Source organism: Apteryx mantelli, chromosome 9 (genome assembly GCF_036417845.1).
Source record: "Apteryx mantelli isolate bAptMan1 chromosome 9, bAptMan1.hap1, whole genome shotgun sequence".
Classification (NCBI taxonomy): Eukaryota; Metazoa; Chordata; class Aves; order Apterygiformes; family Apterygidae; genus Apteryx; species Apteryx mantelli.
The window spans coordinates 23432844-23504932 of record NC_089986.1 but is presented as its reverse complement, the minus strand read 5'-3'; the positions used below and the strand labels follow the sequence as shown (position 1 = coordinate 23504932).

The window sequence follows — 72089 nt, the reverse complement described above, 5'->3', positions numbered from 1 at the left end:
AATACCTAGCCCTAGCGCAAACTCCAGACATGAAACACTGAAGGGGGCCAACAGCTGTAGCAAACCCAAAGGCAGGATCCATGGTGACACCATCTACTCATCCAGCACAGAATGCAGTGCATGATCTAGCCAGAGTCCTGTGCCACCTATCTTTATGTTGTGAAACTCTAACCATAACAATAAAAAGTCAGCTAATATCAGCAGTAAAGCTAAGCACAAATTACAGATGCATGCTTACACAGCTTAGTCAGAAGTCTGAGACGCAGAGAATGCAACAAAGGCTACAGTTTTTAGCCCTCCTTTTCTGAAACCCCATTCTAAGCCCCAACTTTAAAGCTAAGCAAAGACATTATACAGGAGACAATTTTATGAAAGAGTGTAGACACAAACAAAACATTCTGACGTCTTCCCTGCAAAAATGCTCTCTGCATGATCCATTGTCATTCCATAGACATAACTTCCATTCAGTTCAGGAGTTTTCCATCTGTACAAATGTATTTTTCTTGGCTAAAACAAGGCACAAGCCTTGTAAATGAAAATGAATGTGGATAATTCTAAGTAAGATAGCTATAAGAGTAAGATAGCTATAGTTAATTGAACATAAAATTAACTTGAAGATGGTGCCAAACTTGTCAATCATTGGAAATCCAGAGAATAAAATTATGTTTTGTTACATTAATTAGATAACATATGCCCTAAGTTTTAGTCTAATCCTCTTTCAGCACCATGCATTGCAGTATTGTCAAACGAAATAGTTTTAAAAGTAGCACCATCTGTGTTATCAGCAGGGAAAAAGGCATTTGCAAGTTTTCACAGCCCCTTAATGGATCTGCTCTGCTCTTGACCTTGACACTTCAGTCTATGCCACCATCCTAAACTTGGCTCACAATTTTGGATTATGTTTCAAATTGCATGCAGTTATATAAAAGCTCAAATGTGTTATCTTTCAATTTTAAGTGATTGCGCATCAAGTTGTACCAGACCATGTCAGTTTGATGGTTGCATGAAGGGAATTACGGCATTTCAGAAGTGCTGCCAAAACCATAAGTTGATAAAACACCTAAACTAAAAATCTATAAATCATCTCTTAATAATTATGTACTTTTAGTTCTACTGCTGAATTATCTGTCCATGTCAGAACCAAAAACTTCCTTATTGGATTGTTGCTTCTGTTGTGAAAAACAGTCAATATTATAAAATAAAAAACCCAGTCCTATCTTGAGGCCTATCCAAAATAGGACAAGAAAGCATAAACCCATAGCATTCCAAACTTCCACCATCCTTTCTAACTTTTTCTTTCAAACTTCCACTAGCTTTGGCAGAAGACTGGCACATCTGGAGAAGTGGAATGAAGCATGATAAAGTATCAGGTGAAGATAGTGGCACCTCTAATGCATTCCAGTTTTAAGTGTCATACTCCACACATTTTCCCTTCAGCCAAACCTAGGAACATGGTAGTGTCTTTGCTCCTGAGTGTGGGTATTCAAGTGGGAGGCATGCGAAAGACCTGGTACATGCTATTCCTGCCTGGACATTGGCTTTCTTTGGAAAGGAAGGAGCTGCAGCGTGGTCAAACAGGTCCCCTACTCTGCTATCAGGAGATCCACAGGGCACAGAGCAGGTGCAACTACTTAGAAGTCATTTAAAGAAAAATGCCAGATCTGTCACTTTGAGATTTTTAACCTACATTGTTACAACTTCCTCCAGTTTACATTTTTTGTTCAAGTTTGTTTTTACATGACAATGTCATGAAAAGGCAAGGGATAGCTTTAACAACCTGAAATCCTCTCTCCACCCAACAGGTGCTATGCTAGAAGTGGCACAGGAAAGGTTCTCCACCAGCAAGTGTTAAGACTCTTCCCAGAAGAGTGGAGCTCGTGTTTCATTGGCATCCACTCAGTGCTAGCTGGTCAGACTGCCAGCACAAAGGCTTGAGGAAACTCTTAACGCCTCCACATGTTAATTTCTAAAGTTAATAAGCATGCAGTTTTATACCCCAAATTATTTTCAACTATATATTCCAGTTCCTATTTATCATGGGAACCTGCATCCCTGTTTTTTTATATTGCTTAAACAATAGTGGTAGCTTTTATATACTGTATATATTTAGAAAAAGTAATATAAAATTGGAAAAATATCAGGTAATATTAGGACTTCAGGATCACGGTCTACTAAGAATAGCTCTATTCTTACCAGCATGCTTTGCTTCCATAGTAATGGCATCCACTTTTTTTTTTTTTTTTTATTAAATCATATCTGCTACTCCACCTCTAAGCTTGGGTTCCATGGGACTTTGAACAAGTCATGATATTTCTATGGCCTTCAACTGGAGTTGAAGTACTTGCAGCCAGCATAATAAATAAGTACATAATAAAAAATAAACACAGTAAATACATTCCTGCAAGTAAAAAGGATGCATTCCCTGAAGTAAAGTGAAGTAGCATCTTATCTGAGAGAAGCTATCTCAGAAGTGATGTAAAAGAGGAAATTTTTAGGATTAAACTATTTGTCAGCTACTTTAGATGTTGTAGGGTTGCCCAGAGAAAGTAGAGAATTTTGAGGTATTAGTCTTGGACATGGTAGACCTAGATAAGATTCCAGTTCTACCAGACTTGTGTGACAAGAGTAAAGTCACTGATTTCGTATGACTCATTTCCTTATTTTAAAGCATAAAGTGCTCCAGATCCCTCATTCTCTTACATCTACTTTTTATACCCATTAAAGCCTCATTAAGGCAGCCTCATTCACAGGTCTCATGCTTCAGAGAGTAAATGCTTTGGATTGTCTCTTACTTGTCTCTGTAATTACATATAACCAGTATTGGGTGGGATTTCTGCTTCATGATGCAAATATTAGGGAAAAATCTTCTGGTTCTCCTCACCCAGTTGTCCCTGGCCTAGGGAACAGAGCCACTGCACTAAAATAAGTCATCCTTCACATAGCCTGTTGTGGTGTCCCAGAAGCGGAGAATTCACCGAAAAACTGATCCTGGATTTCCAATGTTCATGTAACATATTGCTGACCCTTCTCTCAATGTACATAATTCCTTCTGACAGCAGCACGGCCCCTTGGCAAAAACAGTAATGGATGTATGGTGCCTTTCAGCTTGGCTTGCCAGCACCTGAAACACAGCAATGCAAAGCCTAGGTATGCTTTAAGTGTGACTTCTTTAATATATGCATCTCACCAAGCATAGAAAAGTAAAGTCCACTCTCTCACATAAATATTTTGCCCCAAAAGTACATGGGAAGACCTCTTCCATAAATACCTCCCTAGCACAAGCAAACAATTTCCAGGAAGCAACACTGCCTACATCTTCAAAGTACATCTTCAAAAGACTATGTCTGCTCACTCACTAGGAGGACTGAAAAAGGAAGATCTGTACCTGCACTAACTTATGTTACTATAGCAATTTTAACACAGAGGCTCCCATCTTGTGACCTGAAGCCACTTAGTGTCTACAGAGAGTGGACAGTCCGTGATACTGGATCTCTTCCTAGTTTCCAGCTGTTATTCCACATTAAAGAGATCTGAAAAACAGGCTAAATGCTTTTCCATGTAAGCAACTGCAGTGGAGCAGATTGACTGGGAGGTCTCAACAGGACAATTCCTTATAATGCAAAACAAACTGTTAAACAATTTGGAAATGCCTATATCAGCACAATCTGAGGCTTTCACAGTAATTCATTATAAAAGACATGGAGAGCAAATAAATTCAACTTTAGGTGCAGCATGCATTATTATGTAGTCCGGGTGTGGACAGTCATATCTGGCAGATACTATGGCACTGATATTTCAAACAGAAGTTGTCAAAGGTACAAAGGGTTTTGGGTGTAAAGCCTACAGCTACTTCTGCATTACATTGGCTCCCAAGGCAGCATTAGGGACTTTCATAAAAAAACTCTTGGTAAAACAGAACACCAAAAGGAAAAGAGATGAATCTAATGCATTGTTTATAGGGCCTTTTGTAAATGAACAGGAAAGTGCCCTCCCTCCCCACAAATTAGTCGTTATATTTACCTGATAACATCTCTGTAAAGATCCTATTCCTGACTGAGGTTCTACCGTCCTTTGGATTTTTAAGACACTATAACCAATATTTGGTTGCGTTTTGCAATAAAATACGCAATTTATGAAACAAAATCCTTGTAGTGATCTACACAACATTTTCTGATCTTTTTAAAGCATGTTTTCTTTTATTTTCTGTATTTTGAAGCTGGCTTTTTCCATCCAGATGGCATTTGCAAATTAAAAATAAGGCTAGCAACAAACTCCACAAGCTTATTTCTGAGCTAGAGCAAACAAATGCAAGAATTGAATTGATAAAGTGACTCAATATTTTCACCCACTTACTCAGTTTTCCCTTGGAATGAAACAGAAGATTTCAAAGTGTTGTCAGTGTCTGAGCCTGACCTGGAAGACTGCTTTGTGTTAAGTTTTGTGCTAGCTTTCTTTAAGGGTGTGAATTTTTGCCCTTAAGAATTAGTATGCATGGAGATAATCTAGGTATTGTGTTGGCCTTGCAATCAGGTGGCAGGCAGACAGATGGGACACAATTATGCAGTAAAATGAATGGAAGATAGATTGTCATTCTTCATTACAAATTTAGATGCTCCTGTCAGCTTAAATCACAACTCAGTATAGAGAGTATGTTCACAACAGCTTATGAGAGATACAGTTGTGTGATTCCTACTCACAGTGATAGGAAATGCCTTGTTAAATTCACACCTACTTTTGAACAGTTACTGACCCAGATGATGGGTTCCAGCACAAAGACAGCATCACTGAGCCATATGGTGGTACTGCTCAACATATTTCGTTAGTCACCATCCAGGAAGGAGAACTAGCTCAGGGAAGCAGATGCTTCAAGCTGGTATTGTGGTAAGAATACAATGCTAGGCACTGTGCAGATCGCCAGAGGTGATACCATCTCATAGCAGCATTTCTATATCTATATCTACCCTTTTAGACTATCCTCACTCTTATTTCTTCCTAGCCACTTCACATACCCAGGGCAAGCAGAGTATCTGAGATGCAGCAGAAGAATCTTGGGACAGCAAATATGACAGTTCTGAAGTGAGACTGATTTTACTGCAGCTCCTCCATGCATTATTTTTGTCTTACTTATGCCTTCTAAACAGTACTAAAGAGGCACTTACTGCATGGTGCATAGACTATGCAATATCCACTGTACAGAGATCTCCCGATTCATTCACTAGCTTCTGCTAGGTATAGACATGACCACTGCGACGGAAAGGTTGTCATGGAGACACAGAGGAAGAAAATGACAGTTAAACTCTGACAAGCGACCTGAAAGAAACCAAAGTGAATTTGTCTCACCTCTGGCATACACTAGATTGCTGTCCTCTCTTCACATTTCCTTTTAGTGAGTACACTGACACATTCATGCTGAAATCATTGCAGGTATAGGGACGCAGCTGTTTTGCTGAGCCAAGTTTCCCCATTGCCTAATCCTAACAGTCACCTCAACTTCTACAAGTTTCATTAAAATCAAAAGTTGCACAGAGGCTTGTAGCACCAGGAACCCAAGGGAAAGCATGTTTATGCAGGCACTCATCTATCCCTCCTGACAAGACACCCATATTCAGATGCCTGCAGAACCACAGCAAAAGCTGGCAGATAAGAACTACACACAGGGAAGAAAGCTCAGTTCCCTCTGAGAGCAGCTAGACACTTCCAATCTGAATATTTTCTATTGCTTTTCCCTATTAAAAACAAACAAAACTGTGGTTCCATCTGGGAAGATGGCTCAGGGTGTTAAATACAGAGACCTGGGAACCAGACCCTGAGCCTGTGCCACACTGCCAGGAGGATGAGTTAGCTCTATACTCAGGTTGCCAAACAGGAGTGCCTCTCCTGGGTACCATGATTACTTCTGTAATGCCTCTAAGGAGCCAGAATTTAACAGGTTTGGTCAACAGCCGTCTGAATCACCATCATGACAGCATAGTTTTGAGGTCAGAGTAAGGCACAAAGGAGTTTGTGTATATATGGCCTTTAAGGTTGTCCCTGATAAATGGTGCAAGTTCCATGTGAAACTTTTATTCCTTTCTCACCATAACAAACCCCAGTGTAGCCTCCACATTAGAGGCCAAGCACTCTTAGGAACATAATCTACAAATTCTTCATGACATGAGCCCAAACATATTGTGTAAATATATTGTTCAGAAGCCATAAGACAGGGGTAAATCGAAGACTTAATGAAGCCAATGGAAAAACTCCTCTTGCCTTCATCCACTGGCATTTAGCTCATAATCTGATCACCCCTGTCACACTTTAGACTGCCACCAGATTATTAAGGTGTGAAGTCAGCTGAGATCTTAAGGCATCTCCCTCTCTACAGAAATTCAGCATTCAGAAGTCTCCTTTCTCCCCTACCTCTAATGAAATTTTTACCACTTAAAGGTCTCAAGCATCCTTTTGCTGAAATATCAGCTAAATCCAGGCTTCTAATATTACTTTGTCAGCTTCTATTTTCAAATTCTTTATTTCCTTCCCCTTCAGCTCTCCTGCTGTTAGTTCCATTTCCTGGGATAGCTTTAAAGACATGCCCATAGTCTGTTTTCTGCTTCATTAAATTTAGCCAATTAGAATGTGACTACAAGAGATTTGCGGTATCTTGGGATATGATAGTTTAATGCCTCAATTACCTCTCTGACTGACCAATTCCATGTACTAAGATTGTCAGAATCACTGTAGAGACACAAGCAAAAGCTCTGCCAAAAATCTGACAGACTGATTGTTTACACATTTTTAGAAACACGTTTGTCATGGGGCCTCAGCATGAAGATCTCATGAATCTTGACTGAGGCCCAAAGGGAGCTCCTGCTGCCTTTGCTTCTCCACAAAACAAATACGAATGCTTCATATTTGTGGATGCATCTCTATTTCAATAAATGCAGGTTTGAGGTAGCTGAACTATTGTATTACTTTCAAAAGGTAATTGCAAGCTCTCTGCACTAAGCATCAATAAGAGATCACTACCCATTTTGATGAGAACCAAAATTTCTCAAACACTCCCACTGGGCGATCTGCCCACATTTACAACTACCACACTTCCCTGTTGTCACCAAGATATAGTATAGGATGCCTTACAGGCATGCTATTCTCATTTGTGATCTCCAGAGATCCTATAAGCTTAACACAGGGGCTAGTCAATGGCTGGATGCAAGACTCGCAGGACAAATCCTGTCTGCAGCAATAATTAAAGCTGGGGATTCGGTCAGTAAGGCATTTCTTTCATTCTTCCCCAGAATAGCCTGCAAACTTCGCCGTATCGCCTGGCAGGGTACCTGTCAGTCACACAGCCAACCAAGCGACTGCATAGGAATACATACCATCAGGAAACTATTTAGGTCTCTAATGGTATTTAATCTAATAAACACTCCGTTCATTTTGAGGAAAGCACAACTTAGCACTGAACAGCTAAAACAGAAGGGATAGCACTACTTACTAAATCAAAACACTGACTGTAACATCCTAGGTTTTCCTCCTCAGTCTCTGAACCAGATTGAAATGTTTTGCTTGCAAAAGTTGACGAAATCATAGCTCCAGATGGGATAGCTACCAGTTGCTGTATCATAAAAAAAAATCCAGAACTTCATGCAGCTGTTTGAGAAACTCGTACTAAAAAAAAGCTTTCTTCTGGATACTCTAATAAGGAGACAAAATATTTAATTTCGTGTGAATTTACATTATGATCAAACTAAAAAAATCCCCCGGGGAAATCCTAGCTATATTGACATCGATAGCAAGTTTCGCACTGACTTAAATGGGCAGCACATCAATCTCTATGTAGAAATGGTATATAGAAAGATCACACTGAGTTGGCCCCCCTAAGCTGAGGCTCTGTTTTAGATTTTTAACTGCCCGTTTTTCCCTGATATCTAAATACCTCTGAATTGCACCAGAGTTCCAGTGTGTTTGTCCTTTTCACACTTGTTTGAGTTAAGAAAATAGTCCTTTTACAGATGATGGTCAGAAAGAAGAAGCGACTTGCCAGCAATCTTACAGGATCTGTAATGGTTTCTGACAGCAAGGAATTGAAGGCACATCTCAAATCCTGTGCAAGGAACCTAACCACCATCTTGTTTTGTATCACCATATTCAAAGCCTTTCACAGATAAGGAGTCACGCATTCTTTCTGGTTTCTGGACTCTCAAATATTAATAAAAGTGTTTTAATAACTTTTGTTTGAAGAGTGTGATAAAAATTGATTAAAAGTGTATTTACTTCTAGATTCAGCAGAAGAGAGATGATATAATGCCATTTTCCAAAATTGTTGAGGAAGAGAAGCAACGAAGATTTAGTTTCACAGAAAAAAGTTTAGTGAAAAATCAAACAAAACTCAAGCAGAAAAATAATTTATCAGCTTATCCCCCTAACGAGGAAAGAAAAGAGACGGAAATGCACATTTTCAGCAGCATAAGGGTATTAGCTAGAGCACATTAAGTAATCAGCTGACGATGGTGATATGTTGATTTAGCTTCTTCTCTATGAATGAGTTTTGCATTGCAAAGCAGGCTTGTAAAATTTAACAGTGTTTTCACACCATTAAATTTGTTCTTGTTATGTTAAGTACCTCAAAATGAGCTGGGCTGACTGGACTTTGCTCTAATGCTATTGCACACTGGCAAAATAAAAGGGGAGATTTTCAAAGACAAATGCAAGTTAGACATCCAGCTCCTGACTTTCAGGATGACTTTCAACAGGAGCCAAATATTTAGTTACTATTTATGCTTTCCAGATGCTTCTCCAAAGCTTTTGTTTCTTTAACAGCAACAGTAAAACAAAAAATCCATCATCTCTCTTTTCAGGAGAAAGAAAATGTAACATGTGCAGTAAAGCCTGGCTAAAAGATACTCTCCTGCAGCATGGTAGCTCTCGCTGCCTGCCTCCAGAAGCAGTCAGAGACGTTACCGTGGCTGAGCAGGACCAGCGAGACGCATTGCTATTCCAGACTCCTCCTCAGCTGCCTGCCCTGTTGCTCACTTTTGCGCCAGCAGAACATCACATATAATCACACCCTAGTGTTCTCCTGCCACAGTGATCAAGTTAAAAAAACCCACGAACATTAAAAACATTTATGACTATCCAATTATTCAGAAAGATTTGCATTAGAAGGCAACTTCATATAGATGCACATGACAGCACACCTGAGAGGAAAGGTGCCTCCAATAGGTAACAAGCAGATGGACATGCTGGAAAATACCCTCTTCAGCTGGCTCAGGAAGCAGCACACTCAAAACACAGCTTTATTTCTGCACAGCTGCCTCCAACCAGAGGCACCATCTGTTCCAGGAGCTCCGACTCCAGACCAGGCCGTAGTCAAAGCTGAGCACAAAGCGGCCAGACGCAGCCTCCAAGGTGAAAGCTAGAGAGCATGACTCTCCCCCCCCGCCCCTCCCATCCCCCCTCCAAATTCCCTGCCTCCTTCATCTACAGCTCCTGCACCTTCAATACGCTAGGACACAACAACCTCCATGACAAGATAAAGGTAAATTCGCAGTTCTCCTTTGGAACAGCTTGCCAGCATGCTTGTTGCAATAAAATTTATGCTTTTTTGTACTTACTACCTGCACCTACTTGTATTTTTCACTTCAGAACCATTTGGTCTTTTTATGTGGCGATTTAAAAAAAGCCTGCTATGCGTTTTACATTGTGGCGGCATGATTCTTCACGTTATAATACAAAAGAAAAAAAATTTCCAAAAAGTTCTATTAATAAAAATCTTCACAACTAATACAACTGATCACATAACTTCCCTAATATTCAGAAACAAAGCCAGCCTTAGCTTGGTCTCAACTAAGATTTGGAAGCATGTCTGTAAATGATCTAAGTAACAGCAAATTCAGCTGTTTCCCTATCCCTGGAAGTCCATTCTGTAAAGTTGTCAAACTGCCCAATCTCAAGACCAAGAGTCATGCTTTATGAATAACTTCTGATTGCTCCTCCCTCCCAAACAAATACCTCAACCATGTTCCCATCCATCTCCCTGCACAGCAACATCTCCTCAAAACAGGACATCTGGCCTAGAAAAATACGACGGGGAAGCGTTCAAACCTGACTACATGGACTGCGCGAGCCAAAAGCCAGCCCCAATTACAAGTGTATTAGAGCTTCACTCTTAGACTGAGCAAATGGACACAAAGACTACGATATATTTCCATTGTAATCCATTATCACCACACACCCCGAAACACAATTCTTGGCTGTATCAAAATATATCTGTCTTTGGCTCTCAGAACAGGGGCAAAAATATAAAATGTTTTCATCTGCAAAATACTTTAACTGAAATGTAAACAAAAAACAAACAAACAAACCAAAAAAAACCCAAAAACCATGTTAAAAGCAACCCACCACTAGAATCAGGGAACTTGTCATAGATGTATTTTTTGTATTCTTTCAATGATATACTAATTTTATACCATGAACATGAAAATAAACTCAAAGTGCGAGTATGGCAATTAGATTTCACAGTGAAAAAGTTCATAGAACTGTTAAACATCAAATGATTTGATTCAGTTTCATAGGATTCCCCAAATCCCAAAGATGATAATCCAAACAAAATTCTCATAATAAAAATTACCCATGAATTGGCTCATTTAATTCTATAATTTGCCTGCCATGCATCTGTAATAATTTTTCCCATTGGGTCATGTTAGTTTAATGGTTTTGGTTACACAAATTAGAAAAGATGCAAGTTATTCTGAGCACGCCACTTGGAGATTTCAGAGACCATAGCTAGGTTTTTGCATCCTTTATGCCTATTCTCCTACTCCTGCTTTGTCAAAGGCATTGTATCCTCCTTGCTACAGAATTTATTAAAAATTAGCATGGAAAATAAGGGGAAGAAAAGCTTTATATTAAGAAGGCAATAAGCTCAAACTGCCCACAGTAGATCCTGGAGCTGCTCCCGCTGAGCCCGATGGCAAATGCCTCCAACGTGCCTCCTGTATGATTCCTCCTCTGACACCGACAGCAGCAGCAGTCACTGCACTTTATTTCCATAAAGACGGAGCACATTGGCTTTCTCTTGGCCATGCTGAGGGATACATACTGCTTAGGTCTTCATCTCCTTCATAAGAGATGCAGCAGGTGGGGCATAGAGTGCTCCTAACCATTTTCTGTGGTGCAATGAGGAGAAACCTCAGCAAAACAAGCAGCCACCAAGAGCATTGGTGGGAAAGATGAAGCCTCAGTAACGTGCCCAGCAGTTAACTGCAGTGCCTTCACATTTGCTTTCCTCCTCTTGGCAGGGTTTGGATTTATGGCTGAACACAAGGATACTCCATCAGGTCACCAGACAATAGCCTCAGATGTAGAGAGCTGGCATAAATGAAGTTAGGTGGCTCTAATTTAAAGGCTTCTTGAGCCCAATGTGTAATCCATTCTGTTTCCTTTTGAGTATACCAAATTTTTGTCCAGGAAACCAGTCTCAGTTTAGAACCAAGAGGATATCTGTACAGAAGGCCCTTCTGAAATTAATAGAAAGCTATTCCTCTCAAAGGGAAAAGTAAAAAGACAGCTTTTTAAGTAGCCCAGTGAAGTATCTGTACATCTATTTCTCTTCAGAATCAAGAGTAATGCATATAAAGACAAACTGTGAATCTTTTTTTTTTTTTTTTTTTAAAAAAGAAGTGAGAATTGGTAAGCTAACTCCTCACAGCCTTCAGATGAAAAGTTGTTCCCCCCTCTGAAGTCTTTTCCTATTAGTATTAACTTCTTCAATCAATACAGTGAAAAAGCAATCATACTGCTTCAACTGTTTTATAAATGCTATAGTTCAGTGGCAAACAATGGGAAGATGAAAGCCTTCTCAGAAAAGAAAAAAAGAAAACTAGACCTTGCCCGCAACAGTGACGGAATTTGTAATGTAGACTGGCTGTCATTAAATTCTTTTATTACCAGACTGAGATCAGTTGACTCCACCTCATTTTACACATACATTGTTTTTCATTTCTGTTGTCTGTGGGTATGTGGCTAATTTCTGAAAAGATGGCATTATTTACTAGTCAGACACTGCTATATGTAGCACAGCTGTAAAATAGGAAGGGAAGAACTTCCTCTCACATAGACAACTGAACCACCGAATTATTTTGTAGTCTTGAAGGTTAGACAGACATTATACAATAACCTTAAGACAATATTTTTCCTCAATATTGCAGAACCAGTTGTAAGCATACAACAGCCAGGAAGGAGAGCTAAAACACCACCTGAGAGTTTGACACTCATTTCAGGACAGCCTTACACTGTATTGCCCAAAGAAGGAAAAGGATAATGCTGTGCTACAGTAGGTTAGTATCAGCACCTCACCCAGTGGTCTTCCTGAAGCAGAGGAGTGTTCAAATGAGTAAGATTTAGGCAAATTAGGACAGCAGAATCAGGCCTACAGAAGGATGCAAAGAAAATTATTACAAGGTTGTATTTCAAAGATATTATCATTTCATGTACAACCAACAAGGAAATTTAGTGTCCATAGAGTCGACATAAAAAAAAGTTGCTACAAATGTGTGAATCACTGCTGCCAACCAGCAATTTTGATGGAAGATACAGCAAGAGCAATCCAAGATAGTCAGTCTGAGTTAATTGTTGTGGGTGCGTAAAAACTGAGCCAGCTGTCCTATTTGTTAACTACAGGATGCAATAGCCGACTGATTATTCAGATTGTTTTGAAATAATTCCTCATATTTCTACAAACAAATAATAACAAAAAGACAGCATTATTATTATGCAAATCAGACGACAAAACCTAAGCTATTTTTCCTTACATAAGATACTTCCCCAGCCTACTCAAAAGCAGAATAAACCCATTTATAAAAAAGAAAAAAAAGTAAATTAAGGAAATTGCTTTTCTCAGATAAAAACAGCATACAACACAAGTGACTTGCTGGAGGGCTGTCAGCGCTTATTCTTACTGGTTATATCAGTTTGTTTACCTGGTTAGGACTGTAAATTAGAGCACAGCTTCTACACAAGAAAGTGAGGTTTTGAAGCAATTTCCCAGTAAAGCAAGTAACCTAATTAGTTTGAAGATGAAGTCTGATAAATTTATGAATGAGATTAGAGGCCACAACTTCCCACAATAATGAGGAGCTGGATTTAATAACACAAGAATCCCGTTTCAGTCCTGTGCCTCTAGGTAGGGTACTAGCTTCTTGCCATGTGTTTGTAGGGTGCCATGGTGGCTGCTCAGCACTTCCACAAAAGTCATTGGAAATGATAATAATGCTGGTTTACACTAGGCTAACTAAAAGAATGGTAGGCCCTTTTTGGAGAGCTGGGTGAGGATATTTCTGGACTGGACAAATTACCTTTTCAATATTCTTTTCTAAGCTGTTACTAAATAGTCTGCAGTCACCATTCCCAGGCCAGTTCTAAGCTGTAAAAGGCCTGCAAACCACACTGCTTCCTAGTAGCAATACTATGCCTACACATGAAGGTCCAATTTCTGAAAGTTTAATAAATGCTTAGGAATGTATTATGAATTACATAAATAGTAGTGCCACATTACAATATGGCAGTATGACAAGGTATTAGTTGGTTTTACATTGAAGCAACCTACTGACTCACTGGAATCTGGTAGGTTTACTAACTATAGAAATTCTCATTTATACTGATCTGCAGTAAAATATCAGCAATGATGCTTTACCATTAAATATGATAAAAATGCAGTTCTACTCTTCTGCACCTATATGAATGTTTCTACCAGAGGTTTTGTCTTCTAACTCATATGCTCACTGCTAACTGATTAGCTGTACTGTTGAGAAAATACATGTAAGCACTAACAGGATGTCATAGATCTTTATACACTGCCTTATGGATTCAAGCTCCAACCAGTCTACTCAAGCCAGCATATAATACAATACTGTTTTGATATTTTAGCTCCACTGAGATCCGAGTCTTAGCTTGTTGCCTTTAGTCAAAATTTCCAGTCTGAATCATGCTTGCATATTGAATAGTCAAGTTAAATGACTATCTCTTTTTAGAGTCTTATGCCCTCATCTCTGAAGAGCAGGGACGTTGAAGACTGACAGCTCTGCACATCGATTCAGCAGCAAGCGCAACAGTTAATTCACCTGATTTGTCAATTCTAGAACTCGCTGCTGAGTGCCAAATACCTACAGAGCTTCTGTTCTGTTTGAGTGGAGCAGTGTGGGTCAAGCTTTCATGACTATGTCAGTCAACCTAACTGGCAGTCAGAAGCTATGAAGATACAATGAACCTTCCACTATAAAATGCTCCATAAGGAGTCAAAGTCCAGCCTTAAGAAGTTAGATTTACTGTTTCATATGTAAGTCCATTTACACTCAGTCACCCTAAATAAGAAACAATTCTTGTTCACATATTGAGCGAAAAGATGAGAAAGCTAAAATTTAACCTTCTTTCAATTCCGTGGAGTCTGTAAGTGTTAGACACGTTCATTATTTATTATTTGGTGACTCTGTCTGTGCTGCAGAAAGCACTCTGAATGCAAAAGACAACGGTAACATCTTGCATTCAAAACTTTCTAAGAAAGTGCCTTGGGCTTTTCACCCTGTTACATACCTTGTATCCATGTTGGGAGGAGATTTTTAATTGCCTGTAATCAAGGAAACAATGAAAGAGTAAGTTATCCATTTAGGCATTCTTTTCATGTAGTTTTGCCTCAATTGTCTTACTGATTTCCTGCTAACCTAGCAGATTTTAAGTGCCTCTCTGTGTGGGGGGGTGTGTGTGTGGCATGCACAGGGAGAAAATACTGTTTAGAGAATAATGACTTGAATTGCTTTAGCTGGTATACTGTTCCCACAAGGCCATACCACTGTTCCTGCACAGAAATTCTTATGACTAGAAAAACAGTGGGAAAACCATGTTTCTGTATAAAAAGCTGCTTTTGATATAAGAAGGATAAAATTTCTCCATGAAAAGCCATATATAAGCCTGAACAAATTCACTGTTTTCCCAGTTGGAAAACTTCAGTCATTTATACCATGAATAGGAATGCTGGCTTGCAGAAAGAGTAAACTGTACACTGGATCAAATTTTCACCTACTTGCAAATCTATCAGTTTTCTTATTAAGCTAGTAGTTTTACGTAGCTGTTTTCAATATTCTCAATCACCATCAGTTCAGGGACCAGAAATCCCAAGGTCAAGAGCAAGCCTAGGTTTCAGAGTCAAAAGTTCAGAATGACCTTTTACAAAAATAGTCCCTTTTCACTAGTCCCTCCAGGTCCCCTGGAATTATACTGCTTTTTCACAATGAACCACTTTGTAACACTTCAGATTAAGAGGCCAAATAACAGCTCTATTAAATAAAATCAGATACTGCAGGTGGAAATGCCTTTCCTCCCACTAAGTCTCCTAAATCTTTGAAAACTAAACCAACAGGAAGCTAAATCAAGAATTAGATTACCCCATTTACCTGACTTAGAGTTTGCAGAAAATTAATTTGCGTTTATTACTAGTAACCTAAAATATTCTGAATTAATTGTGTCCTGCTTATAAGGGAACTGATACATTCCCCTCAAAAGGAGTGCTTTTGTGGCTTGCACAAAGAGATCTTGATCCATGGCTAGGACTCCTCAATGTTAAAAAGCAATATTCATCATAATCGAAATCCCATCAATACAACTCAATAAAAGACACTAGTTGACTTAGTGAGTTTTTAAATCACCTTATGTTGTGGTGACCTCATCAGTTCTTTTGTAGAAAACAATTAGAAAAAAAATAACGCGAAATCAAACAATAATTGACGAACTTCAGCAAACTCTCAGTAAGGCTCTCATGGCTTAAAAACTACCTTAGTTTCAGGTTTGTTTTTTTTTTAAATTTGCTTTTGTGCTCCTCTGAAAATAGTAACTATTAGGATGGATGTTGTGTCCTTGAACTACAGTACTACCCTAATGTTCCCTGTCCAGTGGCAATTTTAGGCTTTTCTATTTGGGTAAGGCAAATAATTATTTTGTTACAGAGGCAAATAGAGATGCAACTGCACCCATGTGCTGCAGCAATTTCTACCTACAAAATCAATCAGTAATGCCAGGAAAACTACAAATGAAGATCTGCATAAGGCTGAAATGCATAAGGTAAGAACACATGCAACACTTACCATATCCTCCTTGCCTCTACTTGTTTCCCTCTGTCATATGCCAGGTTTCTAAGCTCTTTAGGACGCTCTTTTTAACATGTTTGCAGACAGCCCTGGCAGAATAGAGCTGAGCTATGCACTAATGTTCCCCCACCGCAACACAGAATTTTCTTTCTGTGGAGAACCCTTTAGTCTCCTTAAAGGGTCACCAAAATTCAGAATGCTCATCATATATCAGTCTAGAGTAACAGGACAGAAAATATTGAGGCAAGATCTTAACTCCAAGTCTTTGGAGAACCTCTGGCGCAGAGAGGGAATCTCTCCAGTCAAGATGACAGCCAAGGACTCTCCCAGGACACTGGGCACATTTTCTTTCAAAGAAGTCCAAATAAGGCAGACCATGTTCCGGCCCAAAGGAAACAGTATAGCAAATGACAGGCCCTCCTTAGCTTGAGGAGATTCAAATGCATACAGACTCTTTTCTCTTGGGAGGGACAGTCTCAACTTCCAGTGCTAAAGCAGCATTGTTGTGCAGAGAACAAATACAAAATTCTTTGGAGAAAGGAAATCAAAAAGCATGCATAGGAAGGAATATAAACTTTATGGCAAAAGACAAAACACCCTTTGGGAGCAAAACTATAATTCTGTTTCTTGTTCTCTAATTTTGCTAAAGAATTTCAGAGAAGAGAGGCAAGCAGCAGTCACTACAATACCCATCTGCCTCCTTTTCTCTCTGTTTCCTGAATTTTTTTCCTGCACAGCAATAGATGCTGAACAGGGAGACAGGAGAGAATCCTCTAGGCCAGGAATGTCCTATAGCACACTTAAAGGTGAGAAGCCTCTTGGAAGAAGTAATTTGAATCCGAGTGCTCTTTCAACCCTAGGATTTTTTGTTTAAGACAAAAGAACAGAATGACACTGCCTATGTTGTTAATGAAAGCAGCCATCATCCCTCACATTTTATTTGATATCTATTTCCAAGCCAAGCTCCTTAAGCATGGAAATGGAAAAAGGAATGCCCAAATTCAGGATCTCAATTGAGCTTCAGGCTGAGTTGCACATTCCCATCCCACTGAGGCATTAGTGGATTTCCAGTGTGCTTGGCAAAATAAAAGGTTCCGGCATTTCTGCAGTTCACCTTCCTTCAAGATTAAGCAGCAGGATGTACTAGGGTGTTTGACAGAATTTAAATGCAGTTTCACTTTATGCGCCCAAGTCATTTTTAGCTGGTAGCACTGAATGTCCAAACAGGCCCTTTCAATACCTAAATCTTCTGATCAGACAGAAGAGGGGTTAACTGTAGAACCGAAGGTCAGACTGACTTCTGCCACAACATTAGGAGGTATCTCTGGTTTTTCATAACTATGCTGTTGCTGTGGTTTCCATTTGTGTTGAATGACGTGCTTATAGCAACACCTTGTAGAGTACCCAAGACTTTTCAGTTATGTTTGTCAGTAAAATTTCAGCTTTGGTTACAGTACTGGGCATTTAGCCATCTGAAATCAATCAAGATTTTTCATAACTCTTCTCTCCAACCTGTAATGTTCAGGAACATCCTAACATCAATGCTTACACTACAAAGGAAGCTTTCCAGCATTGCTCTCTTCCCACTTACTCAGGCCTAACTCCTGGGAACCCAGGTAGCCCAGGGTCCCAGTTATGGGCTAAGACCTTCAAGAAATGGGCTCTTTTCAAGGGTGGCAGAACATCACAGTGAGACTCATCTACCTTCTGCATCTTCTTCCATCAGCTATGAGGGAACTTGGCATGAGTTAGATAGAGCTGATTTAACTGAACTCTCCATTTTGATGTGAAATGAGAGGACAAAATTCTTTTCAAATCAGCCATTAGCAGCTGCACTTTATCATTTTGACTGGTTTAATGCAAGTAACTTCAGACACAGGGAGAAGAAAAGTGCTAGCACGCTAGTGGAGTTTCTCATTTGTTAGTCTTCCAGTAAAGAGATGCTATATCCTGATGACTGGATATTGTATCATGTCATGTAGTATCACCAAGTCCATAGCACCATGCTGCAAGTTTGGTGCATGCTGAGGCCTGAATGCAGTCATCAATCATAGCCTGAGCAAGACTGCAGCATGTGCCAGTCTATTCAGTGATGCCTTCATCCAAACACATCAGCAGACAGCTAATATAGACATGCTGCACATGCGAAAGCTCTTGTCTGAGTGCTGCATACGGCAATATTTTCATTTTAGTAGAAATTTGCTCTTTGGCTTCCAAATAAAACAATATACAGTTTTGTGCCTAAACCTACTTAGTCAGAACAAGCCATTTCAAGTACGCTATTATTAAAATACTCCCTGACCTGGAGTGAGCTAGGATAGTTCTCGTTTCTTCCTTATTCAAAGCTTCACTGTGACTAATATCTCAATTTTTTCCTTTTGTCTTAACCTTAATTTCACAAGACAATGAACCAGGTTCAGTGTGGAAAAAATCATTCAGTCCTCTTATGCATCGCATACCTCATTCTTTAATGGTGACGCTGCTGATGCTCCACTCAGAGCCCGCCTTGAGCAGAGACCTCCAGACTTATTACTCAGTCACAAGAATGCTCTGTTTAGTCTGTCAGCTCAGGATATTTGTAGATGTTACTGTTAGTTTTTTGCAGTGCTGACTTTATTTTTCTTGTAGAAAAAACAACATATTTTTCAAATAATGAGACAATATTGTTTTCTGTATCCATTACCCTTTTTAACACTAAAAGTCTGCAACTCAAACAAGAAAAACTGTACAACTGCACGGTAAAAAACAAATTAGCAAGTGGATACAACTGAAATCAGGAGGAAAACTAGGCAGAAAAGTTTTCTTAGTCTTTGTAAATATTTAACACCCCATCCCCCCACTCACTTTTTCTAATCTGGCTTCAGCAAAGAGAGAAAAGCTACATCAACTGTACAAACAGGCCTGAGAATTGCTACAGCTTTATTCTGTCTCCCCTCAAAGTTACAATCTGGCATAAGGCTGAAGAGAAACTGGATCTTGGGAAAGTTTTTCTTCTGATTCCCCAAAACATGCACACTAGAAACATTGAATACAATTGAGTAAATACATACAATGAATATATAACTGAATATGGATCTCAGTTCTCAAAGCCTCATTCATCCTGGGGACTCAGATAAGCAGTTAGATACCACAGCGGCTCCCTTCTTTCCCCAGATACTGCCTCTTTGCCCGCAGCTTTCTTTAGGAGCAGATTTACAGTGCTGAGTCCCTCTGTTATTTCACCTTCAGGAAGGAAGAGCAAGCTTGGCAGTACTGCCATCACACACAGTCAATTCTCCCTCTGGATTAGGAGAGGCATCTTTTAACAGTTAGGGAGGAATGGAGCTCTATGTTTTTCCAAAGTTTGTCTTTAAGGTATTTGTGGGTTTGCTCATGTCTTTTGGTCTTTTCCAGTAAGCCAAAACCTCATGCTTTCTTCTTTTCCTTCAGTGTCACTTCATGTTTGTCATTTCTAATAAACCCATCCCTCCCAAAAATAATTCCACATCCCTTTCTGGGGGGTTAGGGGAAGGTCAGTGACAGCCCAAGTGACATTTCCAAACCCTGAGAATTACCAAATCAATGTCCCACTGAGAAATATCCCACAAGATCTGAGGACCCCTCCAGCATCCCCCTCTGCCATAAGGGAACAATATTTTATCCTGTGAAAGAAGGTGATGGGAATGAAGCGCAGTTCTGGCTAAACTGAGCTATGGGGAACCGCAAGCTCAAATGTCACCCTTGTGTGGCTTTGGCATTTCAGTGTCCGTGGTTTCAACGGCTCCTCAGCTGCTGCTGCTAGAGAGGTTATATTCCATTTACATCTAAGCTATAAAGATTTGGCAAGAGTCCTCAGTTATAACAGCTAGGGACTAGGGCAGTTAGGGACTATTCCTCTCTCTAATGGGGAAAGGTCAACATTTTGTACTGGTTTTACAATTTTTAGTATTGCAAAGAAAGCACTTTAAGTCTTTGTCCATTGCCCGAATGAATTAGGGAATAATGTCAGACCCCCCTACAAGCATAGCTCGATGGTTGTCGTTTTTCAGCATTTTCCCTCAACTAGTCTCTTAGGGAAGTGTGTGAATGATAACAGATCATTTTTGTTACAGGTAATGCAAACCACATTCCCCAGTCTTCAAACATATCCAGCATGAATCCATCTGGAGCTCCCCAAAGCTACTTGCAAGTCATTCAATCACTTGTAGTAGCTGGAAAAAAAAAATACAAACTCTATGAACTTTTACTGATAGCTAAACTTCAAAAGAGACTGAAGGGAAACAAATACCTCAAGGAATGACAGAACAAAAGCACCTGAGAATAATTTTCATGAAAGTTAGAAGTCTCAGAACAACCTCTGCTTGCCTGCCCTTAGCAGCCAGAGAGGACAAGGGAAAAACAAAAGTGTGTTTGCACATGACAGGGAACAATCACAGGATTATTCCCTGTAGGAAATAACATTTCTAGGCTCTCTGAAAAGAGTAACAACAGGATATATATCTTTGGCTATTTCCAGAAGATGAGAAAGGAAACACCTATTTCTTCCCCAGCGCACTTTGCTCCTGGATATGGGTGGAAACGGGGAATGCCCAGGGAAATCCATGTCACGGTGTCTGACAACTCCCTGCAGAGGTGTCCCACCTCTGGGAAGAGGGATTCACGCTTACTGCTAACATAGCTGTATTCTCAGCATTCACTTCCTCTTTCTATCCCCAAGGTTAAGCCAGAGAAACTGAGGACACACAAACTGTTCCTGTCAACATAAGATCAGCAAATTTCAGTCCCAGCCTAAGTTAACTGAGGTGGACTTACACAGGGATTTCCTTGGCTCCTTGGGTGCTCAATGAGCAAGCAACATGTTCTTTCCTAACACTGCAGTGTACAAAATAGCGTTGTTCCTTGCAGACACTGACAAACTGTAGCACTTGCAGAAAAGCAACGCATAAGAGATCTGGAAAAATTCAGATCAGCAAGGACATACACACATTGCTCAGTTAAAGAAAAAAAAGCACAAACAGCTTAAAGGTAGATGTGTGAAGGGGATGTTAAAAAGATTAATTTGGAGGTTTGGCTGATTTTAAGGGAGACTGACAAGGGAAAAAAAGTGAGATCAGCCCTAGTTCATCTTTTCTACAAATCCTCCTGAAAGAAGCCACTCCCACTCCGCAAGCAGGGGGAGATTAGTAATAAACAGTGAGCCCAATCACTGTCAAACATGCAGAAGAGATCATTTGGTTAGTAAATGCAGCCTCTGCTATCAGAGCAACCAGATCATGTATCCGTTTTCCACGCTGTTCAGGTACTCTTTCAAAACTGACTTCTTTCCCCACTGCTCTCACTACTATTGAAAATTGTTTGGCAGTCAGTAAAAGCTCTCCTATTTCCAAGCTAGCTATAACAGCCAGCACGTAGTTCTTCATTTTGTAGCAGCAGGGTTTTGTAACTTAATGTTTCCTTCCCATGGCATTTATCGCTCTAAGACTTTTATGGAAGACTCTTTCCCAAGGGATTACCACAGGGTAAACCAGAGCTTTATGCTCCCTGGGAGGATACACACACACACACCCCTTTCCCTGATCATTTTTGTTACTCTTCTCTGAATGCCTTAACTGTGCCTAGTATTGCAGACCAGCTCAGCCCAAGATTCACACAGTGCCAGTCATGCTTCCCAAGCACTGGCAATGTCTTCCTTAGCATCCTAGGATTTCCTTCCCCCCTGCCCCCCCATAGTCAATCCAACAATGATGACTGATTTGCCTATATCCCGGATCTCTTCTGTGCTTTCCACCTGAGGAAAGGATATTCCTAGTTTATAGCAACAGTTTTCATCAGTAATCTGTAACTGATCAATGGTGCATTTTTCACTGTTAAAGTTTATCCCACTTAGTCAGGCACAGCAATCATCCACTTTTCCTTTATCACATTCCAAACCTAGAGTGTACCGCCAACTCTTGCAAATTAATTACCCACAAATCACATGAATAGTCCAACTTTTTCTGCCAACACCACTGACAAAGTTTAAATACAATACCAAGATCAGCTCTTGACAAAGTCTTTCAGAGGTCATCAAACACTTAACAGTATTGACCCCCAGTTCAACAGTTCTTTACAAAGTCTCCTCTGTAGCCATGGTCTTACCCTTGTTGTAATAATCTAGAGATTTCCTTTGTGGCTCCACATCAGCTAATTCCACAAAATCCGTATGAATTGGGTCTCCTGCATTTCCTTCATCTAAAATACAGATGATCAGATAGTCGTCAGCTTATTTTGGCATGATCAACTTTTGCTTACCAATTTCAGCCTACTGTCCATTTACCTTTGTCTGTAACATACTTTGTAGGAGAGGGGAAAAACAGAGCTCTGCTTACTACAGGTGCATGAGCCTGTAGTTGCCTCATTTAATTTTGTTCCCTCTAAAATACTGATACTACATTTAGTCTCTAATTACAGTTACACTCCTAAATTATTGGCATCCTTAAAGTATTTTCTGCCAGAGCTGCAGTTCACATACCTGTTCTTTCAGTTTTTGATGTGTTATCAAGTCTGTCAGAATGGACTACTTTAAGCTTCATTTATACTCCAGATGTAGTAACTTCAACATTTACGTCCTCAGCCCCTTCCCAGATGTCTGCTGCCAGAACAGGATTAGGAAGAGCCACCGACTTCTAACAACCATAGTTAAGGGAGGGAATACTCCCTTACATAGAAATCTACCTAAAATTAGCAATAAATTTTACCACCTGGAGCTCTTCAAAAGCTCTTAGTTACTTCACTCAGTTCTATAATGACCAGGTATCTCCGCTTTAGTGAAACCAGCCTTAGAACATCCCTTGCAATATTCCATCTACAAAAAAAGAGGTTCTTCCTCTTCAGTATGTTTTCCACTGTTAATAGTGCTTTGTTTACATCAATTTGTTCATGAGAATTATAGATTCCTGTCCTGGCATTTCCTGCCTTTGACAGAAGCTGTGCAAGGAGATAATGATGCTCTGAGTCAGCACAAAGCATGTGTGCCAGCAACAGTGCATAAAGGACTAGAGGAGTATTTGTCTTTGGAAATACCTTTTTTTTTTTTTTTTAATTTATTTTGCTCAAGGGTGCATTATCAAATTCAAGGGCTTTCTTTTGTAAAAAAGATCATTGAATAAACCTCACATGCTTTTAGGTTTATGTCAGTCTGCACAGCTGCATTAATTGAGGTATAGGTTGTTATTAAGACTAGTCTGCTTTCACTTACATACATGGAAGCTAGAACATGCAACATGGAGAGCAAGCTGGGTCAACCACCATTATCAGTGACCAAATCCCCCCCCCACACACAACCAAAAAACAACCTCCCCCAAAAAACCCCCCACAGATGTGCTGCTTTAATACAAGCTTTGGATATTTCTGAATGGCTCAAAGACTCAAATCAGACATTAGGCCCAGCTCCTTATTAAAGGATTCAGTTTCAGAACATGCTCTCAAGGAAGAAACATCAGATAGCCCCAAACAAAATCTAGATATATTTGCAGAATGCTGACTCACGTTTGGGATTTGTGAGAAGTTCTGAGCAGAAATTGTGGGTCAAATAGCTACTGTTAAAAAAGAAAGGATATTTAAGAATGTTTCAGATTCAAGGACACAGTTATACCTGCTCCTGTAATCAAGTCTGAGCATTTTAAGGAATTACAGCCCTTCTTTTTCAGCAATGGTTTGTACCAGCTGGCATTTTAAATGGGCATAAGTGTTCTGATCATCAGTTACTGAATCTCGGCTGAAGGTCAGTAACACTCAGTTGTGCAGAATTAACTGTTTACAGTATTCAAATCCAACTGCAAGAAACATATCTGACTTAAGTCATCCATGAAAGCCAAACAAGAACATATTATACATAAAATACAGAAAACATTTTCAGCTACTTTAAAATGGCACACGATAAAAACATTCACAGGGATCTCCTAATGAATTGCTTATTTTTAATCACAACTGTCCAGGCACTGGTATATCAATAATAAAAAAGGTTAAAAAATAATGTACAGTTTAGGACAGACTGCAACATTTGAATAGAAGCACATAATTTTAATTTGCTTTTAAGTTTAAAACAATCCAAACAAAAAGGTTGCTATATAAATACAGAGTAAATGCACATAGTTTACAGCCAACTACATGTATGCAAGAATAATAGCAAACCTCACATACACATTAAAGTATTCTCAAACTGTCATTTGTGAGTGTTTAGCTATGACTCCTAGAGTATAATTATGTTCACATATGCAGGGTAGGCAGACTCTCTTAAATAGAAGAAATGAAAATTTACGTGACCAAGTCTTTACAGACAGAAAATTAAAAAAAAAAAGTTATGTTTACCGAGGCACACTTCAGTGTTCAGCTTGTTTTCTGAATTTAAACATAGCTTAAACAGGAAGCAACATTTAGAAAGGATCTCCAATCTTTTTCTCTGGAAGCATTCTTTTAAAACGCTACACTGAGGAATGTTAAAAAGGTAATTATAAAGAACAAAAACAGTATAGCAGAAGTTTTCATTACCAAACACCTCGATTAGAAAGGAAATGTATGGAGTGCATTATGTAAACAGGGAACTATATAGGTGCAATGTCAATATACAAGTGGAGAGACTGTTTCAGTTGTTTGCAATTAAAATAACCCCAAAAAATCTCTATAAACCCTTAGTGTAAACCTGCTTAAAACAGCATACGCTAGCAGATGAGAAATGCAGAGAGCAAGGTCTGGCACGCTGCGATGTCCAGGACTCACCAGTTTTCCCGCAGCACTGCCGGCGCTGCCCAGGAACAGGGGCTGCAGCACCCAACTGCGCCCCCGCGGCGGCTTTTCATGCCCTGGCATCCTCCCCTGCCTTGTCACCCCAAGATGCTACAGGTCCTTCAGGGACATCCCGTGGTGGCACACATGCAATCTCTGATCTGGGCATGCTCCAGTGCCATCTTTTGACTGATGCAGAAAACTGCAGTCTTGCACAGTTTAACTGGTTGCCAAGTTAAAATTAACAGCTTGCAATGATATTTATCTAAGCAAAGGACATGTGGAAAGAAACTCATTGCTGAAAACAGCTTTGGACATCCGAGGCTTTTGCCTCTGTAGCCGAGAGTGACATAAGCACTACATGAAAATACAAAGTGAGATGACCATCTAAGTTACAAGGAAGTTTAAATGTACTCTTTCAGTTTTGTAGTTAAGGATGTCACTGAATGTAGCATCTTCTTATTCCCTTTAAGATTATAATAAATATCAGGAAAGTTTTATAAATAATTTAAAGATCTTTGGGAAATATTTCAGAAGTAACTTTGTACTAGTAGTTTAAAAATAAGAAAAAATCCCCCCAAACTGTGGGCTTATGTTTTGTTACATAAAGCAAACAAACCAAAAAGAATAATCACCCCTGGAGTTTAAAACATTGTCTAAACCCCCATTAAAAAAAGTGGAACAAAAAGCTGATTGTCTCTTTTTGTCTGTTAACAAGGACAGCTGGGTATAGGAGTTAACATTTTCCTCCTTAAAACTTTATTTTGAAAGTGATTGCAGGGAGCCTGTCCTCACCCAGACAAGGCGCACACATGGTACCCACCCAGCAAGTTAATGGAGGAGATGTACATGCAACTATGGGGGAGTAGATCCACGAAACAAAGGAGAGTAACTCTAACGAAACCTAGGCTAATCCAAATATCAACTGTATTCATGAACTCCCAACACTGAATATGGTCTCCTGCATTTTCTTGCCAACTGGAAATTTAGTTATCACTGAACCACCTGGATACCCAAAGAGGAATCCACTTTCTGCAAAACAAAGATTCCAGTGAGTAGCTATTCCTGCACTTAGTTACCTGAAAAATGGTACCACAGCAAGACCTAAAAAGCCAGAGTCATGAATAATACAAAATACTGCAGATTTTTTCTTGGAGATATCATTAGAAAAAAGCCCATTTTAGAAGATACATTAAGTACTCCCCTTGCTTGTTTAAAATAGCGACCATGTTCATCTCTGGGCAAATCAGACCATGGTATCCCTTTTTCTTTAAAAGGGTAAGATGACACTTTCCAAAGACAAGTCAACCCAGCCAAGTCTGCACTACAGTGGCACTACAGTGGGCACTGTGCACTCTGTAGGTGGCTCTTAGAGGCATGAGCAGTTAGTACAGAAAATTACATAGAGCAGTGAAATATTTTGACATAGTGTGGAGGACATGATGGTATCAAAATAACAAAACAAATGAAAAACCAGACCGATTGGTTTGTAAGCTTTGAGCCTTCACACATGACCTACAGAACTACTGCAAGAGATCCTATCTCCTATGGCATGTAATGCTTTATCCTGCACAGCCTACATGGAAACCAAACCACATGCTTTGTTTTAAACACAACTGCATGTACTGAACGCAGGTTTGGGCTATAGAAAACCAGCAAGAGGAAGAAAACTCACAAGCCAGAAGAAGGCCACAAAGTGCATAAGGAGTCATTCAGAAGATAAAGCCATTGCACACAATGCACAGCTAAGTATACTGAAGTACCACACTGGAAGAGTTGGCTATACGGTTCTGTCATACCAGTGTAGAAGCATTTATGCTTAGAAAGCTATTGCCCCTGATTTATAATGGTCACCTTCCTCATAAGGACCATGGATGCAGTTTTAGAAGTAGTCAAGGTGCAGATGAAAGGTTTGTTTACAAAACTATATAAGTTCTTGTAACATTAAACCTATGATTCTGACATTCCAACTGTATGGTTTTGGAAAACCCTGTAAGTTATGACAGAAGAAACTAGCTAAGTCTTGGTGCTAAATGCAGCACTATTTTGTCAGTAGTTTATAGAGCAATGAAGAACAATGCCTGAATATTCAAGACAATTTAGAGGACAAGGTTACACTGTCAGCTGCAGTTCTGCACACAGGCTCAAGGTGGAACAAGTGATACAGCAATTTTAAGGGGAATGCTTACGAAAAAATTCTCTATTACAATTTTTGCCATCATCTGAACAGAGGCTGGCTGCACTGAAAAGCCCTCTCTCAACTCCAACAACATTTTTTGCTTTCTGGTTGTCTTAGCCATGGTGATATGCGTTCTTTCTCTGTACACCAAGGCAGGTATTTGTAAGCTAGGTCAGACTTTGCAAGAAGTAGTTTCAGGATAATACAGCTTATTCTTAGGTAGCATGAAACTGTATTTAAGCGAATCCTGTCTTCACAAATGGTAGGCTGGACTAGTTAGGATTTATCATTACACTGAAAATCCCTAAAGATACTATCAAACAACACTTAGCACATTCTTCCTTAGTCGCATGAGTGACCTGACAAGTTGGCAAAGAGAACTGATGATATCAGAGAATGTTCTGCGGGTCTCTTGCTTCTAAAAAAGGAAGCAAAGTTTTTGTTTTTGTTTTTTTTTTGGGGGGGGGGAGAGATGATGCAGCAGAACTAGGAATCCACAAACACCAATATTAAGAGATTGATAACCTGAGGAGTTCAGCAATTAGATCTTCTCTCCTACTAACCTACAACACTGCTCAACCTTCGAAGGTGGGGGGGGGAGGGGAAACCACCTTTTGTAGTGAGGAAGTATTTCAATTCTGGGTCCCTGCACCATGTTTTACTTTGAGGTAGCAACACGAAAAAGCTACACATGCTGACTACTACCTCAGTCTCTATATGCATCTTCAGAGCAAGTGAACGGAAGTTTCATGTGTATGGAAAGGTATGAGTATGTAGTCTGATCTTCCCCATTCTTCCAACAGGTTACTGTGCAGTAAAACAGAACAGAAAAGTGCACTGAAGAGCAATCACTTAGAGAAGGGAATAGGGCTGCCCCAGGATATATGTTATATCCCCTTGCTCACCCATCAGGTCTCTGAAGCTGACTGAATGGCCTTGTCTAAATTAAGAGATGTAAAGAAAATGCAATTCTGAATTAAGAGGTGTATAAAGGCATTCCCTAAGGGGCAGCCCCCATTTATCACATTGCCAAGAGACCATACAATAAGGCAGCACAATGATTCATAGTTGCCCACAATCAATCTTCTATTTTGTCCATAGCTGCATGTTCCTGATACAATTTTCCTTTTGCCCGCGACACTGGCATAGACATTTGGTGGTCCACTCCAGTCTTTCTGTCTTCCACCTTCCTCTAGAAAGCCTTGTGACACTGCTATCCATCCAGCAGGTAGACTACCACTTCATAGGTTGACATCATGATAGCCGTGTTTGGAATCTGTCTGATCAGATGTGTAGTTAAGCCTCGGTAGAGGGCTCCATACCCTTCTTCTCGCACAAGCAAAGATAGTGTCTGGAAGAAAGATCTGTATTTTGTTCCCTCTTCTCTTAGCCTTGTTCGTACAACCTCTGTATAAAGAAAACCACATGTGGTTATGTTCACCACAACTTTTTGTTTTCCAGGAACCAGTTAATGAATTAAAAAAAACAAAACAAAAAAAACACACACACAGAAGGCAACCACTCTCCCTCCTCAAGTTCTCAATATCAGAAAGCTTCAGAAAAACTTCAAATATCAAAATAAAAAAGGAGGAAGACTGATGGGCAAACCAAGCATCTAGAAGAGCAAAACAAGTTAAATGTTTAGCTAATGCCAGATATCTAGCCAAACAAGCGAAGTTCGTTTGCTTAGTTAACATCCAGAAGACCACCAATGTCCAGGCTCATGTTTTAGCTTGGAAATTGCCACCAGTGAAGTATTCAATCCACTAACAAACTCAAGAATATATACAACTACTTTACTGGAAAATTAAGTGCAACTGAAAACCAAACAAGACAGCATCATGAAGAGCGATATGTTAGCAAGTACTGACTTGCCTATTTTCTTAGAAGGAGGATATGAACTCGCTGATGAGTGTAGAGAGAAAATTCCAAGTGAAAGACTACTGTACCCCTAAGTATTTCTGGCCAGACTCTGGTAAGTTCTTTGTGAGTGCTAGGGAAGCAAACACCTAAAAGGGGCCATGCTAAATATCCATTTAAAAGTATCTTCCACTTTTATTTCTGAACACTACGAACTCCTGTTGACTTGCTGAATCAAAAGTAAGGAGCAGACAAAGAAATAGCTCTTTATGAGCTCTTGAGCCAGTGAACCAAGAGTTTGCTAGAAATCACTGAAAAGACTCCTGTTGACTGCTTTGATTCAGGCCCTCAGACATCCCACTTACCATGGGGATATGCTATTGATGTTGCACAAGTTTTGGAAGTGGCAGCAGCCATCATCATTCCAACAAAGTCCGAAGCTTCCTTCGATGATTCATCCTCACTGTCCATGGCAGAAGCAGTTTTATATTCCAGTAGTTTTCGCTTAATACTCTCATAAATAACAAAATGAATAACAGTCTCAGATATGCCTGCATATGATGCTGACATTCCTCTGTAAAAGCCTTTAATACCATCTGATCGATAAACTTTCTGGACACATTCAAAAGCACTCATTCGCCTTTCTCCACGATTCCTGAAAAGAGAAGAACAAAACAGACATGAAGCTGGTGCAGTTAGAGACTGAAAGATAATTAAGCAGAGAGTTCCTTGAGTGACACAGGGACTTAGGAAACATCTCACACTGATATCCAGGGGCTCCAGTTCAGATATACTTAAGAATACAGAACTTGAAGTGAAGGTCCCAAAGGCCTTCAGCACTAGACATCAGTAAGCATTTTGCTTTATCCAAGCCAAAGGTTATGTGGTAACTAAAGAAATGGACACCATAAGTAGTTGTCAAACACCTCCAGGTCTGTTCAAATCTTTTAGAACTGTGGACCAAATTGCCTGAAAACTGACAAGTGAATCATAAAAGTTCGTGGGGGGTACTTTCTTTTGCATATAGAGATTAGGTATGTGTCCCTCCCCTCCCCCCCAATTTTGCCTTAAACAGCTCCTATAGCATGGCAATTACACATTCTATTCTAGAAGTACAGGTCTTGCAATATGGCCTTTAGGATTACATGGCTATAAGGCACACAAACAAAGGGGTAGCTACGAGTTCAAGCATCATGCCTCACACGCCACCACAGCTCTTAGTGAAGAGCTAGTAGGTCTGGAGTGAAGAAGGCACACCAACCAATATAACCAAAGTAGCTTTTATTTGATCCTACTAAACCACAGCTGATGTCAAGGAATATATTCACTAGGTTTTCTCCCTCCATGAGCCATGCTCATTTCGCATATGTGAAGAATATTAAAATCTTAATCCACAGCCTCTTGCTTTTTACCTTCTGATGTCAATGAAATGAACATCAAAAACCAGATTAAGTTACACTAGACACTATCAACCAATATATACGTGGGCACTGTACATCTTGAAATACTTAACACTAACAACTGCACAAAACTACTATGACACTGCATAAAGCGTGCTTCATTGCAGCAGTGAGGGCAGCCACTTGAAGCACCTGGATTCTGCCAGCAGAGGTCCCCTGTCTGAGCGAGGAAGCTGCATGGAATAAAACAGTAACTATCTTTATGAGAAGCTATCATAGATTATACAGATAAAAAGCAAAACAGACAGCAGCAGTACCACTGTGCAAGTAGTGAGGCATCACTAGATGGCAGTATTTAAAGCTTGATGGTTTTAATCTGCCATGTCAGACAGCAGCGAAACAAAGTACAGAGCACAATTAAGAGTCTGTTGTTTTAGAGGAAAGAAAAGAGTAGACAAACATGTACACATAGCCACAAATCAGATCTGGACTGAGCTAAGCTACTGATGCTGCAGAGGAGCAGACACCACCACTGACGCGACAAGAGAACGGAGCAGAAGCACAACTGCGAAGAGAAGCAGCGGGATCTACGGCTGCAGCTCCTGAGGACACCTCCAGTCCACACATCCCATATGAGGGGACACCCACACAGACTGCTTTAAGAAGTTGCTCTTTTGATATGCAAGATGCACTGTGTCGCCTTAGAAGCCCAAAGCAATTTCACCTTGGGAACAAAACTCTCCTTCCAGGCCTTACTGGGATCCGTGGAAGTCTTAAGAACTTCAGCAGAAACAGGATCAGGCCACAACAATCCCCTATGCTAAGTGTTTTCTGCCTCTAATGACAACTAGAAGAGCTGAAAATGCAGTATGCCTGAAAATGCAGTATGTAGAAGTAGTGCTGGCTTAGCCCATATTACTGCTTTGTCCTGCACTCAAAGACAGAAAATGCCTCCTTTTGCCAGTCTCCCACAGGAACAAGGGGCTTGATGCTGTGTACAGGAGTAACGCGCACATGAATTCCATCACTTTCCCTCAGCCATATGGTTTAAGCAAACTGATGAATGGGAAAAGGCTAAGAAGCATAAGACACTATCAGGCTGCACACACCAAAGAGACCCTGTTGCCATGAAATCACCCCAATCGCATGGTGGCATCACAAGAAGTCTCATGATAAAACTAGTTCTGGGATGTATTTACTGTCATCTTGCAACTGAACATACTTGCTAAGAGAAAGACTGCTAGTATGCACATTAGTAGAAAAAGTCCAACAGAACCCCAAAATAGGCATTTTGGGGAGTTAGTGTTTCAGAATAATTGGCAGTTTGTAACAAGACAGTAGTGTCCAGTACAGCAATTGTCTTACAATCCACCCCATATTTAAACAGTATTTACCTGGAATTAAAAAGCATACCAATTAGCTGTTCCACTCAGATGGTGTTTTCTTTTACATTATGTATAATTAGGACCTCTAATATTTTGAACTAGTTTAATATATTTCTGTATTGCTTTTAACTAAAGTTTCAATTGCAGGTTCTACAACCAAAAGCAGCTTCCAATGACAAACTGACTATTTTTTGATTTAATGACATTTTGATGCCCTGTTACTCCTTGCGATATACACTGTCATGACTTGGATTTATGAGAGCCAAGACAGTAAAATAGTTAAATTCCACACAACATCTACAGTTGTTAAACAATAGATCAGAACCACTTAGCAGTTACCTATTCCCAAAACAAACACTACCACACGAACAAAACCTTACACTGTTGTGGCACACGCTAGCAAAAGGAGCACTTCCACTGTCAAGACTACAGAAATTTCAAGTGTATATTGGGGCTTATGTTCAGTACATTTCAATCTTCTTTACATCATCATCAATTAGTACATTCCACCGTAGCAACCTTCAGAGACTCTTTTAAAAGGGAGGAATTAAGCTGATTTCTTGAAAATTTTGTACTTAGTTTTTAGACTCTTATTCTACTGAACTCTTAAAACAGAAGGATAAGATTATAAATTAGGATTTTTTTTTCCCAAAAGATGAATCCTATCTGACAGAACAAAGTCACTGAGATGATTTTGTGAAGGGGAGAAAAAAGAACAAACCCCCCATTATCACAGAGATATGTATCACACAAGAAAGTTTGATTTTCTGGGCTGATGTTCTCACATTTCACTACTAGAAATAGGAACAGGTTAGCTATAAAGCAGTGGATGAAGGATGGATGAAGTAGTCTGATACTGTACACCAAGTTTTTAGAAAGAAGGTCTATAAAAGTGAACAAGACAGGTTCACTGAGATACTATACTGAGCCTCCCTACAGTTTTAAATAAAGCTCTTCTTCCCTGACTATTTGCATAAAATAATTATACTCCATTACAAGGTCTGTAAGAATAAACACTTTTCATAATTGATTTTGTAATGAATCCAGACAACTTCTACTGACTATCCTATATTAGGACAATTTCTATGTCTGGATCAATGAGAATCATGTTTTTACAGAATAGAGCTCATAAGTGAAAGAAACGAAAAACAGTATGTTTCAGACATTTCTCTGAATTTTTGCTAAAATGCTAACATCCTTATTTTAGGGATTTTTAGGGCAACAACTTAAAACAATGGAAATTAGTGTTTTGTCAATCATGTATTAATGTATAAAAATAAATATGAGACTTAACTTCGTCATTCACTCAGAATTTGTTGGCCAGAGACTACTGCAATACCTCAGACATGCCTTAATAACATGGAGAGATTAAAATACAGAGAACAATGATAGTGTAACTTGTAGAGAGATCAGTACCAGCTTTGTAACTTGAGATGCTGACTATTAAAAGAAACATTCCATCTTGAGATGCAGAGCAAATTCACAGCATCACTCTAAGCAAAGACTTACTATGGCAGAAAGATTTCTAGTTGTCACTAGTAAGTTCTCATAACATTCTTACCTTGCATCAAGCTGTAATCGTGTCTTTACTAGCCAAATGGGATTGGTTGTTGTGATTGCAGTAAAACCTAAACAAACATTTAAAAATAAAAGTTAGATGTGATAGCATCATAAAAGCAACTGCACCTAAGTTGAAACGCACACAGCAAGGTACAGTTGAGCAAAAACTCAGACTATACTGATTTTTAGAAAGTACCCGTTGTAGCCCTTTACTGGTATTTCAAGAATCCATACAGCCAATAAACATTTAGTTTAAAAAAAATTTACATTAATATTTTGAAAGTTTGATTCTTAGCAAGAGATTCCCCATATAAAATAAGCCCAATTGTGTGCATTTCCCTGCCTGTCCACTCATACCAACCCTGTTTTTGACACCATAGAACAGCAGAGCTATCTAGACTAGTGTTAGCCAATTAGTTCGGAAACATTTCAAAAAGAGCATGTTGCCAATACAGCTATAGCAATTCAAGATAGAAAACATTGTGTCAATTTAATTTTCTACCTGAAATACAATCCGAGTTTAAAAGCATGCAAACTGAATAAATACTACTTTTGGTGTAGTTAAAAGGCATATATTACTGTCAATTAAGAGATTTTTTTAATACTTAAGTATAAGGAGCAGTTAAATTTGAAAGCTAGTATTTTATTTAGTATTCAAAGCAAAGATTGTTGGTTGGCCCAGGAATATTTATACAAGCGTATGAGCGTTTAAATTGTTAAAATAAATAGTATGGCTTCTAACTATCCAGACAGACAGCAACTATCTGGGCTTGCATCAGGGCTAAGTGTTAAAGCTATGATTTTCAGTCCACTAAAGAAAAAAGGAAGAAAAAGAAAAAAGGAAATAAATTCAAAAAAAAAGAAAAAAAGAAGTAAGAACCACTCTTACTTCTATACAACTGTGGAGAGAAAAATAGCAGAGTGAAAGGCAGCTCTGGAAAAAAATAAAATAAAAAATAAAAAACATCTAGAGTTGTAATACCACACATGCACCGTTAATGAGGTGACATGTTTGCAGGAGGGAAAAGGGAAAGGGAAGAACTGGAACATGGCCAGGCAAGAGATGGTAAATTTAGACACTCTGCGCTTCCTAAGTGACACACATCACTTGTATATCACTATGAAGACATGCTGCCCTCCTGCAAGGGAATGGACTGGGGTTGAGGGAAAGCAACAGACTGTCGTGTTCAGTGCATTATCTGGTGCACAATACTTATACAAAGAAGAGGCTGTTGATAAGCTTGTTTATAGAGATCGTTAACAGCTTACATAAATATAAATATTTATTTAGCAGAACTGCTTGCATACTGGTTACTTCTGTTCAATCACAATCTATGTTTACATTGTACACAAATGACTGCAATACTCAGAGAGAAATGCCAGAGGATCTTAACTGTTTTAAGGTTAGGTACCCCCTCAAAGCCTTAAAAATAGGTCATTAGGATTGCCAGTTACAGTTCTAAAGACAAACTATGACTACCTGTAAGGTTAAGCAGCTACTAAGATTTGACTGTATTTGTGTCAAAATAGCAAAAATAACCCTTACCAATTTCATTAATCTTTGATTAAAGAAATAGGTTTTTAAACTGACTCCAACTCTCAACTGAATAACTTCATGTGAAGTCACTCACTGGGTAGATCATAAACAGAAAGTTAAACTTTTTTTGAAAGAGACATTACTTGTTTTTCTATGTCTGGGCACATATGATTAAGAGTGAAATCTGAACAAGCCAAAAGCAGTAGTGTTTTGTATCCACACTGCATGTAGGTGAACGACTATGCAAAAGCTCAAAGCAACAGGGAACTACTTTTCCTTAGCAAGACACAGGGTGTCTTAAAACATCACATCTGCAGAAAAGGTTCTGCAGTTCAGCTGGCTGGAGCCCTTCTCACATGGCAGTTTATGCCATAGAGACTCCGCCAGCTCCAGCAGCACTCAACCCGCGCTGCGCTAAGCGAATGGAAGCTTTCTTGCATTTTAACATTTCTTTATCCTAGCACTAACAAAGCTTCAAGTTTCTTTCTACACTCCAAAACAGAACATTTTCAGATGTATATTGCAGTAAAATGCAATACATGCAGGATTGCAACAAATACATTGACATAAAGTGGGGGAAAAATAACTTCTTCCTACCAGGCGCTGTCCAGAGAAGACCTCTCCCTCAAGAAACAAAAATAGTTCTAAAGTCCTTCCTACTCTTTAATCACTTTTCTACAAATGTTTTAATGAGTCAGCCTACAAGACAAAAAAGTCATTTGCATTCCTATATAACTTTTAATTTACATGTCTCTGGAATTTTGTTATTGCTAAACTACATTTTATAGCACTACTTCTCTGCTCAGCCCCTTCTCCTCCCTATTTGGCACAAAGACTTGGTCTCTGTAGATCCTAAACCCATAACAGAAAATATATAGTTGAGACCAGAGGCAACATCCGAGTTGCAGTAGTGACTACTTTTTCCCAGAGCAAAAGCAGGATATTTCTGGGCAGAAAGGGGTATATTGGAATTTGCCAGCAAGTGCTGGTTGGCACAGGACACAGCTGTGCCCCGTTCCATCTAAACTTGCACTCCCTGGGCTGCTCCAAGCATTATTTAAGCACAGCACTCCTAACAGCAGGATCAAGACTTCACAACATAGCTAGTTTTTTTCCTTAGGGCTGTTTTAAGCCTAAATAGCGCAACAGTTTGGACCAAAGCTTTCAAATCAAAGAGTCTTCAATAATTCAGGTGTCCAAGATGAGATCACCACAGCTCAATTCTTATACGTAATACAGTTAGTGCAACAAACAAAATACATTAAGAGTTGAGCGATGCTGACCTCAAGGAAGACACTCAAACAGAAAACCAGAATTTTGGGATCTCTTTGATAGGATAAGCTTTCTTTTTAAAGAGAAAATTTGTAGCAAAATTACTGGTTAAAAGAAAATAAGGGAGAGGGGCTTTCAGCTATTGCTATGAAGGTCTATGTCTCTCTATCCCAGCTTTTCCCCCTGCTGCCATGTTTATCTCAACCTGATCTTTATAACACAATGTTTATTAGTGTGTTGTATCCTCAGGAAAGATTTAAGACTGCAGATTGATTAGGAGTGCAGATCAATCTGACAATACCAGAAGTTCCTCTACTTGTCTCTAGATTCTAGTTCCCTCTACAAAATTGTATTTAAGTTTCAGATAGAAAGAATTCTCAATCTGTTGAGCTATACCAGCTAATGACAGGTAAGATCCCAGGTATTCCTATTGTGCATCACATTTCAAAGATTAGTTTTTTAATCCGTAAGCCAATGTAATTGATACAGACACATATGAATATGGAATGTTGAATTAGAAATCCAAAGTAGTAAATTAAAAACAAACTAAAAGAGAAAACGGAAAGAGACAGAAAGAAGGTTGTCTACATTTGAAAAAAAGAAAAACAAAAGTTTTGAAACAATGCGACACCACAGAATATCAGCTGCAGCATTTTAAAGGCAGCTCTGGGACACTGAAAAAATAGAGGCCTGGTTTAGCCCAGTAAGGGACCTTCAATTAGCCAACAGAGCTAAATAAAAGCAGCAGCCATCAGTGAAAGGTATTTTCCACCTTTCCCTGAACTGCACTGAAAAAATTAACTCTTGAACAGAGTTAAGGAGAAGTGATGTCTTTGCACAACGCACATAATTTGTTCAAGGTAATGAAAGTGAATTCCCCATATGTTGTTTAATAGATATTACAAACCCAACGTGTGGTTCTTACACTAGAGGCTGCAAGAGACGCTCAGTTCAGTACTCACGAGGTTTAAGTTAGTCCATATTTCTGCAGGAAGTGACCTGCGGATGGGGAGCATGAGATGACACGATCTCACTCTTTTCACGGGAGAAATGTACAGTAAATGCCTAAAATAGACACAGGCTTTTCTGTATCATAACAACAAGCAGTGACCTCATCAGACACATGTGTACAAATCGAATCCCATTGGAAGGATTTGTGAATCAATATTGTGAGATCTAACTTTTTTCAGGTAAAAGTTTAGGAAAAAAGAAAGAAAAAATAATCAGAACAGGCCACAGATATTAAAATAGTTGTGTAAAATGCATTGAGTACTGAAATTTCTGCCCATTTGCAGCAGTTCAATTTTATAGCTCAATACTTACCTATAAATCAGATTTACAAATGAACTCTCCTCCTTTCCCACCCTCCCTCCCCAAAAATATAATTAAAAAAAGAATGCTAACCTTGTCAAAGGACTGAAAGTGCAGTCAGATGCCTTATGAAATCAAGCTTTCTAGTATCAGTAGTAAGTGAACTAAGTACTCTTTTTATTTGGTATGTGTCAAGTTAACTGTGTATATACTACTGACAAGTTTAAAAAGCATGGTGTCTCTGTAGAGTGGTCCCAAATTAAAGTCTACACTTGGGTTGGTTTGCCAGTTGGAGCTCCAGAAAGACTGGTATACTATAATAGGCAAAATAGTTTTATAGTGACAGATTTCCAACTACACTGTCTGAATAAGGCTATGAATCATTAAAAAAAGGAGGCAAACTAGAAAGCCATACAGGAATCAAGCACCTCATTTAGGTCTCCATGAGAGTTTTTACCCTTTGTTGAGGCAAAAGAGGTTAAGTGTAACAAGAAGGCAGAGTTTATAGCAAATCTAGAGAATTCAGCATAACTTTGGAGTGTGCAGAGATAAACTGTCTTCACACAGGCAAACATTCTCATTCTCCTTGTTGCAGAACACTTTAGATATATTCCTTGTCCAAGTTTGCAAAAAAAGAATCATGTGATATGCTAGATGGTAAGTGAAAAGTGTTGCTGAGTAATCTTCATGCTGATACATGGGTATTTTAAAGAATGAAGGTGGTGTGAATTATATGCTGGAAGCTAGCACACAGCTAAGGGAATTGCATTAATTTCTAATTGCATAAGGCATCAGTTACTAACATAGCATAATTGATCCTCCTCAGGATAAAAAACTAAAAATTGCAATAAAACAAAAAAGTATGCTTTATCTTGAGAAGGAAGAATCAGGCCTAAGAGCAAAAAAAAGGCTTAAATTATACTCAAGATTAACTACCAACACAATACTTCATTAACAGAACTATAAAATACAGTACCTCAGCTACTTGCTCCAAAAATACTATGTGCATAAAGTAATCCTTATGAACAATAAGGTTAGTCTAGCCTTAGACACTCATGCATTAACATATGATACAGGTAAACACTTTTTCAGGTTGACTACTTACAGTCCTTTCATACAACATATGCATGAGCTAAAACTATGGATAGGTTACAGAAAGTTAAGTGTATTTTTGCATCGTTATTGTATTTTGCAACCCACAGGGAAAAATTTCATAGTACAACTACCACCTCATGATCATTAGGTAACAGAAGTCTTTATGTGGGAGAGTAAGGTCATATTCAAACAAAAAAAAAATCCCTGTCATTTGAGACCAAGCTCCTTACTGAGACCAATGGCAGCTGCAAAAGATTAAAACCAATACTGATTATTTTTTACTAGTTGTTAGAAGCATTTATTCACCTTGCCAATATAAAACTAAGTTCCAAAACACATCATCACAAGCTTCTGTGTTAACTTGTTTAACTCAGCCAATTAAGAGCTCACATTAGATCTTGTCCCTGTATTTTGCCATTTCCTTAAGTTGATTTGTACCATATAGCAATACAAACCTTGCAGGCAAAGCTTTAAGTGTTTTTGTAATTCTATTATGTAATTGTATGTATTCCAGAAAATACAAGGTTAGCACTTTCCCAAAAGCACTGTCAATTTTAACTACAGCCCTTTATTTGTAAATCAGAATAGTGCCAGTACTCAGTATATTGTTTGTCAAAGAACCTCCTTTCACAAGGCTTCCAGAGAATGTCTGGATTCTATACAGTGCTAAACTATTTCAAGAGAGAAATAAAACGGTGACCTGTAGTGTGAACTTGCATTCAGTTTCACCAGCCATATGGTTTAAGAATACAACTGCAAAACTAAACAGGTGTAAGACAACAGTCACAGAAGTGTTCAATACTAAAGCTGGTATACAAGTGTAAAAAGTAAACAGCAATTAAGAGTCAAAGACATGTACCCCAGTAGTCATAAATGCAAATACATAATACCAGCCTTTTGGAAGGGAAACAAGTCAACATGCAGACACAGAACTTCCCAATAAACTAGAAGTCTGAGACTGCAAGCACTTGGGAAAAGCTACTGTGGTGCCTCTCTACAGCGATTCTCCTTTATGGAAGGAGGACAGCAGCTTCCACAACACTCTGAACCTTTAGTTATGTGCAATACCACATAATTTATACAAGTAGTCTCCAGTCAAAAAGTGTTAATCCATTTTTCTTATCTTCAGCTCTTTGTCAAGAGGATAAAACATGTCTTTAAATTCTGAGGGGGGAAAAAAACATGGGTAATAAATGGGAAAAACAACTGCATAAGTAGGGTTTCTGGAACAATTAACTGATTGGGGAAAGGCTTGGGAGGGGTTTCATGAAAAGTTCATCCCAATCAATGCTGTTCACCTACAAACAAAACATTGCCAAGTGATATACAGTACTCGACCTGCTGATTAAGCGAGCATCCTATCTTGCCCATTCAAGACAAAATGGCTGTCCACATGTTTAAGTCATGACAAGTAAATACTGCAACCATATTTCTCAAGCGCTAGAGATGACTATGTGCGACAAGCAATAAGCTAATATCACTTCAATTTACTATACTAGATATCTATTTCTTTGTATCAAAATTAGCAAGTATTAACAGAAGAGTTATGCTGTTCATCATTCTCATGTCACAACTGACAGTCCTTTTAATATCACCAGTGCTCCAGGTATATACACTGGTTGTAAAATTTTACATCAGTTAGGAAGTTCAACAAGCTATCGTAATATGGTCAGAATCTACCTGTAGTGTCTATGGCCTAGACAAAAGAAAAGATTGAGAGAAAAAAAATGTATTTATGTAGAAAAGACACTGGCAACAACAGGCAAAGTATTGCCAGCTGAAATTTTGATTTCCCCAGCACAAGTCCATTAATGGAACTCAAGCTTGGCTTTAACTGCCCTTGTTCACAATCCCAACACAATGGAGCACAAATCAAAGACTGGTAATGGCTAAAATATACCAAAGTTACATTGCAGACTAAAGTAGAAACTAGTTCCCAGAGATAAAATGAATACTACAGACATCTGCTCTTTTATGCCATATTAGTGGTAGAACAAGCTAAGTGGACCACTACCTGAGCAAAGGATGTGTGCAATTTTTTTTTTTTTTAAAGTATCTGCAGGCATATTTCAGAAAGACGAGAAATAAGTCAGATACACAAAGCTGTAACAGATAAAATAAAGGTGAAAATATATTAAAAAGCATTAAGCCAAAGTTCAGTGCAGACAATGTCATTTTTAGCTTGCAGAGCAAAGATAATTACTGTGTTGAAAGTGTTCATTTTACATTTCACAAAATATATCAAGGAAGCAGGCATGCAATTTTCCTAGAAAAGACTATTCACACATACACAATTAAACATTTTCATTAAATGCAAACTTTCATGCACATATACTCCAGATAGCTTTTATGTCTACCAGGAGGCCAAAAAAGAAAACTGCTACAACCAGAAGTCATTCAGTCACTGAATATTTTCTGTTTTATTTTTTTCCTACATTTATTGCCACCTCATTTATCAGTAGGACTCTAGAATGAAGCTGAAAAGTTACAGATCCTTACCTGCCACACCAGCTGAAATCATGTGTACCTGGGTAGAATCTGGATTGAAAATATTGTTCAACTTTTCCTTGCAGTTTGAGTAAGCAGCAAAATATATTGCTCTAAAATTAAAACAAGAACTGAGTTATGTTATGTTTTATGCTTTGATGCACTTATGAGCAGTGCCACTGGCTTCACTAACTCAAGATGATCTTGCTTGAAGTCTTATCTCCTAAGTAAAGAGCTACTCAAGGAATAATTCTTACAAAGCAATGTGAACATTTTAGGAATGAAAGACTGAGCGCATTTTACAGCTTTATTTCTTCCTCAGAGCTAGTTAACACTTGGTGAGGTAAGGGATAGGTGGTTGTAAATATAGCAGTGTTTTTTGTGATACTAGGAGGTTTGGCCTGGGAAGTAAAACACTGAACTGAGAATTGAAATTACAATTGTGCATCTTCAATAAGAGATTAGCTTTTTTCTTGGAATTGTGATGCTATTGAAATGAGCTTCTGCTGTTAGAACATCAGCAAATGTACTAATATATATTTCATTTTATTAAAACAGTACACAGGACCATATTTAAAAAGGTAGAAAAGCTGTAAAGATGAGATTTGCTGTTTGTTTCCTTAGTTCTGTATTTAAGAATAGATGCTTAAATTTTTCCTGAATACATGAGAAAAAAAATTTGTAAACTTGTAATACATTAAATTATGTAAACTGATATCAAATCAAAGTTAGATACAAAAGTTAGCACGTTAATGCAATACTATGAAAAAAGCTCAGTAAGACTATAAAACTGATTTTCTAAGTACATATAGAACTGACATTTGAGGCTGGTAACTCAGATTTCTGTTTAAATGACTTAGTCTACAGAGAAAAATGAACATGAGTTTTCATGAACAGAACATTAACCCCATTAGTTGTGCAAACATGTTTCTCTATTATAGAAAGTGATAAAGTGCTTGCTTCACGGGTGTAATTTCTAAAATGGGATCTGAACCCAGTTGAGTATACAGAATGTGTTATGAAACAAGCTTCTCTACAGCTTATTTAAACAAAGAGCTGCTGTTAAATCCACTTAGCTAATGCTTAATTGAAATGAAGTACTGAATGAAGACTGAGTACACAGGAAGGGAAGGAGGGATGTGCTGATTTTAAGACTTCACACATTACACCAAGTATACATTTTTAGTATGAACACTGGACAAAAACCAACAAAAACTCCAAACCCCACAAGCTAACTATTTTACCTGGGTGAGGAAAGGAAGTGAATTGGAAGAGTCAACTAAACATGAAACTTTCCGAAGTGAACTACAGCTACTTTTACACCAGCATTGAGGACAGTCACTGACAAAATGAACTTCACTGCTGTATAAAAAGTCTCATGCATTGAGAATGATGGTTGCAATGTACCTTTTAAGTCTCTTGCCAACAGGAAAAAAAAAAAACACAGTACTGCTAAAGAGGAAAGGGGGAAAAAAGGCAACTAAGTGCTAAGGTCCAAGACCTTCCTTCCTACAGAGCAATGGTGCAGAGATCAATCTAGCCTTTAAGGGCTGATAAGTTAGAGGGAAAAGGTACCTTTACCTTCCTCCCGCAAAAGCAGAAAGTGAGAACTGGTAGAACAGGACTGGGTCCACATGTGTGCATGCACATGCTTTCAGCAGTGCAGAGCAGCAGGGGATGAAGTGGAAGGATGTAAGAGCACAATAAAGATGAGCAAGAGGAGATGACAGCACTTCCCTTCCTGCATGCAAGCAGATGTTAGCACAGAGTCAGCACTAAGTCAGGTGGTACCAGTGGCTGACACTGCCTGCAGTTAGCAGTGCGCAGCACAAGTTTAACATCCGTTCTGTAAGGTTCCTATCAGGAGACAGGCACAGCATTTTTGAAATGAAGATGTAATCTATTTTTAGGAGTGCTAAACAGATGCCATTAGCTTTGAAATTTAGTAGGCTCCAAGAGTTACCTTGGTCTGTGATTGTCTGACATATACCCAATTCAGTCACACAATCTTAAAATCCAAGCTTCTGTCTGTGAAGGAATGCCAATAACAAAGGTGAAAGTTTAGTTTGAGATGCGCTCACCACCGTTAAATTGTTATTTAATGCCAAATACGCTGAGATTTTTTGTGAAACTGACTGAAGCTGTGCATACTAGAGATGTAAGCTATAGTTACGCATGGCTTTATCATGGAAGAACAACATATTCAGAGAAAATGGCAGGAAGAAAAGAAAGGGACAGGAAGAGAGAACCTTCCTAGCATGTGTTAGGACTGGAGGGTACCAGTGTTGAACATTCAGAGCCACACTGGACTATTAAACAAATGTACTCTTCATCTTAGGGATTATCTAGATTAAAAACTGGGAAGGTAACCTTCTGTCCTTACCTCTTTTCCCTTTCTTCATATAATACCTGCATGTTTTTTGTTGGTGGTTTCTGGTTTAAGCTAGAGATACAAGTATTATCATACTCAGGGAAGCCTTCAAGTGCTAGTTTCCATATAATAGATTAAGAGAACCTGACTCTTGATTTTGCATATAATCCCTTCAGAAATGAAATGAGTGTATCTAGAATGATGCAATTTTATGTGCTAGTATCCCACAGGGATCAAGAATACAGGAAGCCGCTACAATTTTCTTCAGCTCCTCTGAACAGTAACACTAAATTGGTGATTAGAAATTACCTCAAACACTAACTTCTTAGAATATTTTAGTCTTTAGCATAGAGATTCTAATTTCTGAACAATGCTTTTGTGCTGAACCATGCTGAAAATCCACAGATGATTTCCTCATCTGTCAGACTTTTGTAGAAGACATCAATACTGAATAGAAAGTCTAGTTTAATCAATGTTTTCCAGAAGAATTCAAGGCCTTAAACCAGAAAGTTTACAATACTCCCCAACTGTGTGTGCAGGAAGTAGGAATAATCATTCTGTTAATAACATTGAAAGGTACAGACCAAAAAAACCAAGTGAAAGCAAGGCACTGAAATCAAGGGAAGAATAAAGTTAGCGTGGGGCATATTCCCTCTGCATAAAAACATTTTTCTTGAAAACTGAATCTAAGGGAGTTACCACAAAAATGGGCCAAAAGATGTCATAGCCTCATCCATGATTAAGTAGTTACACTAGTTTTATACAGTTTTGCTTCTATACAGAGAGCAGCAGTGCCACTGCCAGCAAGACCAGATTTATGTTCTGGGCTGCGGCATCCTCTGATACTGCCCCTCTATCCTTTGTAGTCCAGCCCAGCACCAGATTTGCTTCATCTGTGACAGCTGCAGATGTCTCACACTACCTGTTCTTCCCCTTCTTCAAGTTTCAAACCAGCCTTCCTACTGCAGGAGGCCAGCAGCCTGTGCTCCACCAGAATTCAGGAAAGGAGAATGGCCCAGTGTTTTGAGGCTACATTCACACAATTGTTTCCTGAAGATGAGGATGACATCAAGGCTTAAACTGCCCTTGTATTTTCACAGGCACAAACTTGTTATTTACATGTGCAACTCCTTAATCATCTTCCCTAACCAAACAAGTCTGCATAATTTACAGTATACAAAAGCCCTGGTATTAGTAGTTTGAGCCAGCAGCACAGGGATGCAGATTGGATCTGCAGAGTATACAAGCAGCTCCATTTGATTCTCAGACACCAGAATTACCCTGGAAACAGAGGCTACTCACTACTAAGTAGTTACACTGTGCATGCAATAACTCATTGAAATAAACCCTCAGTCTCTTGAATAGCAGAGCAACCAACATTTCTGAGTTATTTCACTTATTGAACATCTGTTTATATTTACCTGGAAGGAGCAACGCCTACCAAATTAGGACCCAGCCCTCTAAAGAGGGAACGAGGACCTTCCTTTTGCAAGATCATCCTAGAAAACAAAAAAGTGACAGTACTTTAACATTCACAAGATTAAGGAAAGCACTAACCACCATTACAACTTCATCATTTTAAGTTTTACTCTTTGCGTACACATAGGTTAATAACTTTGACAATGTAGTGCTGACCACAAAAGACTAACAACTTCCTAGAAACTGCACAGAATAAAATTCAATTACATTATTGCTTGACAAGCAATAAAAATTCAGGAACTAAAGGCAGAAGTAAAACTGTATGCTGTTAATATGGACTTTCCTCAAGGATCAAACTCAAGGTTATCTGTCATCAGAAAGTTAAAGAAAGTATCCTTTTATTAGAGAGGCCTCTCGCCTCCTCATGCAAGGGAGCCCATTGCAAAGGAGTTTGGGCCAGACTGGAGAGGGACTCTACCCATGCAAAAATCACTTTGTCAGATTAGAGCCATAACATCTTGTGGGACCAAGTCAACTATAAACATAACTATGGAAAGAATCTTTTTGGCAGAGGGTGTCACTTTGTGAAGCAGAGACGCAAGCAGTGAATTGAGATTTAAGTGAGGCACTACTAATGTGCTTGAAATAGTGTCCTATTAACTCTGATTTTTAGAAAAAGATTAAGCTGTACACTAGTATATAGCAAAATATCTTGGTACAATAAGGTTTCACTAGAACCAAATATTAATGGATATCCTCTATCCGTCCAGCAACCTAGATACTAATCAGGTATGGTATAAAATAAATGGGACATGAGAGGAGAAGGACTGTCTGCATCTCTATCATTGCAAATTGCTAAACAGATTCAGAATTTAAGCTACTCCTTAGCTACTCCACTGGATGTTGTAATGCAAGACTCATTGAATCTGAAACACTGTCCAATACAAATATTGTTCAGATATCTTTCATCTAAGAGACACACAGGTTAATGACAGCTCAGTTACCCAATAACACAAACTTGTATGTTGTATAAATGGCTGTGGTGATTGAGTATACTCTCAGAACAGCTGAAAACTAATTATAGCACTGAAGGAGATTCCAAACCTATTCTGATTTCCAATGACTGAAAGTATCTATTCCACTACAGTTCTGCTGCCAAACCAAATGTTAAAGATGTTTGCTTGTAAGCCAAATAAAATGCTGGTTCTGTACAGTTATATTGATATGAAATAGTCGCCATCACTGGTTAGGAATGCTGGCATATAATGTGCTCAGCAACACCTTAGCCTCATGTCCATAACAATTAGATATGATTTCATTTTGTGGGTACAGTTGCTCCCCAGCAATAACTGGAGGATTGAACACATGTGAAAAGCCATTTGGAAATCCCAATTACTTAGTTAACATGCTTATCATCCTGAAAACATTTCTAAAACTTACTGAAGGACCTATCCCAAAAATCTTCGATTCTGTAGGGCTCTGCATGGGCCCACCATCAGATTATAGCAAATTTGAACCCAATCGACATCAGCAGGGAGTTGTCCAACTTGAAATAGTTTGTTGGCATAACCAATCCAGCAACCTTCCCCAGTGTGGATGTTTTTAATCAGGAACAGAGCTCCTATATCCAGTCCTTCAGGACCTCTTTTTTAATAGGTTTTTCATGCAACAGCTATGAAGAGAAAAGGGGTTTTCTCCTTTTAAACAGGAAAAGGAAAATTGGCTTTGGACTCAGGGTCAGAAGTGAAAAAAATGACTTGTCATTAACAGTTTGAGTTTTTTCTTCTTCTTCTTTTTTTTTTTTTTTAAAGCCAGTTGAAGTTTCAACAATTAAGTGAATAATTCTGCTTTAAAATAGACATTCCTAAAAGCAGGAATCAGCAGTTATCATACTCAAACTGTAACAGATTTTGCTCAACTGAGACATTACAAGCCTTTTCGCATTTGGTACAGAGGGTGACACAACAGTATTCAATATTATGGGCATTTGGCAACACACAGCAACCAGTTCCCAGGGAACTGGCATCAGCAGGTTAAGTTATACCAGTTTTTCATGGTTATAAGAATGAGGCCATATACACAGAAATAACGTGCTGGCAGAACACGGCAAAAGACTGTCAGACCTGTGTTGGAAACTTCTTTCTGGCTGTTTAACAGGCTTTAGAATTGGGACATGAGGCACCCCCGTAAGTTTTGAAACACTTCTCAGGCAACTGGGTTTAAGAGTGAACATACTTTTATATTATATTTGGAGTCAATATTTGTGATGTCACTCAGGCCAGACCTTAGTGGAGAAGTATACATCTTAGGCCCAGTTTAAGATTAATTCAGAGAACAGATCAGTTTACAAGCCATTTAACAATACACAAGAAAATCCAGCATTTGTCAACTAAGTGATTTGGCAAAAGCAATGAAGAGATGACCATATTGCATCTGTGTAGAATCATTTACCACTTAGTGTCTTCAGTGATTCAGACAGCAATCAGCAAATACCAGAAGACCCACAAGAGAAGTTTTAGCAAAAGATCTGGCAGAACTCTGTCTTTATTCTGCAACTATTATCTGTAACAGTGCTGCTGAAAGCTCCACTCCCTGCTTGTGAAAGAAAGGGCTCTTTTTTGCCATAAGGCAGTCCTAGCAGAGTGCCAGGTAAAGTCCTGGGCCACATAGAGGAAATTATTTCTAGTGCATATAATCTGCTCCGCAAGCCTTTCATTAGGTACAATATAAAGACAAAATCCAAAAAGTTTTAAAATGGACCCACACAAATATGTACTAATTTCTCTGGACAGTCATGTTTTTTTTCCCCTCTCCCTTCATTTCAAAAGGTATTCCAAAAAACAGTTTCTTCCATAAAGCAGGAAAGCTTCTCTGGAGACTGTTATAGGAAATCTAGATTATGGACAAAGTTTTCCATGAATGCAGTTGTTCTACTAACTTAACTACTTCAGAGAGAGGTGTGATTTTTCTTCTGAAAAGTCATCAGCAAAATTTCTGCTATAGAAACACCTTTATATGAATGTGTCCACACAAAAGGACTGCTTTAACATCACTACCACCACAATTAAGCATTACACAGATGTACACATGCACATATAATATGTGCACGCATACAAGGCAAAAGCAGCATCAGTGTCTTAAATTTAGGAGCAAAGTTTATCAGGACTGTTTCCCCCCCTCCATCTCCACCCCTCTAAGATTACACACTGACTTGTAAGAGCAATCAAAAGTTAAGAGAAGTCACAGTTGAAATTTCCTTAACAGCAGGCAGACAGGATTATAGTTGTGGCAGTTACTGATACTCTTCTGTGTTCACAGACACAAGGTAGAAGAGTGTCAATCTATACTGAAAATAAAACAACTCTTTGCTTTGAATAGCAGATCCCAAGTGTCTGCACAGTTTATTGAAAGAGGTAAATGGCAAGTCCATGGTTGGAAGAGCAGCACAAATTTTCCATGCGGCCCCAGCTGACCTGCCTGTGTCACATGGGGGAGTCTATTGCAAGGCCAGTCGGGTTTCCATTATCCAAGACCTCCCATTTAAGTTTAGCAAGGTCAGATACGGCAGGCAGCAGCAATATGAAACACCCAACAGATCATTTAGGAATAAGAGATTTCACTTCTATTGCCAGAGGCTGCAGTCACCTGTACTAGCTCTTCTGAGATTGCTTCCTGACACAGATGCCTTTGAAGTCACCTCTGTTGACACTTAAGAGTCAGGCCAAGAGCAATTCTGCAGTAGTTAAGTTCTGACATCAATTGCCTGAGTGTCCCTGCTTTTAGACTTTCAGTATTGTGAGCTCACTCCTGAGCTCTGGAGCAGCACTGTTCCCTGCAACTAATTTGCATGAGGACAGAAAACAATTAAACCATGACACCTGCGATCCAGAAAGTAGCAAGTGACAGTAAGGGTATGACAGAGTGACAGGGAGATCCAGTTTGATTTCTCCATTAAACCCAACAACAATAGCAGCCGTATCCTTTTAGTCAGAGAGCAAAATATATCCCATACCTAAATATTTTTATTAATACAGTTCATTGCCATGTCATTCACGATTTTTCATATTTACTGTATTTAAACAACTTGACAAGCCCTCAAAAGTTACTTGGCATCTCAGTTGTTTGCTTCTGAAACAGCATAAGACACCTAAGCAAAAATTACAAAGCCAGAAGCAGGGGTGGGGGAACAGGCATACAAATAAAGTTCACCAACAGACCTCTACCTCAGTCTGAATTTGTTTCCTGGGAAGGCAGATATAAACCCATCCCTAAACCTAAAATAATGTGGTTTTTCAAGTAAAAAAGGCTTCTAGGGGCACATGAAACATCTGTCCACCCTGCTACTCATTCAGATGCATTTCTAAGTAGTGGATAAGAAATCCACAACTCAGGGAAGAGGCTGAATGGTTCAGCTTCAGTCAGGAGAATCTAATAAGACAGCCAGTATTTTGGATGGAGCTCTCCTTCCCTCTCACGATCTGAGCCCTTTCTACCCCATACATCTTCCCAACACGTTTACCTAGGCTCTTACTGTATCTTACCTCTTACCTGCTCTGAATCAAAACTTCCAGAATAAAACCTACCCCTTTCATCTAAGCAGCTATTTGGGTACAAACTTCTGGCTCTCTACAAACTTGCTCTTCTCACTGAAGAGGGGACAGCTGAGCCTGGTCTGAGTCTTATCAAAGTCCCTATACTCCAGGGAGCAGCAGGAGGACCCTCCCAAAGGAAAACTCTTCCCATCCTCAAATACTGAAGGTACCTTCCCATAACTGGCTAGCTCGAGACCCCCAAGAGAAAAAAAAGTGAAACCTGCCTGTGGTGCGTCCTAGCAGTGCAACTGTGGCCACACATCTCTCTAGCTGGCTATTGGAGATGATGGAGATGGTAGGAAGGGGAGAAAAGCCAGTCCCTGTTCAGTGAGGTGCCACACGTACAGAATGCTCCAGGCCACAGCAGAATCTGGTCCTGCTCGTCTCTTACTGGCTCAGGAAAGTGTTGCTACTCATGTCCACCAGAAAATACCAAAAGGCAAGAAGGGTGCAGGGTGGTGATAGATGAGAGAGAGACTAAGAAGCTGAGTTAGTTTTCATAGGGCTTCTTACCTCAAATTCAGCTACAACTAGGATTTGGACACAAACCAGTGGTAAAAGTCTTACACCAGCACTTCTTCAGGAGGAAAATAAACTGTCTGACACTTGTCTTATACAGCTTCCAGTAAGTTTTTAGGGACATACTTTGGAGCCACGAAGTTTACAGGCTATGTATGCTCTGGCTAATTCCAGGTACAAATTCAAGCATGAAGGACATTTGGAAAACCAGAATGCACAATTTAATTACAGTTTTAAAGGGAAAACATGGAAAGCCATGTCATTGTATCATCATGGAAACAAGAGAGTCCGAAACTCTTATTTGGATTTTGTTTAAACCTTCCCCCCACTCGCCCAACCTGGTAACATGTGTGCTTACTTCAAACAATGGAGGGGTCCAGGAGAAACTCTAGTTACTCGATTGACGGTAGCACCATTCACAGTGTTGAGATGGACTTCAGAGATGTAGAGGGTCACAGAGGAGGACTGCAACCTTGTTTTCACAACTTCTAGTGGACATGTCAGAATTGCACCAACAGTACCTCCACATCTGCAAAGAGGAAAAATCCACCACATTCTAAACCACAAAGAAATTGAAGAATATTATTAGTGTACCATTAAGGTTATTACTCAACATAGTCAAATGGCAAAAGGTGAAGCAACAACTGGAGCAGGCATGACACTGTAGTTACTGTCCTCAAATGAAAGCCATTTGTTAAGTCAGTTTGTCTTTGTTAGTCCCATAACAGAGTAAAAATTTAAACAGATAGAAAGTTTCCCAATGTAGTGAAGATGCACAATCTTCAGTACATACTGTTCAAATCAGTTCTGGAAGGCAGCTTAGTATCTCAAATGTTTAACTCCTTAAGGTAAAATTTAACTTTTTTTTGAATGTCTGAAGTGCTCCTGACCACAAGGGAGATGCCAAAAATCCTTAACGGTAGAACAGATTTATGCACTAGGCACACAAGGCTACACACAGTCCTTGGAAAGCTGGTAAAGACCACAGTGAGGCAAAGTGATTTAATAAAACACTCAGGAAGACATTTTCAGCTGTTTTTTCCACAACCCCCTTTCTATTTTGGGCACTGTGCCATGAAAGCACTGATTCTCTTGAGTATTTCCTGGGTTCTGCCCATTACAGAAAGACTTAGTTTTGAGTACAGAACACTGGAGTGGAATCTAGGGATACAAAGACCTTTGAGTGGCTAACCAGGTGAAGACTTGCACATTTTGCTAGTCTGCCACTCATTTCTGTAAGAAAGCAGTGCATGATTTGTGCTGACAGTAGAGTTGCTTCATTCTGCTGCAGTAGAGTGCAGCCAGTTTTGCTGTTTTTGCTCAGAGGGTTGTTCAGGTGCTTCTCCATAACCTATTTACTAATAATCTACACTCTTACCTGCTTAACTATGATCACAAAAGGCCTGAGGAAAAAATACCAAATCTACTAGCTTCAATTCTAAAGACAACCCCAAATTTCCTTCAATATTACCATTATCTCCCCTCCCCAAAAGCTTTCCTTGAGCCTTTTTCAAAATCAGTATTCTGTCTTGTCACTTGGCCAAATACCTTTCTTAAAACTATGTCCAGAATACTATATGCACCAACTGCTCTTTCCTTCCCCCACTAAGATTCAAATTAGGCCATTAATTAATGCTACTAACAACACAGTCTGAAATCCACTAACAACCACACAAATACAATTCCTACTATATTCAAAGGGCCCGTGTTCACTTATCTGAAGCAACCGAGCTAGTGTTTGACACTGACAATCACTGAAAAATAATTAGCAGCTATTTTGTTGGAACAGAAGAGACTCAAACCCCAGAAACTTGAAAAAAGTTGTCAGATGGGTTCAATAACACTGTTTTTTCTTAAGCAGTGCGTTCCAGAATGCAAAGGAGAGTTTGGCATACATATTGGAAATGACAGCTAGGACTCAAGAACTGTCCTACAGACTTTCATGCAGAAGTAGCTTTTAGAGTGCGAGTTTAGTTCTTCTCTACCACAGAGAATACCGAAAATACAACAGCACTTGTTAGCACAACACTGTATCCTAAAAGCAACTAATCTGTTTGAATGAACTGAGCTTATAGTACCAAACAGCTGCAGAGAATGATGATACTTGATCATGATCACTTATGCTCCATTTGAACTAGTGACCTACAGGTATCCTATTACTCAAGCCTGGAGACATCCTGTCCCGCTCCTAACTCCAACATTAGACTGAAGTTTAATCTTTTCCAAGTTTTAGGCAAGGAAAGAAAATAAGTTTTTCAGTCTAGGGAAGAAAAAAATTCACTGGAAGATGGAAGATAAAGTCTTCCAGTGTATGCAGTACACATGCAGTGATACACAGTGATTCAGGGGACAGCTTTTAGAGTAGCACATTAAAGAGATCTCTCAATAAGCAATTCACTTGCCTATTCTTTTAATATTAAGCTATAGAAAGTTTTAAAAAATAGGAGTTGCAGTAGAAGATGTACTAGTATTTTGTTCGGCCAGTGTCAGAAGCAACAGGAACCTACAACATGTTAGAGTACAGGACATCAAATACCATGAGAGCCATGGAAAGGGCAGGCCTCAAGACTGTTTGACATGGATCTTTAGACACTGAAGCGCTTCAGACAGACAGCAAGTACTGTATTTTCATACACGTAACCTGCAGGTCAACAGCAGCCAAGGCTGTATGGTAACATGCACATGCAGGAAATAATGCAAAAAGTTGGCCTTAGCATTTATTTTCCTTCTTGCAATCCCTCTGCTTCCAATCACCCATATTATACTCCCTCTAACATCTTCCAGGATTTGATTTCGGGCAGGTTATCTGAGAAAATTGCTTTCAAGCAGCACTAACAGCAAGAGAATGGAGGTTATTCAAGTTATGATTTATATTAATGAGAAGATGATAAATATTATGGATATGGGAATAAAGCAGGAGAAAAACCCCTCAGTCCCCCACTGAATAGTTTAAGATGTCTCAAGTTAGGTTGAGAATATCTTGCATATTTCCACTAGCTGCTGGTAGTTTAAATGAAAATGTGGAAGGAAGAGAATTTTAAAGATCTCAAATTGCCACTCATTAAAAGCTTCTCAGCTCTTTTTACAAGTGCTGTGTGGGTTTTTTTGTTTGTTTTTTCTTAAATCACTCACAAATAAATTTGTGAAACTCGAAATCTTCTTCCACCAAAATGGAATACCTTACTCACCCACACCTCAGAAGTCCCGAACAATAGAGAAAGCATTTCAAATTTAAAGAGTGAATGATAAGTCCCCTGCCAAGTGTTGAGGAACCAGACCTTGCTTAGGTAGTCACAAGATTTGAGTTTGAACTGAAGCACTAAGTGAAAACATAATCCAGAAACACCACTGATTTATATAATTCACTTGAACTTTAGATATATACCACAATACTTGACAAAAAGAGTCAGTTCATGATATAACAGAGCCTGTCAGTAAACATAGTTTGCAGGTAAACAGACAATTCAATAACTGCAATCTGTACAAGTAACACAACTTTTATTTAAGCAGCATGCCAGCTGATCTGCCACCAGTATCAATGACAGTATTTTACTTAGAAATACATGTTTATTTTCTGCCTTGCTTATTTAACAGGTGACTACTACTAAATACACTGTGAAAGAAGCAGTCACTCCTTTGGGTTGGAAGTCCTGGCATGCCATTACCAGACAGCCACTAGTTGGAGTTTAGCAAAGCGTGTTCTGTGAGCTGCAGCAGGCTGCCGCTACCATTCCTGCTCCTCTCCTCACAGGCTTAGGTTTGGGGGCTCTTTTTCAGTTTGTGGCTTAACACAAATTAGAAAGTATCACAGTTTAGAACAACATTAAGTGGTTAAAAAATAATTAGATTTGCATTCTCCTGATTAACAGGTGAGATTTTGTAAGTTACTTGAGAAATTTCTACCTAGAAATCCTCTGGGCTTCAGCATCCCCATCATGGGCTAGGCCGCATTGACTGTGACTTGTGAAAACACTAATATGTAACTTTTTTCTCCAGAATTAGGGAAGTTTCACCCAGTATAGTAAGTAAAAAAAATACACTCATACTGACAGAGCATAAATTGGAAGCGAAGGGTAGAACCTGGGGCAAGAGTTATCTTGAAATTACAGATAGCACCACCACAAGGTCACAGTGCTAACTCGAAGCAGGGCAAGACACTGTGCTAACACAGGACACAGACCCAGCCCTCTATTCCAGACTCACCTGCTCTGTCCCCTCCACAGAAGTGTTTAACTGTATTCAGTAGAAATGCCCGATTTAAAAGCACCACTTTCATCTTACCTACCTCAGCCCAAGAGCATGTTGTCTCATGGCAGCATGTCCTAGGTTTGATGTATGCCTTTACTGATGTCTACCACAAGCCTTTTCAGCTTTGCCAAGTGCTTTTAAGAAAAAAGTTAACTGCAAATCCTACATTAGGAACACCTGTTCATACAACAGGCTGAAGAACAGACATCTGCGAGCAAATCCACAAAAACAAAGGGGAGGATGAGGGAGATTAATGCTCTGATGTGTCTAATTGAGTGGTTAGTAGTGGTCCTTAAACCTGCAAATTAAACTGTACAAGTAGACACAAGAGACAACTATGTACTCAGTGAAACAGATGGAGACATGTATACTTCCTCTAACCTGCAGGACCGAGGCAAGCTTACAAGCCAATAGTAAAACTAAGAACAGTTGTCCCTACCTGACACAAGGCCTCTTGAGCAGAGGAGGCTAGGAAGGCAATGAGGCAAGCCTCTTCTAAACAGCAACTTACTCCAAAGAGCACCAATGCTAAAGAGGCACGTGATTTAACCTCTAGTGTGCACTAGCAGTCCATCACCTCACCTGATTAACAAAGACAAGCCTGGATGCATTTGTGTTTTAAACTCCGCTAGCACTTCAGTACAGATATTTTTAGTACAGAGAACTGTTTTCCCCAGATAAACCTGCATTATTCATGGTGCTAAGCAAGGAAAGACAAATATGCTCAAAACTCAATCCTGTTTGGCATTCAAAACTCAGGTTTATTTCCAGAGATGGCTGCACAAGAAAGCCTTCTTTTATTATAGCAAATCAAGGATACCTGCTAAGGAATCACTGGCCTTGTCTAGACTTGTTAAATATCCTTCCCTGTTACACCAGACCCCTGCAGCAACAGCTCCAGTGTGGATGAGGGTTTCAACATTTCAGCCAGTGGACCGTCTACATATGCTCCTAAAGCAAATTAATATTCCCAGTGCTGACAGTGTCAGCTGATCTGGAACAGTAACTACACCAGTGCAAGAATCACCCATTTTTACACAAAGATAAAATGAAGAGATGAGGCTGCACAGCGCTAGCCCGAGATTCACCTTTCACAGTATCTGCAGCCACAGCCTCAAAGCCTCGTCAAAGATAACCTTTGGCCCTGTTATCTTGGGTCTACATTCATTCACCTATTTTCCCCAACTGTTTCTCTTTCCCATACAAAAATGAAAGTCCCATGCAAACACCGGATTGCAAGAGAAATGGTAAGAAAACTGAGCTCAAAACTCTCTCAAAAGAAACAAAACCAAGCCACTTGCAAATAAAACTCCTAATCTCTTCACCACTTACTGCAAATTCAGGCCCCAAACCCACCCATTTCATAGACCTGCCTTACAACACAAGAGCAACCGTTTTTCATGTTCACAAGCAAGTCACAGGTTTAGATATCTTAAATTGATAGTATCCCTCTTTGGAGATAATTTAAGGCCTTAAACAAGTACAGCTTTCAGAAATAAGCAAGAATGCATCTCATTAATGCAAAACTTGTAGGTTTTTCCTGTTACTATACTGCTAAACTTGCATGTTACACCCCTCTATCTTTAGTTTTAACATGATGGCTACAAGCAATGGCAGCTAGAAAAGCATAATCCCCCTATGATTAACTGATTAGGCTTTTTTTGGTGAAGCTTAAAGTGCAAATTTTGTGTTAACAGTCTTGAACTAAAAATACTAATCAAACTTGATATTTTTAGTTAAGTAAAAATAAAATTCCCCTGATTTGCTGACAGAAGAACTTACAAGTAGAAAAACACCACAAGGGGAACAAGCATCACTGGTTTCCATTATCCAAAGCAAACACCAAATACTAACATGTAAATTGTACTTTCTATGAGAAACAGGCAAAAATATTTACAGTATGACATTTGTATTAAAGGTAGCTGAAAACATCATTCATCTAGAAAGAAATATGAAAAATGCACCAGTTTCACAATTCTTAAAATACCAGCAGCTATTTCTGCATAACTTGTGATTTAGTCACTTCATGGAGCAAAACCAAAGCCTCTCAGTGCTTTAAACAAACACTTCATTTTTCCTGGAGGAATATCGGAACATGTAAATAACCTAGAGTTGGTGCAGGAAGGTAGTGACCTTCTCCTATGGTTTACAAGAGGAAGAACTGGTTCTGAAAGGCAGCCATGGGTTATGCCAGAAATGTAATTCAGGGAAGAGGGGAGTCCAAACACCTGAATAACTCTGTTACAGTTTGAGTGGCTATTTTCTGAAAGGCAGGTTAAAAAAAAAAAAAAAAAAAATCACAACCAAACTACCTCCTAAGCTATCAACTAATATCTTCTTTAAAAAAAAAAAAAAAAATCAAAGAAACAAAAAACCCAAGGGCCTTTCACTGCCATTTTACACACACTAACACTGTCTATCTTTCTAAAGAATTAAAACACTTAAAAAACACGTTTTCTGAATATCGCCTACCTCCGCCACTACAGGAATTCGCTAGGAATGCCTGTCAGGCAGAGCGCTATTCAGGTTACAGATAACCAGGAGTTCTACAGTCACAACAAAGCAGTGCGGACTCCTCCCTACGCTCACTCACATTAGAATAGAGAACAGCCAACTTTCTGCAAGAAACATGAGAAGCAAAGAAAGATTTAAGTGAAGCTGAAACCATCCAATCCTGGACTCAGAAAAGAAGCTGTCCACCTTCAAAAGGGACCCAAAGGAGTCCTTCCTGAGAAGGACCCAAAATGGTCCTTCTAGTCCTTTTGCTGAGAAGGCAAAGCCCACCCAAGTTTCCACACTTGGAAAGAAATTTGTGTCATACAGGCTTAATATCAAAGATTTCTAGAGATGAAGAGTAAATCATGAAAACTTGGAAGTGATTTTGGAAGCCAACACCCTACTTTTCATTAGATATTCCAATTATGATTGCAAGCAGCTAAGGCACATGCTGTATAAGGAATACGAATACATTCGTCTTCCCTATACAGCAAAACATTAAAAGAAAAGTTAGTAGAAAGACCTTAAAGAGTCTAACAACTAGAAAAGCATGTACAACTTACATACTTAAACTACAGTGTTCACCTAAAGTCTACATTTCAATAGTGAGACTTTTTACTTTAAGGATGCAGAATGTTCTGTAGATTCTTCTTCTGGGTTTAGAAGAGCACCTGAGTTTATACTACCAACACGCTGCCTACAACAACAGTTGCTATTTGACTAGCAGATGGAAAACCAGAAGATATGCAAAAAACCAACAGTTTCACTTCGGGGGGGGGGGGAAGTTCTGAGCATTTCAGAAAAATCAAGTTTCACCTCCACTATGATCTTCTATCAGGATCCAAGATTACAGATGTTCAGGTAGTTGCTGTCCCAACAAGGGTGAGACACTAGAAGCAAACGGTGCTCTGCAGTAGCTGCATGGTCTGTGGAAAGAGATCCTGACACATAGGTACCTCATGACCAAACATGACCTAAGCAATTATACAGGTATCACAGAGAGAAACTGAACTCCAGGTACGTAACTATCAGTTCTGGGGCTCCCAGTATGCTCTATGCAGTTACTCCTCAGTATGAGGGAGTGCATGATGGCATTTTTGAATATAGTCTGGAAAGCTAAGCTTAAGCTTCTTAAGGTGGCAGAAAAGTTACTGCACAGAACTCTCATTGCTTAGAAATTCTACTAGTTAAAACTGCTTTTCTTTGAGGAATGCGTTCCTAAAAGTTATTCATACTTTGTTTTTTTTAATCATCAAGGACTTTATTTTGCTACCCCATCATCTTTTTTCCTATAAACATGACACCATTCCCATACTATATTTTCCACTTCTAAATGTGACTGCTCTAAATGTGACTGCTGCTATGTTTATATACATAGAATCTCATTTAAAAAAAGCAAGGTCTAAAAAGCATATTTTGGTGGGGGAGGGAGAGTTGCATGTAAATGAAGTTAATACTTTGCTCATGCATTAGCTACATCAACTACTCCAGCAAAACCACTTTGTACAGCTTTCTTTTCTAGAAAAATCTGGACCACTTCAAAATAATGATAGTACTAAAACTGACAGTCAAGCCATTCCAAAACAAGTACTGAATTATTTCTTTTTAGGCTTAGAAATAGTATTGCTATCATAAAATTTGGTGGTAACAATTAACATGAAGCTATGAAGCAGAGATACAATTCTTAAAAATGAAACTATTAAAGTTACTAAAATTTTTATATATATAAATATATATATATATATATATATATAAAAAACAATTACTGAATAATCCCAACCCTCTGCACCTGCCCCAGCGTCCAGCACTTCTATGAAAGTTAAACCTGTTAAAAAGGGATAAGGATGCAAGGATGGGAAGGAAGCAAGGCAGGGGGAGAGGAGTTCCAGCTCCCAGCACCAACTGGTAATGGCCCAGAATTATTGCAGTTTGACTGCTATTGTTGAACCAGACACGAAGTTATATGCAGCTAATCCTAAATCCCTAAAGGGTTCCTCACCTACATTAGTGAAGTAACAGCCAACATCTTCAGTAACTGTCTCAATACAGGAGAAAAGTATTAAAGACTAAGCTTAGATATTATAAAAGGGTTAGTAGATAGAAACAATGATTGTCTCAATACAGGCTCCAGTGAAACCTAAAGGATAACAAAGTTTCCTTCCTTTTTTAAAGTTTCACTGAAGACTAGAGATCACTCCTCAAGTGATCCACTGTACAAGCAGAGAAGTCATCAAGCAACCCTAAGAAAGTTTCACGCTGCTAAGTGCGACTGAAAACAGAGTTAGCTTTGCTGAGCTAAGGTTACAGGAAGCATGTGGCTAGCACATGAGGAAAAGGCTTCCAGGCCCTTCCTCGCACTGTAACCCTTGGCCCCGCCGGAGGGGCTGGCAAGCACACAGCTCTATGCAGACCGGAATTCCCTGCAAGAGGAGGGATCAACCAGCTGAGCGATCTTCACGAGCTCTTGGAGAAGTTCACAAGCTGCAGTCCTGTCTCCACCGTCACGCACGATTCCTCCAGCACGTTAACATCCCCTTCGCAGAGCTGTCAAGTCAAAGTGCTGCAATAAGGCAGCACTCCTACCATTTCTCTGAAATTTCAGAAGGATCTGAATTCTGAAGAAACACATCTCGGCCCTGCTGCTGCATGATCTGTCTCCTCTCACACACAGGCAGAAGTCAGGAGCACCTGCAGAAGCACCGAGCCAGGCGCACAGCACTTGAAACCAGCACATCCTGCCTGACGCGCAGCGTTCACGCGTGTGCAGCGGTCACGGGAGCCGCTCGCTGCGAGCCGCCGTCCCGCTCCCGCCTCAGAGGCCGCGGCCCCGAGCCACGGCCTCGTCCCGCCAGGGAGCCGTGCCGGTGGGAACCCGAGCTGCTTCCCCCGCTTCTCCGCGGCCGTGCCGCCACCCAGACACCCCGGGGCTGCTAGGCCAGAGCCCCCGGCTGGCCCCTTTGGGCTAGGCGCCCGGTCCCACTTCACCCCCGGCGGGAGCACGAGCCAGATCCGCGCAGCGGCACGCCGGCAGACTCAAGCGCCAGGGACCTCGGCGGGGCGCAGACGGGCCGAGCCCTGCGCGGGTACCTGCGTTACCCCGGGCCGAGCGGCGGCCGCAGGCCACGCGCCCGCCCCCTCTCTCCTCGCACTCCCGGGAGCAGCTCAACCGCGGGCGCCGCCGGGCTCCGGGCCCCCGCTCCCGCCGGACGGGGCCGGGCCGGGCCTGCCGCGGCGGCTCCGCTCCGCTTCGCTCCCCTCCCGGCGGGGCGCGGGAGGGCCCGGCCCGGCCATGCCCGCGGCGGCCAGGAGCAGCCGCAGGGCGGAGCCGCGGCCGCGCCGGAGCCCCGGGCCGGGCCGCAGCGGGGGCGCCGGGCCCCCCCCCCCCGCCCGCGCGGGGGGAGGCGGCGGCGGTCGGCGGGCCGCGCCACCTACCCGCCGGCAAAGAGGTGCACCAGGGTGTCGCGCTGGCTCATCGTCGCCGCTGCGGCGCGGCGGCGGGGAGCGAGAGCTGCCGGGCGCCGCCGCCCCGCGCTCTGCCAGGCCGCTGCGGGCGCCGCCGAGCATAAGTACGCACCGCGGCCGCGCGGCTTCCTGCGGCGGGGGGGGGGGGGGGGGGGGGGGGGGCGGGCGCCTCGCCCCGCCCCGCCCCGCCCCGCCGCCGGGCGCTAGGGCTGCGCCGGAGCGGGCCTCCCTCATGAATATGCAGCGCCGCCCCGCGTAAACAGAGCGCGCCATTGGCTGGCGGGGGCGTGACGGCGGCGGCGCCGCGCTCTTCCTCACGTGACCCGCGCGCGGCGGCCGTTGGCGGCGGCGGCCCCGAGATGACGGCGCCGCGCCCCGAGATGACGGCGCCGCGCCCCGCCGCTGTGCGGGCCTGGGAACGGGGAAGAGGGGTCACACGGAAAGAGGGGGGGAAAAGGCGGTAAAACACAGAGCGGCGTGCTCAGCGCGCGCCGGCGGCGGCGTCACGGGACACGCGTGGGCGGTCCCTTGCCCGCCCCCTTATAATACCCTTCGTTTCTGACTTTTTTTTTTTTTTTCCCTTGGCCTTAAATCCTCAGCTGCTGAGTCAAAGCACGGCGTTTTTAAAGACGGACTCCTTGGAAGTTTTTCCCAAGTGAGTACCGTGAGTCACTGGATGGCTTTTGTCCTGGTTTTCTTCAAAAATACATGTGTTCTGGCACGAGGAGGAGTAAATAATGCCCCCCAGGGACGTTCCTAACATCACTTATGAAACTATTGTGCTGTTCAGCGTTTTGTAAAAGCAAGTATTTGAAAGGACGTGAATGATTTGCGAAAATCTTCATGAATCTTCACGAGTTCGTAACTGCCCACCTAATGAATGCAGAATTCTACCTAAATATAAGGACTTGCTTATTTCCATCATAGCACAACAGTTTTTAAGCTGTATATTAATAAATAAAGAGCGTGCCTTCTCAAGCAGTCATTTCTTAAGACGCAAAACCTCCTGCTAAGCATGGTGGGCTGATAGGGAAGACGAAAATAAGCTAGAAAAGTAATGTGAAATTTTGCAGGAGTGGTGGGAGTTGAGGAGGCTTGGAGAAGTGTCATTTGAGCTGTGGAGATGCCCGGGGAAAAAAGTAGTTACAGGGAAATGAAAGACAGCTAGAAGTAGGACAATGATTTTACAGGTGGTGTTTTGCATTGCTACTCTATGCAGTATATAGTTGAAACAAATGAAGGAGATTGAAATGTTTCTTTAAAAACAAATTGTTCCTAAATAATGAGACAGACATGACTTTCAGAAACCTGTAGTTAAATACCCATTGAGGCAGGGTTCTTCTAGACATGTTAAACTTCAAGTTCAAACAGTAAGAGGGGATCATGCGCGGCTTCCCACAAGGTAATGAGTAATTAAGTATATTTAGGCTACTTTGTGAAATTAAATTGAGATTGTTTGAAAACAGTACCAGCAATTTTATTAAACACTGCGTGAAAGAAGGATCATATGCCAAATACTTACTTTGAGGTCATGAGTCCAATTTTTTTCCATTTCCCTCAGTAGCTTAAGAGGGAACAGAAGATGGATTTTCAGCTGGCTGTGTGATGCCATCCAGTGAGCACATGTTCCAGGAAACTCAAAAGAAGATTACGTATGAGAGAACAAAGACTATGCTTTGTTCTATCTCTGTATAGGTGAACTCCTAGTCTGGAAGCATTTAACTCATCTGGTACTCTTGGCTTACCCTGTGGCAAATGATAAACAGTAATTCGATGATTTTTCTGAATCCTTATTGAAAGGATGCTATATAGAGCAATTGAAACATTTTTTGATGTAGAAAAAAAGACCCTTTGTGATTTAAACAAATTGTATCTTTTTATAGAAACTTTTGATATTCCATTGAAACATTAAAAAAGACCCAAACTAAAATACTTTCAATTTTTATTGAGTCTGAAACACTCTGATTCAAAATAATGTTGCAGCATTTCTTGGGAGCTGCCTTTAATATAACTTTTACTTCTATTCTCTTTTTTAGGCTGGCTTTTCTGGTTAGACTACATCTCCAGTAATGCTCGATGGATATGGATTCCTACAGTGCCTTCCTCCCTTTATCTAGCAGAGAGAGGTAAGTGTGGAAAGGAAATGCTGAGACAGTTGAGAGCCCAGTACACAAATAAAAGCATTCAAACAATTTTCAACAGATCTCATTGATCTGAGTGTTTGTCAGGTTTCATTTTTTTCCATACTTCTGCTGCAAAACCCAAGTAATTCTCTCACTGAATCCCCTGTTCTTCTTACCTCTTGATTCTAAGAGGTGTGGTTAGATTCAACAGTTTCAGTAAGGAGAAAAATGTGTGAGAAAACATTAAGCTCTTGTTTCTGTGCTCTCCAGCTCTAAATCCTTCTCAGAATCCTACCTGCATATAATATGCTATGCTTTTACTCTTGCAGTCTTTGAACAGAAAACACTTCTTTCTTTCACCAGTAGCTTTTTGCCTAAAAAAGAGCAACAGAAAAAATTTTCTACCCTTCAAGACACAGCTAATTTTTCCTGTTCTTTTATGGCAGTTCAAGGAGGGATAATAACATATTTTTCCATACAGCAGAATTTCTGTTACTGTCTTTCAGTTAGGTTTCTAAAAATTACATTTGCCTTTCTATTCCGAACTACAATGTTGAACTCTTGCTCTTATTATTACAGTTATAATGACTCCTTACCCTCTAATTTTGTAATACTTATATCCACACATTAAGCATGTTTAAAATATACAGGAAATGAAGAACATTTGAGAACAAAATTCCACATGCGAAACACAGATTTGATGTAGCCATGGCTTCGTTTACGCTGAAGTATTCTTTAAACAAGCATTTGCTATCTTCTGCCAGTGCCAAGGTTAGCTCTCATAAAACAATAGAAAACAGTTCCCCTTTGAAATAATATTTATACTAAATAACCTATTTAAAAATATTTAGCATTCTTAGACACTCTGTTTATCTAAGTGATATATTATTTCCTTTCCTGACCAAGCACACAAAAATATTGTATGTTCTCCCCTCAAGAAATATGAGAAAAAGGTATATTCAGTTGGACTTTTGCTTCTGAACCATTTGAACTTTAATAATCCACTTCCTTCTGCTCCATAAAATTCTTCTGCTGAGGGGTAAAATTTTTTATTCTTATCAGATTGTATTGGATGTATCCATTACATGCTGATGTGGAGAGACGGAAAACTGTGTTTCTGGAAGACTCTGATCTTTCAGTCTCCGACAAATCCTTCAAGTTGGCACAACTGAGAAAAAAAAATCCTTTCATGCTGATGAATGGAGAATTGAGGTTGAGGAACAGAAGACAGTGACACAGGGCTCATCTATGACCTTGGCTCAGGGAATTTTGTGTGAATAAAGCAGGCTATGTATGGCCTTTTGTGCTTCTGTGGTCTGGAGGCAGAGGTCAATCACACTCTTAAGGGCTCATGAAGCGCAGTGTCTGCCATCAGCCTTGCCAGCCTGAGTAGAGCTGCTGAGCCTGAGCTGCTAAGTAGAGGTGGAAGAAATCAGCTTCTGTGTGACCCAGGCAGTCTCCAGAGAAGGGGCTAAAAATGCAGTAAGAGCCATAGTTTCGGTTGCTGCGTTTCTTCTTCTTTCTTGTTTTTAGGAACTACTGTTTCCTAATCTCTTTTATGCATTTGTCAAATGACCACCCTGCCTGTTCTGCTCTGTTTTGTTTCTCTCCAATCATCAGGAAAGGCTGAAGGAGATGTCTTAAGATACTCTATTTAAATGCATGTATTCAGGACTGGTAAGATGTGTAGAATGAAAAATTATGAAAATTCAAGATTTAAGCCTGAGAAGTTAAGTTTTTAATCACTTTCTTTAGTCTTCCTAATTCTTTAAGAGCATATATAAGAATGAGTGAAGGCAGACTGTTCAGAAAATTGTGGCCACTAACTTAATGTTCTCCTTTTTAAGTATTTTTTTTATCTAGGAACTCAATTCATGTAACTTGAGAAGTTGCCAGATCACTTTTCATTTGATAGAGTACAGCATATTTTTCATTGCTTTCACAAACCAATACTTAATGTAATATCATTTTGGGGGGACTATCCTGAGGTTATGTGAGGTTCTCTTTTGTTACTTTCAGAAGGAATAAGGAGACTGAGTATCTAATGCTCTGTACAGGGAGTGAGATGAGAGTGGAGAAGTAATATACCTACTGAAAGGAAGAGTTATCCAGGACTTGCACCCATAGCTACTATGTTTCAGGGCAGAGTTAGTACAGACTCACGGGGCTTCTATGCGTGGAGAACTGCTACAGCTGTTGGGTTTGGGACTTCCAAAGGATTAAATATTAGGAAGATACTCCATTAGGGAATCCTCACATTTTAACTTTCATAATGTTAGCCCTCATGGATGTCATTACAGAAGGAGGTGATCTATGCCTGAAATTTCCCCATCTTTCAGCAGTAATTTTGTAAGGAATGTTATTTCTTATGTATTCATTCTTCATCTGAATGCAGCAGGTTTTAATTTCAGTATAGCATTTCTGGACCTGGAATTATTCTTCTCCTTCCCTTCACCATAGCATATATAGCACAGAGCAGGCTTATCCAAAGGGTATTCCCCAAGACGTTACTTAGCTACTTGTCTCCTTCAACTACTCTTTAAATAAACTAGCCAAAGCAAAATGTATGTATCTTGTAGGGTGAAAGTATGTATCAGTGAGAACTAGGAGGGGCTTGAAGGTTCCCATACCTTCAAGTCTATTTTCACTGCCTTGATGGTGAAAATAACAGAGAACTCGTTCTCTTGCACAGCCTTTGTGCAGGTACGAACTGATTTCTCTGTCCAGTCAGCTTCCAGTGGTCCCTTCAGCTGATGGTGGCCCTTCCTGTTTATCACTTGCATGTTTAATCGCTACCTTGCTGCTTCAGTGCCAGTTCCACTTAAACTGAATAGTAGTCAACTGTGAGCTGAAGAATTGCAAAACACAGAATAGGTGAATTATAAGGAGAAGATGGAAGACCTAACAATTGTATTCAGGTATTTTCTTACTGAAATCCTTCAAGTAAGTAGTAGGCCTGGTTTCATCAGCTTCTACAAAAGCTTCATGAGTTTTGTGTCAAAACTTAAAAATCAAGCAGAGAAGATAGGGGATGGGTTTCTTTAACACATGGTTTATTAGATCAAAACAGGTTTTTTTTTCTTTTAAATATCATTTTCCTGCTGTTTTCACAGACTGTTCAAACTGGGGGGAGATGAGTTGTGATTACACATATAATATTCCCTTTCTCTTTGCTAATGTGATCCAAGAGCTTTGTAATTAAGGGAAAGGAAAAGAGCTTTAGACATACAAACACCAAAATCTTAGGGTGGCCTATAAATAAGAGATTTTCTGACTTACGTGCCTCAGGCTTGAGTGATAAACCCCAGCAACATAAATGACTAGGCATAGATGTTTTTTGTTGCTAGGAGTTGGACATATTTTTAGTTGCAGATCTGGAATCATAGCAAGACTGTTAGAAGGAATGATTTTTAGCTCATAAAGTGTACTGATTCTGGAAATGAATAAAACAGAGATGTGTTTGTACTGCTCATTTGAAAGGATGCAGAAGGCAATAGTTAGAGGACCTCTACTTTAGCCTGACAAAAGCTTTCTACTTAGTTTTCACTTAACTCTGAAAAATGAAACAAATACTGTGATTTTTTTTTTTAACACTCTTCTATCAAACTGTACATATGTTTTTTAACTCCATTTCACATCTAATGAAGCAGAATGAGAGAAGTCAGATGTTTAACTAGAATCATTGGACAGATCACTGATGGATTTAGAAATAACTTTCTGACCAAGAAAGCCAGCAGAGAGACTCTGCTAAACAAGGTTCTCTATACTTTGTATAGGCTTTGTTTTTCCTGAGAATGGAGCAGTCTTTGTTCTTTGAGGACATACAAATTTGTATGTCTGTTGCTCAGTGGCTTGTTTATTTGAAGTTTGCAGCTCTCAGAATGTCTTTGGAAATATCCAGAAGGTATAGCAGAAGAGGGCAGGGAAGTAGAAGAAGTAAGTAGGGAAAGAAGAAGAGAGGAGCAGCTTTTCTTTTAAGAAAAGAAGCAGTAATCTGAAAATGAGGGACAGGAGAGTGGTATACATAAGACTGAGAAAGAAGAGAAGGCAGGATGATTTGCAGGCAGAAGGAAGAGCAAAGACAGGATTGCTCACACCATTGCTAGGGGGTGTTTGTTGGGGGGACTGTAAGCAATCCATGTGTTGAAAATTGGATTTTAGAGATCTCCAGATACTTGCGAGAGAGACATAGAAGTAATTTATTCTATTGTACCTGTCCCTTGTGAGAGCTGTGGGAAATACAATGCATGATGTGGGCTGTCAGTTTTCAAGAAAGGTGTATTCAGACTGAATCAGGTGTACAGAAAAGCCACACAGTTTATTTGGAGAATGGATGGCTTATCATAGCAGAGAACACTTAAAAGGTTTGGTTTGTGTAGCCTGGGTAAATAACGGCTAAGACAAGATATGATTCCTGCCTATAAATACATAAAGAGAATAAACTACAGGATTCAGAAAAGTAAAATACTACTTAAGCTAAAGGTCGATGTTAGCAGGGTGACCAGAGGTCATGAGTAAATTCAGGCTGAGGATAAGAGGTGAGACTTATGAACAGGCCTTGCACTAGTATTAAAATGAAACTTGATAAATATAACAGAATCTGTGATGTGGTTTTCTACAGCATCTGGGGCCTAGAATGGAAGACTAAAGTACTATGTGCACCCCATGCTCAAATGGGTTTCTCAAAGTGTGAACAGATGGGTAGGTTACCCTGTCAAGATGTCCCTCTTAAAAGATATGTAGTCCATCATGCAATTCTGGTTTAGCGCATTTCAAAAGCATGGACTTCTGACCTTAGCTTGCTTTGAGAGAGGTAGGCAAACAAAATGTCCCGTGGAGGAAATGGGTTTCCTGATGTGAAAATTTGTAAGGATCTCAGAAATTTCTTCACTCCTTAATAGCTTGAAACAGAACCCCTTTACAGTTTTTCATCTGAAGGCAGAAGGAGCAGCTCATTTAGAAAAGGTGAATGTGTGATTAGGGTGGTTCTGCACAGTTGGAGTGAGCAAAACCAGGGAACTTTAAACTGCTGTAACCCCTCTTGTAGTTGGTAACTGTACCTCACTGCTGTGTTTATCAGAGGAGGCTGGGTAGAAATAGAGAAAAGGGATCAAGCTGGCATGTGTCGGTCTGAGAGGTGTGCTGGCCTCTAGGGTTTAATGTAAGCAGCCTGATTTGGACAACTGGTCAAATCCAGCCATCTTACTGAGCATGAAGAATATAGAAGTGCTTTCAGACCACTAGCAGTTGCCTAGGAAGCCAGCCGCCTTGCTGCTCTCACATGATAAGTGTGGCTTAATAATTAATTTCCATCTGGAGGAGATGTTACTTCTCTAGCTTGTCTAAGACTGGACAACGAATTTGCAGACTCAGATGTACATTAGGAAGATAAGCTTCATTACTCCTAATGAACCAGTTAAGGCAATATAGAAAGGAGGCCTAGCTTGTTTCGAGAGATAATGCACTCGAAGATGTATTGTGTAAGTTTTTGGTGCCTAGCTGTAAGGTACTTTTTGTCCCCTGGATTGTCCCCTCGACATTATGCATATGACAGAAAGCTCACTTAGAGCCTCCATTCTGAGAGGTAACAACTGTAACTAAAATGGAAATTGTTGATGACAGCGTGTTAGATTAGCGGCTGCTACGAGCGGAGGATGTTGAGCATTGTTAATAGGTTATTTATCCTAATGAGTCAAATTGTTTGAGATTTTATTTTAAACGTATGAAGTTTTTCATTATTTTCTATAGGCTACAAAAATGGCTTGTCATGTTCCAGATTCTTGTGACAGTCTCTTCATTTCAGAAATGGAAAAAAAAATCAATGCAATCCTGTGCAATGTGCTCTAGGTGACCCTGCTTGAGCAGGGGGGTTGGACTAGATGATCTCCAGAGGTCCCTTCCAACCTCAGCGATTCTGTGATTCTGTGATTTTTTTGAAGGGTGACTAGTTATCAGATTGTAGTTGATTTCATTCCCCCCCCCCCCAGAGAACATGTGGGAGTGATTCCTTTGCCTAGAAAAGGCACTTCTAGAAAATAGAGAGAAATGCTAGTTTGAAAGACGGCTAACAGTGCAAAAAAGGAAACTTGCAAGTTAATCTGTTTTATTCAAGACTTTATGGAGTACTTATTTTCCAGACCTTTGGGGACACCTTGACAAGATTATGATGAGCAATTAATGGTAACCCTGGGACAGGGCACCAGATCAAACAGATGAAATCCCCACTTGTTCCGGAGTTTGTATGGCACACGCAAGCTCATGTGTGTGCTGGGGATATGTTGAAGCCCCAGTTACAAATTTCCAATCTGTCTTCCTTCCCCAGAGCTCTTAACTCCTCTCCTGTGCAGCACAAACTTTTTCTTTAACCTGTTCTGTAACCAAACATAATCCATTTGAATTGGTTATCTTCCACTACTTTCAATATACTCTGGAAAACCTTTTGCACTTTTTTTGTAGGTTCAGACAGTGAAGCTCAAGTAGGTGGATTCATATCTTGCTGTAGCTCCCTTTGCCTTGGTGGAATTACAACTTGGATGATCTTGGCCTTATCAGTCCTGTGGAAACAGCAGTGGTTTTCGTGATGTGATAAGGGGAGATACGGTAGGGATGGTTTTGTCAAAACGTCTTTAAACTCTGACTGACTGTTGGAGCTAGGTTGTTAATAACTATGGTGGGAAGAGCTATATTTACATTTTTATCTCTGACTTAAAAAAAATTAGGGGTTTTCACTGATTCTTGATTTCATGATAAAACCTATGTATAACAACCTGTATTTCCCCTCCTTTAAATATACAGAAATTCTGTGTGACCCAGCATAATTGGTGACCTACATTTCAAAAACACTGTTTTTAATCATGCTATGGAATTTCCATCTCTCTTTTTAAGTCTTTTGAACTTCTGTGTTTTAGACCACATTCTTAGAATTTCTGACTAAGAATATACTCTTTATTCTTTCCCACAATGTTCTTCCAGTTATATTTCAATCTTACCTTAATTTTAGTCTGCCATGTGAGTAAAGCAGCAATCTATTATGTGTTCACAAAGCCAAGTCTATGTATGATTATATAATATGCATGCGCTTCAAATATCAGATAGCAGATATTGCTGCTGTGTTACAGTGCAATACTGATACTAACAGTCTTGTTCTCCCTGTGGCTCAGCTGGACTGAGATATGCCTTTGCTTCTGTTTCTGTGACAGTGCTGGCCAGACCTCCAGGAATGGGAGATGACATCCTTCCTCCTCAAATCACAGCCCCAGTCACTGGTGGAGGAAAGTGAGGCACCAGGCAGATACACGTCATGTAACTGTCTGTCGGGGCCCTGCCGGCACCAATAAGCCTTAATGGCCCTCACCAGCCTCACCTGCGGCCTCCGCCAACACCCCCCTGCCCTTGGGTCCACAAGCCTCGTTTAAGCTCAGACCTGGGCATTCAACTCTGGCCTGAGCTACATCATAGGTGTGCCTGTTCCTAGTCCTGTGCCTGAATTATTTTTTGGATTTCATGGTTTGACCTTTGACCTGACTTGCTTTTGTCTGGTAATCACTGGATCGTCGACAGGACCTGCTGCTGTCTCAACCCTCCACTGCTCAACTGCCTCGGGTGCTGTGGGCCTGCGCCCTGGGGGTGAGCTCACTGCTGGCCAGCGCTGTGGCCAGCCTTGGCTGCTTGCTCACCTTCGCTTAGGGAGAAGCCCTGCTCTTGCTGCTCCCTGACACTGTCCGTCACAGTGAGGTAGTGCTGTCAGTCTTGCACTGATTTTTATGGTGTCAGTAATGAGGTTCTCAAATAGTGAAAGTCATTATTCTGGATGTTAGGATTGTCCTCAGAAATGGGTGTTGTCCATTCTGATATGTAAAGGCAGATGGAGAGGGAAAGCATACAACTTTGTTAAAGTAACTCTCAAATACATATGTACATCTTGCATTTTTGGGGTGATGGAGGAGATGTTAACAGTGGATTCTCATTCTGACTTTGTTCTGAGATGAATGTTAATGATAAAATTGCAGTTTGTATTTTAATGATGTGTAAAGATCTCATTTGAATGGCTTTATCTTCCAGTGGGTTTTGGGTTGCTGTGCAAGTTACTTTTCAGTCTTAGTCTAGTTCTGGAAAGAAATAATAGCAGGCACAGAATAACTTAAAAATATAGATCCATTTTTTTCTCTATTTGTGTCACTGCTTAGAAGATGCAGAAAATTATTGCTGAAGCTGTGTATTACTCACATGTGTTTAAATAACATTGATGTATGTCTCAAAGGAGCACGTACCAGGATGTCAACAATATGCAATTAGGCAGCAGTCAGTGTATTTAAAAAAAAAAAAAAAAGTGATCAAATGACAGATTTATATTTCACAAGATCAGATAAGCATATCTCCTATTCTGACTGTAATTTCTGAGAACTTTAGTAGTTTGGATTTGGGCTGCAATCCAACAGGGGCATGACTTAATTGACTTTAATGATCTTTGGCCATCACAGATTTAGACTATACCAAGTGGCTTCTCAAATTCACACTGAATTTAATCAGTTAGAGTTCAGTGTTGGCTAATCTTCAACTAAAATCAATATATCAACCTGGACAGAGAGAGACTGGGAAAGTCAGAAACATGTACTGTGATGTTTGCTTTTTTAGTCTTTTTGAGAGGTCAGATAATGGAGACATCAATTAAAAGCAGGGTAAACATCAGGGTTCTTCCAGTGCAATAGCCTTTTCCTTTCTTAAATGGGAGTGTGAATTTGGCTTTAGAGCAAGCTGCCAGACTGCTGGTTATGTTTATATTCAATATATCACAGACATGGGCAGTGAAAACTTCAGCATTCAAACCTGTGAAATAGAAGGCAGGGGGAATATTTTGTTTTTCAAACTCATTCACTTTCCAGTGTCTGTACCAATTGTCAGCAAGACTTGAACAATCAGAATTAATGTTGGTTGTGATGTATGTATGTATGTATGAAGGAAACACTTCAGTTCCCTTTGAATAAAACTGCACAATCCTCAAACAGTGCGACACTTCCAGTTCCTTGGACTTTAAATGGAACTGAAAGGTGCTCTCTCCTGAATGTCTTTCTCGACAATGATAATTTCTTCTGTGGGGCAAAACTCCAATATTTAACCATTGACCTTTTTTAGCAGGGCTGTTTCCTGTGAAGATCCTTTTTATTCCACTTCCCTGTATTCCAGCAGACTTGGTAAATACTGTGCTTTCATCTTCCTCATATGTAGTTTTGCTGTATGTTTGGTTTTTGGAGGCGGGGGGGGGGGGTGTTTTGTTTTGCCTAGCCTCGTTTTATAGGCCCCAAACAACGATATCTCCAGTAGTCTGAAGTGCCATCACTGAGGCTGTTGTTTAACAGGTAAAGTATGTGCTGAATCAGAACGTCTGGTGAGAAGGGAAGCGTCTTGGCAGTGTGTTTGTCCACTAAACTAGGAAGTGTGGTTGGCTGTTCCGGTTGCAAAGGCCTGTGGTGTTGGGCTGGTGGCAGAGAGAGAAATACGTGAGGGGCTTTATGGAGTCATGCTCTGTTCCACAACAGATGCAGTCATTTGGCTGTGGCTCAGAAAATTTACGGGCATCTGATCAGAAAAGTAATCCAAAATACAATGCTCTCTGGTAGTTGATGGTGATTTCTTATATTGTTTTTGATACGGTGCAATTAGCATCCGAGAAGGCTTAGCCAGCTGTGAGACAGATGGAGCCACATATGTTTCCACACCCAAGAGGGAGAGTTGCATACATAACTACAGTCAGAAATAAGGCTGAGTGAATGGTACCAAAGGCTATTCTCACATAGATGTCTGATAAATTCACTTCAGCTGTATGGGTGGTTGGTTGTTTTTGTGTTATGTTTCTGATTATAATAAATGAGTTTTCTTTGCAGTGAAGTCTGTAGAGCAGTAAATGCTAAAGAAATAT

At 40.0% G+C, this 72089-nt stretch overlaps 1 protein-coding gene and 1 long non-coding RNA gene across 2 annotated transcripts; one reads left to right on the top strand and one right to left on the bottom strand.

Annotated features, from left to right (window-relative positions):
• Nucleotides 1-24130: 24130 nt before the first annotated feature.
• SLC25A36 (solute carrier family 25 member 36) lies at nt 24131-60148 on the bottom strand. Its single transcript, XM_067301932.1, has 7 exons — nt 60021-60148; nt 50203-50373; nt 44736-44813; nt 40956-41056; nt 33243-33309; nt 29262-29551; nt 24131-28443 (listed from the first exon to the last, which is right to left on the bottom strand). The coding sequence occupies exons 1-7, from the start codon at nt 60059-60061 to the stop codon at nt 28250-28252; spliced, it is 942 nt and encodes a 313-aa protein (XP_067158033.1). The 5' UTR covers nt 60062-60148; the 3' UTR covers nt 24131-28249.
• Nucleotides 60149-60644: 496 nt separating this feature from the next.
• LOC106485868 (uncharacterized) lies at nt 60645-71178 on the top strand. The gene is made up of 4 exons (XR_001292795.2): nt 60645-60705; nt 62087-62176; nt 68630-68773; nt 69373-71178. It is a non-coding gene; the product is annotated as an uncharacterized lncRNA (long non-coding RNA).
• Nucleotides 71179-72089: the final 911 nt, after the last annotated feature.

Bases quoted from the DNA above. Each gene is read 5' to 3' on its own strand.
- SLC25A36 (XM_067301932.1), bottom strand. From the start codon at position 60,061: ATGAGCCAGCGCGACACCCTGGTGCACCTCTTTGCCGGCGG. The intron at 29,552-33,242 runs GTAAGAATGTTA...TTCTCTTTTCAG, and splicing joins CGATTACAGCTTGATGCAAG to GAATCGTGGAGAAAGGCGAA. The intron at 28,444-29,261 runs GTAAGTGGGATG...TTCTTTATACAG, and splicing joins ATCAATAGCATATCCCCATG to AGGTTGTACGAACAAGGCTA.